General features: G+C 44.4%; 4 protein-coding genes across 5 annotated transcripts; all 4 read left to right on the top strand.

The window, feature by feature from the left end:
- The first annotated feature begins 24,225 nt into the window (after window positions 1–24,225).
- LOC129869421 (uncharacterized) lies at window positions 24,226–25,447 on the top strand. The gene is made up of 2 exons (XM_055943824.1): window positions 24,226–24,311; window positions 24,507–25,447. The coding sequence occupies exon 2, from the start codon at window positions 24,552–24,554 to the stop codon at window positions 25,299–25,301; it is 750 nt and encodes a 249-aa protein (XP_055799799.1). The 5' UTR covers window positions 24,226–24,311; window positions 24,507–24,551; the 3' UTR covers window positions 25,302–25,447.
- A 6,686-nt stretch (window positions 25,448–32,133) lies between these two features.
- Window positions 32,134–42,788, top strand: LOC129830784 (hemicentin-2-like). Its single transcript, XM_055893510.1, has 8 exons — window positions 32,134–32,674; window positions 33,204–33,476; window positions 33,567–33,884; window positions 35,651–35,914; window positions 37,641–37,889; window positions 38,235–38,558; window positions 38,811–39,053; window positions 39,766–42,788. Exons 1-8 carry the CDS (start codon window positions 32,614–32,616, stop codon window positions 39,990–39,992), a joined length of 1,959 nt encoding a protein of 652 aa, XP_055749485.1. The 5' UTR covers window positions 32,134–32,613; the 3' UTR covers window positions 39,993–42,788.
- LOC129830790 (hsp90 co-chaperone Cdc37-like) lies at window positions 35,228–54,972 on the top strand. Its single transcript, XM_055893522.1, has 9 exons — window positions 35,228–35,240; window positions 51,760–51,925; window positions 52,330–52,611; window positions 52,725–52,830; window positions 52,913–53,028; window positions 53,422–53,544; window positions 53,627–53,809; window positions 53,926–53,997; window positions 54,177–54,972. Exons 2-9 carry the CDS (start codon window positions 51,815–51,817, stop codon window positions 54,315–54,317), a joined length of 1,134 nt encoding a protein of 377 aa, XP_055749497.1. The 5' UTR covers window positions 35,228–35,240; window positions 51,760–51,814; the 3' UTR covers window positions 54,318–54,972.
- On the top strand, window positions 48,924–51,434 carry LOC129830797 (hemicentin-1-like). 2 transcript variants are annotated; one of them, XM_055893544.1, is made up of 5 exons: window positions 48,924–49,138; window positions 49,688–49,954; window positions 50,129–50,461; window positions 50,582–50,833; window positions 50,942–51,434. In XM_055893544.1, exons 1-4 carry the CDS (start codon window positions 49,087–49,089, stop codon window positions 50,830–50,832), a joined length of 903 nt encoding a protein of 300 aa, XP_055749519.1. In that variant the 5' UTR covers window positions 48,924–49,086; the 3' UTR covers window position 50,833; window positions 50,942–51,434. The 2 variants fall into 2 exon arrangements, with proteins under 2 accessions (XP_055749519.1, XP_055749510.1); XM_055893535.1 differs by having other exon boundaries at window positions 48,925–49,138; window positions 51,088–51,434.
- Window positions 54,973–55,279: the final 307 nt, after the last annotated feature.

Consider the following 55,279-nt stretch of genomic DNA (forward strand, 5'->3'; position numbering starts at 1 on the left):
GCTGGTGTGACTCATTGAGAAACTGGTTCAAAGGGGAGAACAATACACTAATAGAGATCAACTCTAGTCCTTTTTATTATTACACTAACAAACACACACCTACAGCTGCATGCACAAACACGCACACACAGAAACACACAAGTCTCACACACACACACACACACACACACACACACACACACACACACACACACACACACACACACACACACACACACACACACACACACACACACACACACACACACACACAAACTCATATGCAGTTGCTCAAGAGACTCTATATACGTATAAGGTTACACATGCTTGCCTCTACGTGCATGTGCATCCACAGCCAACAGAACAACAGTGTGGCTGATTCATTGTCTCAATGTGCATACTGTTCAGTCTGAACTATTGTAATCAGCTGGACTGTTACAAACCAGTCCACTTATCCTCTACAGTCTTCAGCTGACTACTTGAGCCAGGGAAATGCTAGTTACCTAATCATGTGCAGTGTTGACCCCTTAGCTCAAATAACACAGTTGAACTGTAGGGTTCCATCTTTGAGAAACAGATCTACCCTATAGGGATAGACAGAGTTTAGTGTGTAACTCAATGCAATGGACAGGCAGGGGGAAGAGATCGTTCATTAGCTTTCAACCTCCTGAAACCCATCTGGAGGAGAATTGATTTAAAGGCCATGGGTGAAATATAGCTCCTTCCCTGGCCTTCAGACCACATTCACCCCTTAACACCCTGCTCCCTCTCCCCCCAAAATGCCTCAAATTCCAGGAAAAGTTGGAGTGAAGTTTTGGTCTGGGCTCTATAAATCAGTGCTACACTCCCCAGCCGGTCCTTGTTTCAGAGGAACCAGGAGTGAAATATCACCACTCCCTCCACTCCTTAACCCCAACCTAACCAGGTGTCTGTTCAGCTTTGATTCAGACACTCTAACCAAAGATGGTGGATAAATGAAGATAGTTCACTCAGGCCGTTTACCATTGGAAAAAATGGCCAGTACTGGTCTACTTAAAAAAAATGATTGAACCTTTATTTAGCTAGGCAAGTCAGTTAAGAACAAATTCTTATTTACAATGACGACCTACCCCGGCCAAACCCAGACAGCGCTGGGCCAATTGTGCACCGCCCTATGGGACTCCCAATCACAGACGGATGTGATACAGCGTGGATTCGAACAAGGGACTGTAGTGACACCTCTTGCACAGAGATGAGGTGCCTTAGACCGCACCACTCGGGAGCTTAAGGTCTGGCTCTCCCATAGACACCAATGCGATAGCAGCTGGGTCTGGTCTACCTAGATCATTGATTCACATTGAAACAGAAAAATTGAGGGAGTGGGATATCTCGCTTCCTCTTCTGTCTCTGCTCTAACCACAACTGTCTCTGGTCCTGTCTGTCTGTTGCACCATAGTTGAGTCAGAGTCATGCTGCTCCAATCAGACCCTACAGGCCTTATTAACCTATTAATGCTGCTGCGTGTTAGTCACAGTGTCCTTTATAGGCCACAATCAACAGCGGTGCCTTCCATCCATCCCTCTGTGCCTGAGGCTGTTGCTATCTCTAACAGCCATATACCAGGAGGGAAAAGAGAGAAACAGTTAGCCCACAAACACCAAGGAAACCCTTGTTGTCATGGTGAAAATAACACAAACTATGTAGATGGTGGTCAGCGGAGATAATGAATGACTTGGGGATAGCATGCAATATAACAGCTGTCAATAATAGCACCCACACATTTAATGGGTGACATAAGAGGCATTTGTTATGATTCATGACATGCTGGATAGTCACATCAGTAATTAATTGGCCTGTAATTATAATGTGTAAAAGGATTGTGTGTGTGTGTAACTGGTCCTGATACAACCCAGCCCATGGGCCATGTGAGTGATAGACCTGTCTGCACATGCCCATTAAGCCGCAGTGAGGCAGTAGGCTGATTCATATGCAGGGCTAGGTTGGTTCGTTCACAGGTGAATAACACATCCATCAAAGGGCAGCAGCAGATGATCCTCTGTTCTGGGCCAGTCCAAGGAGAAGAGGAGTCATGACAGGACCTCTCAGCTCAGCTCTCATGAATAACACACAAACAGAGAACATCCGTAAACAGTTTAGAAGTAGGGATGAGGGGATTGGAGGGGTGAGAAGGTGAAAGAGTGAACCAGAGCAGTTGATATTCCCTCTGTAGGGGCCCAATAGGGCAGAGTGACATCATCAGCCTTCCTCTGCCTCCCCTGCTCCTATGGGACGTTCTGCCTGTACAAACAAACCCACCCTCTGGGCCTCTTGTCTAATGGGAACCAGACCTGCCCAGGCACTGAACCCTCTCTTTCCCTCCCTCCCTCCGTCTCTCTTTCTTTCTCTCGCTTTCTCTCTTTCTCTCCCTTTCTCCTTCCTTCCTCCTTTCTCTCTCTCTCCATCTCTCTCTCTTTCTCCCTCTCTCACTACACTCCCACACTCCACAAGCAACTACAGCTGAGGGATGCACTTCAATTATCCCAAACAGACCTGAAACTATTTCCTCTCTCTCTCCCACCTTCTTTCCCACATAGCAATGAGTCATGACGTTCCACCTTTCCTCCGCTCTGGCTGACCTCTGTGACCTTGGAGCCACCAGACGCCCACCAACCTTTGCTTATCTCTCGCTCCCAATCTCCCCCTTGACCCTGCTCCTCCTCACAGTTACATGCTCTCTTTCTTGCCCTCCCAACCCTCCCTCCTTCCCTCCCTCCCTAACTCACTCTCTCCCTCCCTCCCTAACTCACTCACTCCCTCACCCCCTTTTCTCTTGCTGATTATTTAATCCCTGTAACACTTTAGCGTCACTCTGGCCCTTGGCAAGCTCTTCATCTTATGTGCTATTTTTCCTTGACCTAGTTTTGAGGTTACGCTTTTCAGCTTGTGAGATAATGCGCTCAGTGGTCTAAGGCACTGCATCTCAGTGCTAGTGGCGTCACTACAGACACCCTGGTTCGAATCCAGGCTGTATCCCAACCGGCCGTGATTGGGAGTCCCGTAGGTCGGCGCAATTGGCCCAGCATCGCCCGGGTTTGGTCGTGGTAAGCCGTCATTACAAATAAGAATTTGTTCTTAACTGACTTGCCTAGTTAAATAAAGGTTCAATATATATATATATATATATATATATATATATACATATATATATATAATTAGACAGTGAGGGGCTATGCTAATTGGACAATCTCATGGCAGTAACTGCATCATTAGATTTCTAACCAATGAGGTAAGCACGTACTAATCACAGACTCTCCACTTGGCCAACAGAGGACGAGGCACCATCTTGGACTGAGTGTCAGTGAGTGAGTGCAGTTCCTCTCTGAATGCAGGTCTGAATGTTCTTATTGTGTAAGGAGTATGTTCATAGTTTATCTGTGAATGTCCTCCCGGTCTCCTAGCAGTTATTTTATCTGAATGTTCTGTTTCACTACAGCATGAATCATGGCACAGAGACAGAGAGAAAAAGAGAGAGCGAGAGAGAGGGAAAGAGAGAGAGCGAGAGAGAGGGAAAGAGAGAGAGCGAGAGAGAGGGAAAGGGAGAGAGAGAGAAATGCTATCAAACCACAGGGACTCCACATCGAGTACAATGCAGAAAGGGCTGGTTGAGAGCGTAACGGATGACATTCACTTCCTAAGACATGAGGCACTGTTTTTATAGTACTTCCTTATCACTGGACGACTGTGTCACTGCTAATTAGCATATCTCTGGAAGATAGAGAACGACAGAGTATGTGTTGCTGCTGCCTTCTGTTCCACTGACTCGCTGTGTGTGTGCGTGCGTGCGTGTGCGTGCGTTTGTATGTGTGCGTGCGCGGTGTGTACTAAGAGTGTGTGTCCAACACTATAATATGTGAGAAGGCCCTAAGGTGGTGTGTGCCAGAATCAGCAGCGGGTGGGGAATGAAATGTCCTGGAAACATAACAGAATGGTTGTAGAGGCAGCAGAGCAGCACCACGAGAATGACTGGAGGGATTGGCAGGGATTCAGACACACTGGATCTTACTGTCACTTCTGTGTCCATCCATCCCTCCATCCCTCCATCCCTCCATATCTCCATCCATCCCCTCAATCACATCCCTCCCTCCCTCCCTCCCTCCCTCCCTCCCTCCCTCCATCCTCCATCCATCCATCCCTCCATCCATCCATCCCTCCATCCCCTCCCTCACATCTGGGCACAGACCCACCAATGTCCCTGCAGGCAGAGTGCTCAGACTCCACAGCCTCCTCAGTGAATTCACCCCCACCCCTCTCTGCCCCCCTCCTTCCCTGGCCTGCTCTGTCTGTTTTTCTCCTTTTCTGTGGAGCTGCTGTGTGTTGCTTTCTGGCAGCGCTGCTGTCTTTGTGTCGTGAGCGCCGGGAGTGGCCAGGCCCCAACACACCCCTCTGGAGCAACAGTGTGTGTTTGTGCACCGTCAGCGGAAAGCCAGACCTGGCGGTAACAGACATGTACAGACTCACTGGGGATGACTGTCCTGGGGACTGAGGGAAGGAGGGAATGCAGGTGTGTCTGTGAAAGTGGTATAAATGATAGGTGAGTGTATGTGTCAGTTTGACTTTGTTCTTGTGAGTGACTGTGCGTGCAAAGTTTAACCTCAAAATCCTGATGCTTGTGCTCCCCAGTGCTGAATCCATCTGCCGTGAATGTCTGCTCGCAGCTCTCACATACCAGCTGGATGAAACACACTGTGGGCATTGATCAAAAATGTGCTTTCTCACTACTCTCTCTCTCTCTCTCTCCCGCTCCATTTCTCTCTCTCTTTCTTTTTCACTCTCTTATCTTCTTTCTTAGATAACACTTATTGTGAGAAATGTAAAAGGAAAGGTTGTCTTGTAGGGCTTGACCTGATGATAAGGTAACGTGCACTGAGTCTACAAAGTATTAAGAACCCTCCTTCCATGACATAGACTGACCAGGTGAAGCTATGATCCCTTATTGATGGGGGGGGTGCAACTCAATATTAGGAAGGTGTTCCTAATGTTTGGTGTGCTCCGTTATTTAAATAGGCCTAACCATTGCAATGTATGTATTAATACTTCACATCAAGATCATAATAACCAATCACTTTGATAGCCTTTACAGACAGTGTTTATTCTAATCTAAGAGTTTGGTCGTGTAAATGTAATGTGACAAATAATCTATTCTACTCTAATCTAATGTGCACACTGGTGCAGACCCACTGCTGCCACTTCAAAGGCAACAATGAAGTCAAACAGGGAGTCAGGTACTTTCCATTCCTTCTTCAGAATCACTTAGAAATTGGAATGGATTGGAATGATCTTTCTTTTCACAGGTCCAGCGTTTCTCTAAATGGGGAATGGTTTTCTTGTCCAGAAGACAGAGGTTCTATCCAGAATGCAGTAAAAACTCTCACATTGTCAAAGGTGTGTGTGTGTGTGTATATATGTGTCCATGTGCACGTGCATATATGTCCGTGTGCGTGTGCACGTATGTGTGTGATCTTCCTAGTCCACAGTAGGGCCCCCTGAGAGAAAGAGCTGATGACTGCCTCCACACCTCCTCTGTGTATGGCAGCATGCCAGGTGGGTCTGTTGCTGCTGCTGCCTGAGGAGAAGCAGCTGTAGAGTTGAATCAGCTCAGCTACAGCCTTGCCTAGGCGTTTCCTTGATGTCATCAGAATATAGCAATAGCACCCTGGCAGCAATAAACCGTCAGTCAAATTCATTGACTCACGTCAGGGACAAAAGTTTCCAGTCAGTTTGTCTCTCTGTCTCCATGTTTTTACGACATATTGACTTGGGTTTTCACAGGAAGATACAGTAGCCTACAGCATGTGTCTAACCAAACAGACTGATCTGTTCTCCATTCCTTTTGATATTTTGTGCTTCATTTACAACTTCTCTTTGTCGAATCTTTCTTCTCTTTGTCGAATCTTTCTTCTCTTTGTCGAATCTTTCTTCTCTTTTATTTTCTGTGGCTTTTCTGTTTCAGTCCTTCCTCTTCCACATTGTTCCACTGCCACATTGCAGTCCAGTCTAGACCAGTTGTGAAAGTTAAGCCACCTGGACCTGGATCTAGAAATGCTTTTCACAGAGGGACTTTTGGTTCCTTTTGGTTCCTTTTGGTTCCTTTTGGATCCTGGTGGCACCTTCATTGTGGAGGACAGGCTCATAGTAACGGCTGGAATGGAATAAATGGAACGGTATCAAACACATGGTCCATGTGTTTGATACCATTCCATTCACTCCATTCCAGACACTATGATCAGCCGTCCTCCCCTCACCAGCCTCCTGTGGTTTCAATGCAGTTAAAGCTCTAGTCTATAAGTACAGATGTGTGACCATGATGATGTGGCATGAGCAGTGAGCACTAATGAGAATCAACTGAGTTAGGGGACTCCACACCCCCTCCTTCCCTCCGCCAGACCTCTCTCCACTCCTCCACTCCACCCTGAATAAAATATTGAGTGTGGGATTACTTTCACAAAAGGAGGAACACGAACCCCTGACTTCCTGCCCAGTGATGAGGTCACCGGTCTCTAAGGGAGTGTCTGTGAAATGCATGCTCAATATCAGCCCAAGCGATGGATGGCAGGGAGGAGAGGAGAGAGGGGGGGTGTGGAGGAGAGAGAGGGGGGTTGAGAGAAGAAATATGTGGAAGAGGGAGGGGGTGGAGAGTGAGGCAGGGGGACAGAGAGTGAGGGAGTGGAGGAGAGAAATGGGCAGAGAGAGGTAGAGGACTAGAGTACTAGAGGGGATGTGAGGTGGTAGTGGAGGGTGGCTGGGGAATGAGCTGGGGTGCGGGGGTAGGGGAGAGGTAGGTTTAACGTCCAGTTATTGTCTCTAGCGTGCCGCGGGCACTTGGCCTAGTACAGCATGTACTCATGTTATGGAGAAGGCTTGGCTAGCTCTTAAAAAATTACTCCAAGGGGGTGGGGGTGTGAACGCTCCACAGCCAGGAAAATCTCACGAAATGGGGGAACGAGTTCCAGAGTTGGCCGAGAAACCCTCTTCTTTTCATTTATCACAGATGGCTCTATAACAGTAAATTGCTCTGTGAGTGGAGACGAGGGGAGTATTTGCTTTGTGATCAGTCTTATGACCTATGGAGAGAGATATGGATCAGTATACTCCAATACCCAGCATGCTCTACTCCTCCCTGGGGCCTTCTTCATTCGTATCTGACAATGTTGAACCTTTCACCAACCTAGAATATCTTCCTGACAACCCCCAAATCCCCACAATAGCTCCTTTGGGGAAAAGGAACTATGAGTATTACATCAAATGTCCCTCCCTGTCCCATGTAACCCCCATGTAACCTGTTGTATCACAATCTGTTCTGAATCAGCTGGCTTCCCCGTCTCCCTGAAATTCTAGATGATAGAAGTGTGTGCTGCTGATTGGAGTGGGACCTGCTCTGTGTCTGCATGTGTCTCAGTGAAGGTCATGTGCTGTGTGTGAGCCATTAGCTACTCTGTTCCCTCTCCCCAGGCCCAGGGCAGCTGGCTGGGCCTGGGCTGCTGGGACGACTGATGAGGGGGGAGCACCTCGTGTACCCTGCCTGAGGCTGGGCCAGGCCGGCTGGGGGTGAGGATGGGATAAGGGTGTCTCTCTCTATCACACTCACACAAAGCCATTTTGTTCCTAGCCCAGGCCCAGATGAAACTGTTCTGTTGCCAAGGTTCCTGATCTCTACATCCTGCCTCCCATTGAAAAGGTCCAGTCTTCAAACGACTAGCAGGAACAAAGACTCATACAGCACACTGCATGGCGCTAGGTCACACACTCACACATTCCCACTGCCTATGTACACACTATCGCTCTGTCCCTTCACCCTTATCTCCCCTCCCTCTCTCCACCTCAGCCTCCTCCATCGCCCTCTCTCTCTCTCTGTCTTTTTAAAATTGCTCTAACATTCTCTGACCCATAAATGTAATTGACTACACACACACACACACACACACACACACACACACACACACACACACACACACACACACACACACACACACACACACACACACACATTTTACTATCCTTATGGGGACCAAACAATTGATTCCCATTCAAAATCCTATTTTCCCTGACCTTAACCCTAGCTCTTAACTTTAACCCTACCGCAAAATCCTAACCCTAACCCAAACCTAACCCCTAAGCCTAAAAAAGTGGTCCCCACAAGGATAGTAAAAACCAAACCACACACACACACACACACACACATTCGCCCTGCTCTTATTCCTCCTATGTCTCACCCCTGGGCAGTAACAGCATAATGCTTTCCAGATGCTATATATTCTCCACCCTTACCCAACTTTGGAAATGCCCCCCCTCTCAAGGCGTTAATGGTGCCCAGGAGGCCTCTGAGAGGGGGAAGGGGTCAGCAGCCCTTTCATGCTCCCACTGAGCTGCTAAAACAGTTCCCTTCCCTCCTTTCCTTTCACAAAGTAATCGTTGACCTGTCGTCTCTTTGCCCTGATCTGCAGGGTTACATACAGTACATGGCTGTGACGGAGTTGAAAGACATTTTGACAGTATTTCAGTACACAGATAAGCTCTAAAGCATATGTGAAAAGTCCACTGCTGTCCTTTCTCCAGATGGTTAGTGATGTTCATATTGGGTTTCCAGCTGTCTGCAGCCACTGGATGATGGGCTTAGGTTATTGGCTGTAACCATGGTGGGGTATCTGGTGTCGGTGGTCTGTTGTTCAGCGAGGTGCCTCGCTCCCTCTGTCTTCGTTCCTCTTACTGTATCGCCCAGTCTGAATGATGAATATCTATCCACTGTAGAAAATCAATGGCCAGTCGGTTTAGTCTCAAAAGCTGGTTTGGTTTACTGCCCTCTCTCCCCACACCCTGCTAATGGGAGAGGATCATTAAACCAGTGTGATTAAACCTCCATCTTAGATCGCTGTGTGTCATACAGGGATACATGCTGTAATCTGTTAGTGTGAATAGCTCCATCTTTAGGCTCATTCTGCTCCTCAGTATGAAACCTCATAAGGGCCACAAGGGATCCAGCCCCAGTCCCTTCTGCCCCAGAGCACCAGACCCTCCAGTCCCAGAGCCCCAGACCCTCCAGTCCCAGAGCCCCAGTCCCCCCAGCTCCAGAGCCCCAGTCCCCCCAGCCCCAGCCCCTCCAGCCCCAGAGCCCCAGTCCCTCCAGTCCCCCAGCCCCTCCTGCCCCAGAGCCCCAGACCCTCCAGTCCCAGAGCCCCAGTCCCCCCAGACCCAGTGCCTCCAGCCCCAGAGCCCCAGTCCCTCCAGTCCCCCAGCCCCAGTCCCTCCTGCCCCAGAGCCCCAGACCCTCCAGTCCCAGAGCCCCAGTCCCCCCAGACCCAGTGCCTCCAGTCCCAGAGCCCCAGTCCCTCCAGTCCCAGAGCCCCAATCCCCCCAGACCCAGTCCCTCCTGCCACAGAGCCCCAGTCCCTCCTGCCACAGAGCCCCAGTCCCCCCAGACCCAGTCCCTCCTGCCACAGAGCCCCAGTCCCCCCAGACCCAGTGCCTCCAGTCCCAGAGCCCCAGTCCCTCCAGTCCCAGAGCCCCAGTCCCTCCAGCCCCAGAGCCCCAGCCCCTCCAGCCAGCCCATGTCTATAATTCAAATCCCCCTCTTTAAAACAAGGACGAGACATCTCAATCAGCCGCCAGACTCCACTATAATGAGTGTTTTATTCATGTTGTTGTGCTTGACAACCTCAGGGTGGTTGGAAGAGGAAATATGAATGGTACAGAACTGAAATCAAGGATGGCTGTGGCACATGCGCGCACACACACACACACACACACACACACACACACACACACACACACACACACACACACACACACACACACACACACACACACACACACGCACGCAGTGCACACACACCCACATATACACACATGGGGAAAATGACAAAATCCGTCTGTATGTCTCAGGCACACTGAGGTGGAGAAAAAGAGACGACACAGACATAAGACGGTATACAACTGGGGCACGGAGACATGATACTAGACAACACAACATCATGGTAGTCCAGCAGGTCCAGCGGCTCCAGGGGGCATGAGCATGGCCGGGGCCACAAACCAGACGAGACCGGGCGGAGGGCGGAGGGCGGAGAGCAGAGAGCGGGAACAAACTCCAGCCTCCAGACCGAGGAGCTGTTCTGTGAGAATGTGTCCATCTGCAGCATATGCTGGAGCCCGCCCAAAAGAAACAGACTAAAATTAAACCACGGCAAGACAGCCAAGCTCCGTTTAAAGTACTCACAAACAGAGGATTACTGTGTTATACCGCCTGTAAAGCTCTGAGAAATGGCCAATAATGCTGTCCAAATCCTACCACAATACAGCCAATGGTCTTGCTAAACAGTCTGTTGTCATGTACTGTAATAATACACTATTGTTGAGTATCTATCATAGAGCAAAACTGGGATTATATAGGTTGTTTCTGGTCTGGACATAATGTAGATTACATTTCAACTCAGACTTGATCTTGATGTCTAGGACTTGTTGGGGGTATACATTTACTCTGACAGGTGGTGGGTTTAATTTGCAAGATAATGCTGTTTCTTCAACCCCCCAGCAGCACCATATGTACAAACCCCCCAGCAGCACCATATGTACAAACCACCCCAGCAGCACCATATGTACAAACCACCCAGCAGCACCATATGTACAAACCACCCAGCAGCACCATATGTACAAACCACCCAGCAGCACCATATGTACAAACCACCCCAGCAGCACCATGTGTACAAACCCCCCAGCAGCACCATATGTACAAACCACCCAGCAGCACCATATGTACAAACCACCCCAGCAGCACCATATGTACAAACCCCCCAGCAGCACCATATGTACAAACCCCCCAGCAGCACCATATGTACAAACCCCCCAGCAGCACCATATGTACTAACCCCCCAGCAGCACCATATGTACAAACCACCCAGCAGCACCATATGTACAAACCCCCCAGCAGCACCATATGTACAAACCCCCCAGCAGCACCATATGTACAAACCCCCCAGCAGCACCATATGTACAAACCACCCAGCAGCACCATATGTACAAACCACCCAGCAGCACCATATGTACAAACCACCCCAGCAGCACCATATGTACAAACCACCCAGGAGCACCATATGTACAAACCACCCAGCAGCACCATATGTACAACCCACCCAGCAGCACCATATGTACAACCCACCCAGCAGCACCATATGTACAAACCACCCAGCAGCACCATATGGTACAAACCACCCAGCAGCACCATATGTACAAACCACCCAGCAGCACCATATGTACAAACCACCCAGCAGCACCATATGTACAAACCACCCAGCATCACCATATGTACAAACCACCCAGCAGCACCATATGTACAAACCACCCAGCAGCACCATATGTACAAACCACCCCAGCAGCACCACATGTACAAACCACCCAGCAGCTTTCTAACTGTTTACATCTCTATCTCTCTTTCAGGTGAAATATGTCACCGAAAATATCAATCATGTTTCCTGTCCTGTGTCCTGTTGAACCAGTATTCTGATATTTGTTTATATCAGTGAAGTGTTTGATGACCGTAGAAGAATTGTGTATTGCCTAATGGTTTCAGTTAGAGGGAGAACACAATAACCACAACAGAGACTCTTTCTCATTCTCCTGTTCCTCTGCTAATAGTGATGAATGTGAGAAACAGGAACATCATGTTAGTGTGTGTGTGTGTGTGTCTGCGTGCACTCTGACCAAACTGTTTCCCCGTGAGGTTAGTTACATACATGACCTCCGTGTGATTGGCTGTGGTCTATGTCTTCGCCACTGTTGAGTTTTTCCAAACCCATAAGATACATGAGACTGTTGGCTGTGAGAACCACCTTCCCTCTTCCCCATACCCACCACGACAACCCTTACTCAAGTAGTAGAACAGCTGCTGGCAGAAAATAAGAAACAATATGAATCTTTCTCCAGGATAAACAAACACCTAATGGCAAAGGTTTTTAGCTTCTGGTTAGCTGTGGTCTTTGATATGATAAGAGGCTGCCATCTAGTGGTTATAGACACACTACTACAATGACTGAGGACATGACTCTAAACCAGGGGAACTATTGTACAGTCTTGACTTGCACTATTGTTCATCTACAGCAGTATACTGCACAATATGTGCATTACCTGTGTGTGTGTCTATGTGTGTGCTCACGCGCTCGTGCATGTGCGTGTGCCAGGGTCGGAGTTGTGGGCTGCCACTAGGGGGCCTGGCCCGCCCTACCGTACCTCCTTGCCCGTCCAAATAAAATATTGAAATATTTATATTTTATTTGACCGTGATGAGCACTGACAGAAAGACGCATCAATCTCAGATAACATTTCAGAGCGAGCGAAACAGCACCCCCCTGTCTCCGTATGTGTAGACCATGTATCTGATGCTGTCTGGAATAAATGAGCATGGCATGTCATACATTTTCTGGCCAGACAGCCTCAGATACATGGGCTAGATATAGTAACACAGAGGGGCGCTGTTAAGCTCGCTAGTTTCGGCAGAGAGGAAGAGGCGAAGCGAGAGGGCTCACTCTCGCCAAAATCTGTTCTTAATAAGCCCAATGCGTGTCAATGGGCATATTATGCAGAAAAACGGGACGCCTATAGAAATCAAATGCCCATCCTACTGATTCATTCGGGCGCTGGCTCTGGTGTGTGCATGCTTGTTTGTGCACCTGGGTGCTTGTGTGCCTGTGAGTGAAGTGTAGTGAATGTAAGCATATATTATTTCACGCAAACGGCTGGAATGTCTCCTAGGAGCAGCATCATCAGATGATATTGAAAGGTCTCTTGACTGAAAATATTTCCACTTTATTATCCCCTAATGCATTACACAATCTGTTATAATTCCTCCACAATCTCACATAGAGGACCCTCACAGCAGAGGACCCATACATATCCGTACATATCATCCCCACGCACATAGTTACTGGATCTATCTTCATTCAGTCACATGATAACATGATAAGAGCCAGTCAGCCAGCAGCTACAGTTTACGATGGAGCGCTTCCTCTACCACACAGGAGGTGCTGGCTGGATCTGCTTGTTGTCAGTGAGGAGGGAGGAGAAAAGGAGAAGGGCTTACTCCTACGTGGGAAAGTGAGAGTAGATTCTTCATGCAGCAGTGTTCATTCTCCCATGACTCAGCAGAGAGAGAGAGGTCCTGTGAAATCCAGTCCCTCAACAGCCATCACTACCCCCATCCCCACCCCCTCCTCATGAGAGGGCATAATAAGAGAAGAGAGGGGAAGACCAGAAGCAAAGAGGAAAGGGGAAAGGGTGAATGAGCCTCTGATTCATCAAGCCAACGCTTACCTCATGCTGGTGTACATGTATTCATATTCAGAGCCAGCTCCAGAATGAATCAGTTGGAAGGGAATTTGATTTCTATATGCCTGCCTGTTCATTTCATGGGACATCCTGTGTGCACGCGCTTGCTAATTAGTGGGTGTTATCAGTGGCGATTTTAGCATGTAAATCTTGGTGGGGCAAACACTAAACAATACATTAATTGCACTCTAACGGTGACAAACGGTGCCCACAAACTGTTAGGGCCTACATAAAGCTGTCCCAACAGCAGTCCTGACACCTTACCACCTCTACACCTGGCTATCAGAGGATCCTTGTCTGGCAGCAAAACAGTTCATTCAGCCTCATTTACTGCCTTTTAAAAAACATAGCTGATATGGCTGACTTGCTTAAACAAATGTGGTTTCGAATGACAATTGAGATGTACAAACTATGGGGATGACAAGCGGATAAGAGGCAATTCGTAATTTCGATTAAGACAATGAGCGAGCTAAGACGGACGTAACGTTAGTCAATATAACTATTTGTTTAGCACCTTTGAAATGTACAGCGACAGTACTGTGTGTGCACAGAACAAGACTCAGTGGCAAGCTCCGGCTGGCCTCCTTCAACCACTTCCTGTCCCTCACCATCCCTGGTCCCACATATCCTTGGACTTCGTCATGGGCCTCCTGCCGTCTGATGGCAACAACACCATCCTTACGGTAGTGGACCGGTTTTCCAAAGCCGCCCATTTTATTCCCCTTCCTAAGTTGCCCTCAGCTAAGGAGACGGCCCAGCTCGTCTTCCGGATACATGAACTGCCGGTCGACATGGTCTTCCGATCGCGGTCCTCAGTTCTCGTCCCAGTTCTGGAAGGTGTTCTGCACCCTTATTGTGTTGTCGGCCAGCCTGTCCTCTGGTTTTCATCACCAGTCCAACGGCCAGTCAGAGAGAGCCAATCAGGACCTGGAGAAGACTCTTCGCTGCCTCGTCTCCACTAATCCCACCACCTGGAGCCAGCAACACGTGTGGTTGGAATATGCTCGCAACACCCTTCCCTGTTCTGCTATGGGCCTCTCGCCTTTTGAGTGTTCCCTGGGTTATCAGGACCCGCTCTTCCCGGAGCAAGAAGCAGCGGTCAGCACACCTTCTGCCCAGGTGTTTGTCCATCGCTGTCGCCGTACCTGGTAGAGAGCATGGGCCGCCCTCCAAGTACCAACGACAGGCGGACCGCCACCGGACCCCTGCTCCCCGCTACCGTCTTGGGCAGGGGGTACGGCTGTCCACTCGGGACCTGCCCCTCTGGGTGGAGTCCCGCAAACTTCCCCCCCATTCCCGATCTCTAAAGTCCTTAGCCCCTCTGCTGTTCATCTTCTGTTGCCCCTTTCCCTCTGTATACATCCCACTTTTCATGTGTCCAGAATTAAACATATGTCTCACAGCCCTTTGTCTCCTGTTTCCCCCGTGTCTTTATATCTGTGTTCTCTATTTGTCTGTTGCCAGTTCGTTTTGTCTTGTCAGGTTTTACCAGCGTGCAGCACAAGTGTATGATTATTTTGATATGCACATTTAGGTGGAACAGTTTCATTTCAATAATAACGTGGTTAATCATAAAAATCTTAATTAAAATGATAAAAATCAAAAAAGTTCAAATTCAACTGAAGCAAGAGCACCAGCCTTTGCTTTTTTTCCAAGAATTTTACAAACATAACATTAATTAATATAAATACAAATCTGTTTTCAGATCAATACATTCATTATTAGGCTGAGCCAATTGAAACTGGGGAAGGTTAGGTGACTGTGTTGGTATGAGGGCCAGATTGGGAATTTAGCCAGGACACCGGGGTTAACACCTCTACTCTTACAATAAGTGCCATGGGATCTTTAGTGACCACAGGGAGTCTGGACACCCGTTTAAAATCCCATCTGAAAAGGTAAAGTAATTTGAATTATTATATTTAGACAGGAGTCATTATATAATGTTGGCAAAACATCAATTTACTTTAGAGGAAGCCAGCATTCGAACAGTGCACCATGCACCCGCCAATTTTCCTTTCTAAATCACAAATGGCTGAAACCAGATATCTGCATATAATGACGAGATGCTCATGTCTCCGCCCAAATAACGGTGCTCATTTTCCCAAAGGCGGGAATGCAAGCAACAAGCTTAGGTCTCCATATTATGCCCATAGAAATGTATTGGGCTTATTGAGCAAAGATTTTGGCGAGAGTGAGCCCTCTCGCTTCGTCACTATCTGATGCTGTCTGGACAGAAAAATTATCTCATGCCATGCTCATTTTGTCGAGACAGCATCAGATACATGGTCTACACATACCGCGACAGAGGGGAGCCGTTTTGCTCATTCAGAAATGCTCTATCTGAGATTGATGCGTCTTTCTGTCAGTGCGCCTCTCTGTCAAATAAAGAATCAATATTTCAATATTTTATTTGGAAGGCAAGGACGTAGCCACCCTACCCCCTCTAGTTCCCACCCATAATACCCGCCCTGTTCATATTCACGGCAGCCCAATCTGAATTGGGGAACAAGGGCTGAAGTGTAACATTATGCACTATTTTCTCCCTGTGAAACTCAGGTCCTTATTGGTTTACCACATACATGGTGAAAGTGAAGGAGAAAGAGGGAAAAAGGCTCAGACAACATAGAAACTTACTGAACAAGACCAAAAGACAAACACAAAAATGAAGGGGAAAGGGACACATTCAGGATAGATCCAGAAAGATGGACATACAGGAGGAGATCATTCAATTATAGGATTCAGGGTGGGGCTCAATTCAGAATTTTGGAATTGACTCCCATTCAACTCATGAGTTGAAATTGTAATTGAATTAGCCACAACCCACAGGATGTAGAATTAGAATTAGAGTTTGAGTGACAGGAAGCAGTTTTTAATTCAGTGCAATTCAAAGAAATTCCACTGAGTCATTGAACATGAGAGTTTTGTTGAATTTAACAGGTCACACTTCCTCATACCACAGAATATATCACTCACTTCCTCTGAAAACAATGTTAATGTACTCCTTAGCGCTTAGAAGAGCCAATTCTGTTTTCTCGACAAGCAATGCAGTTACTGTATATTAGACCATACCTTATACGGTGCTTTTAGAAAGTATTCACACTCCTTGACTTTTTCCACATTTTGTTGTGTTACAGCCTGAATTTACACATACCGTTATCTGTAAGTTCCCTCAGTCTAGTAGTTTTCCAATGCCTCGCAAAGAACGGCACCTAGTGATAGATGCGTAAAAAAAAGAAGCAGACACTGAATATCCCTTTGAGCATGGCGAAGTTATCAATTACACTCAGGATGATTTTTCAATACACCCAGTCAAATGTTATTTGTCACATGTGCCGAATACAACAGGTGTAGACCTTACCGTGACATTTTTACTTACAAGCCCTTAAATTAACCAACAATGCATTTCAAGAAATAGAGTTAATAAAATATTTACTAAATAAACAAAATTCAAAAAATCAAATCAATCAATAGGTAACACAATAAATGTACATAACAATAACGAGGCTATATACAGGGAGTACCGGTACCGAGGGGTACATGTCAATCGTCACTACAAAGATACAGGCATTCTTCCTAACTCAGTTGCCGGAGAGGAAGGAAACCGCTCAGGGATTTCACCATCAGGCCAATGGTGATTTTAAACAGTTACAGAGTTTAATGGCTGTGATAGGAGAAAGCTGAGGATGGATCAACTATGTAGTTAATCCACAATACTAACCTGAATGACAGAGTGAAATAAGGAAGGGGGAGATCACAAACTTAAATTATTTCCAGTCTGATACTGACATGCAAGCGGTAGGTCACATTCTGAAATAAAGCATCATGTGTGTACGGTACCTGTTAAATGTTGGAGGCCTCCTTGGATGTGCTTTTGTATGTTAATGCTGTTTAAGCAAGTTAGCTAGCATGCTCTAATTAGCGACCTGCTAATTCACAGTTATTTCCATGCTAAAAGACGAATCACGAATCTACAGCCATCAACACACTGTTGTCCTGCACATCTGATGTGCTTCAATCAACTGGGACTGCTGGCTGGACAGGCCTTTTTTTAAAAACACAACGCAAGAGAGTTACAAAGTGTGATGACATCTGTTACAAATGTATATAATGACATGTTTGATGGTGATGTCGATGCTCTAATCCTAACATTATTAGAAAAGGCATTTGGATTTCATTGAATTCCATTCTATTTCCTTTCATTCAAATTCTGAATCCTGTTTACTACTTACATTTTTTATTTTTGTTTACATTTTTTGCAGACGCTCTTATCCGGAGTAATTAGGCTTAAGTGCCTTGCTCAAGGGCACGTCAACAAATGTTTCACCCAGTCACCTCGGGGATTCAAACCATCAAACATTTAGTTATAGGCCCAACACTCTAAACCGCTAGGCTACCTGCCATCCAAGAATTAAATGGGAATTTATGAGGCATTCTGAATTCAATTCTGAATTGAGCCCAACCCTGATACAAATAAGAGTAGGAAGAGAGCTGTATCCTCCATCAGTGTCATCAACCATCACTAGACTATTTTTGCTGCTCATGACTCAACTCCTGATTTGATTCTGGTTGGAGGAGACTCTTTGTGCTCCGTTGCTCCTATCCTCCCTTTCCTTACAATATCCTCATAAAGTAGTCGTGGCCAAAAGTTTTGAGAATGACACAAATATAAATTTTCACAAAGTCTGCTGCCTCAGTTTGAATGATGGCAATTTGCATAAACTCCTGAATGTTATGAAGAGTGATCAGATAAATTGCAATTAATTGCAAAGTCCCTCTTTTCCATGCAAATGAACTGAATCCCCCAAAAACATTTCCACTGCATTTCAGCCCTGCCACAAAAGGACCAGCTGACGTCATGTCAGTGATTCTCTCGTTAACACAGGTGTGAGTGTTGACAAGGACAAGGCTGGAGATCACTTTGTTATGCTGATTGAGTTCGAAAAACAGACTGAAAGCTTCAAAAGGAGGGTGGTGCTTAGAATCCTTGTTCTTCCTCTGTCAGCCATGGTTACCTGCAAGGAAACACGTGCCATCATCATTGCTTTCCACAAAAAGGGCTTCACAGGCAAGGATATTGCTGCCAGTAAGATTGCACCTATATCAACCATTTATCGGATCATCAAGAACTTAAAGGAGAGCGGTTCAGTTGTGAAGAAGGCTTCAGGGCACCCAAGAAAGTTCAGCAAGCGCCAGGACCATATCCTAAAGTTGATTCAGCTGTGGGATCGGGGCACCACCAGTACAGAGCTTGCTCAGGAATGGCAGCAGGCAGGTGTGAGTGCATCTGCACGCACAGTGAGGCGAATACTTTCGGAGGATGGCCTGGTGTCAAGAAGGGCAGCAAAGAAGCCTCTTCTCTCCAGGAAAAACATCAGGGACAGACTGATGTTCTGCAAAAGGTACAGGAATTGGACTGCTGAGGACTGGGGTAAAGTCATTTTCTCTGATGAATCCCCTTTCCAATTGTTTGGGGCATCCGGAAAAAAGCTTGTCCGGAGAAGACAAGGTGAGCGCTACCATCAGTCCTGTGTCATGCCAACAGTAAAGCATCCTGAGACCATTCATGTGTGGGGTTGCTTCTCAGCCAAGGGAGTGGGCTCACTCACAATATTGCCTAAGAACACAGCCATGAATAAAGAGTTGTACCAACACATCCTCTGAGAGCAACTTCTCCCAACCATCAAGGAACAGTTTGGTGACGAACATTGCCTTTTCCAGCATGATGGAGCGCCTTGCCATAAGGCAAAAGTGATAACTAAGTGGCTCGGGGAACAAAACATTGATATTTTGGGTCCATGGCCAGGAAACTCCCCAGACCTTAATCTCATTGAGAACTTGTGGTCAATCCTCAAGAGGTGGGTGGACAAACAAAACCCCACAAATTCTGACAAACTCCAAGCATTGATTATGCAAGAACGGGCTGCCATCAGTCAGGATGTGGCCCAGAAGTTAATTGACAGCATGCCAGGGCGAATTGCAGAGGTCTTGAAAAAGAAGGGTCAACACTGCAAATATTGACTCTTTGCATCAACTTCATGTAATTGTCAATAAAAGCCTTTGACACTTATGAAATGCTTGTAATTATACTTCAGTATTCCATAGTAACATCTGACAAAAATATCTAAAGACACTGAAGTAGCAAACGTTGTGGAAATAAATATTTGTGTCATTCTCAAAACTTTTGGCGATGACTGTCGACATTTCCTGTTATTTATCTGGTTCAAGACAGTTTATTTGCTTGTATGTTTTGTAGAATGGTTTTTCTTTTAACTTCTACTTCATCACAATCCCGGATCCGGGAGCACCCCCATCAGTAAAAAAGCTGACTAGCATAGCCTAGCATAGCGTCACAAGTAAATACTAGCATCTAAATATCATTAAATCACAAGTCCAAGACACCAGATGAAAGATACACATCTTTTGAATCCATCCATCATTTCTGATTTTTAAAATGTTTTACAGGGAAGACACAATATGTAAATCTATTAGCTAACCACGATAGCAAAAGACACAACTTTTTTTCCCCCACCATTTTTTTCCTGCATAGGTAGCTATCACAATTTCGACCAAATAAAGATATAAATTGTCACTAACCAAGAAACAACTTCATCAGATGACAGTCTGATAACATATGTATTGTATAGCATATGTTTTGTTAGAAAAATGTGCATATTTCAGGTATAAATCATAGTTTACCATTGCAGCCACCATCACAACTCTCACCAAAGCAACTAGAATAACTACAGAGACCAACGTGAATTACCTAAATACTCATCATAAAACATTTATGAAAAATACACAGCGTACAGCAAATGAAAGACAAAGATCTTGTGAATCCAGCCAATATTTCAGACTTTTTAAGTGTTTTATAGCGAAAACACAATATAGTATTATATTAGCTTACTACAATAGCCAACCACACAACAGCATTGATTCAAGCCAACAATAGCGATAACGAATAAACCAGCAAAAAGATATTAATTTTTTCACTAACCTTCTCAAACTTCTTCAGATGACAGTCCTATAACATCATGTTACACAATACATATAGAGTTTGTTCGAAAATGTGCATATTTAGCGGCACAAATCGTGGTTATACAATGAGAATAGTAGCCAAGCTGCCAACAATATGTCGGGAGAAATCTTGGGAGAGGCACCTAATCTAATCAGTAACTAATCATAAACTTGACAAAAAAATACAGGTTGGACAGCAAATGAAAGATACATTAGTTCTTAATGCAATCGCTGTGTTAGATATTTTAAATTAACGTTACTACAACATACAGCGTGCGTTAAAGCGAGACCGCACCGAAATGAATGGCGGAATATGAGTTTTACATTTTTCAACAGAACAACCAATTAACATCATAAATAGTTCTTACTTTTTGATGAGCTCCCATCAGAATCTTGGGCAAGTTGTCCTTTGTCCAAAAGAATCGTTGCTCGGTTGTAGATTGTCGCCTTCAACTTTGGAATTAGCAGTAAACATTAGCCATGTGGCCCAGACGTGCCCAACTCACTAGAACGCAGCACAAATAAATATCCGAAAATCGCAATATACTGATATAAACTGATATAACTCGGTTTAAAATAACAACATTATGATGTCTTTAACACCTATATCGAATAAAATCAGAGCCGGATGTATCTAAGGGCTATAACGGGAGCTTTCTAGAACGCCATCCTGAGGTCTGTCTTGCGTCATGGCGAATGAAGGAAAGAGAGGACCCCACGTTGCCAGTCCATTTATATGGCCTCAGATCTGCCTAGCAACTCCATTCCAATTCTCACTATTTGCTGACATCCAGGGGAAGGCGTATGCAGTGCATCTCAACCAATAGAAGACATGCAAATTAATAAACCGACCTCAGAACAGCCTGGCTGATTTCAGATTTCTCACTTGCTGACAGGAAGATTGCTCCAACTCGAGTTCTGTTTTACTCACAGATATAATTCAAACGGTTTTAGAAACTAGAGAGTGTTTTCTATCCAATAGTAATAATAATATGCATATTGTACGAGCAAGAATTGAGTACGAGGCAGTTTAATTTGGGAACGAAATTTTTACAAAGTGCAAAGAGCACCCCCTATTGAGAAAAGGGTTTAAGATGACTGGAAAAGTGGAAGTAACTTTGATAACGACTTCAATGAATCCTGACTGGGAAGTCTATGATTGAGCAATCAACAACCACGGCCACCCACATTTACAGTGGATATGGGGAGTAATGGCTAAACCCTTCTGGCGTGTGACTCTAGTATACTTTATGATAAAAAAACACATCTAGTCATCGGCATGTGATACGATTATTCTTAAAAGTTCAGACAGAGCCAAGTTTATGCTCTATGGCTGCATTTATACAGGCAGCCCAATTCTGATCTTTTGCCCAATTATTGTCAAAAGGTCTGATCTGATTGCTCAAAAGACCCATTAGTGGAAATAAATCTGAATTGGTCTGCCTGTGTTAACACAACCAAACAATCTTTAATTTATAATATTCAAACATTGTGCTGGCTAAAGTGCTCTCCGTGAGTGATTTTCCCTGAATTATTCCTCATGATGATTGGCAAACAAAGAACGGCAACATCTGGATAGTTGGATCCTTCCCAGAACAGTTTGTATGGAATTAGAGTATACCTTCTCTCAGAGCACATACTGTACATAGTCCAGATTTGACCCAATCAGGGAAAACAAGTGACTGGTTTTGGCCAGGAAAGTTTGTTAACTTACATAAGCACTGAGGGGCATGTAACAGAGAAAGAATGATCAGGAGAAAGTGTTTACATCATTGTAAAATAGGGACCTTGTAGCAGACATAAGAGCAGAAGAGTTTCAGGAGTCAGACAGAATCCTGTGCAGAAGTTTACTTTTTTATTTACAGAAGAGGATGGTGGTTCAGATGTGCAATTGTATTTTGTAAATATCAATATTTACAACACAATTTAAAAAAAAAGTTTATTTACAAACTTCACAATTTAACTTGTCAATGAAAAGAAAATGCCTTATTGGAGCAGACAAACCTGTATCGTCCATAAGACTCGGGTAGGGGATATGTCAGGCTCACGTCAGCCTCCCCTCACTATTACCAAGACTAATCTGTCTGAGAAGCCCAAAACAGCTGTTTGTGCTCTCCCTAGGACATACCAACGTCAAATGACATTTACAGGTGAACTTTTATTTAATAAAATCATTTTAAAAAATTGTTAATGGCAATCATGTTAACTCTGAATAAGAATATGGCCATGTGAATCATGTAGGCCTACTGGACATTCATGTATGTGACTGATTTGAGCTAGGATTAGCTGATATCTATCACACCATTGCAGATGATCGAGACTGCAGTTCTGTTGTCATCAGTAATCATTATTGCCTGGCTACCCAAACTCCTTGCTCCAGTCAAATGATATGCCCAGGGATGTTAGTTTCTTCTCAGTTATGAGTCTGGATCTGACTACCTCTCCAACGATTTCTAGAATGCAATCACATTCTAACCGTTCTGATTGGTCCCAGAAACCAATGGGTTGAGCCAGAGTCGTAACACACGTGGGAAAAGCGGCGTTTTGAAAATTCTGTATGTAGTACTGTATGTAGCAAACATAGAGCAGCGGAAGAATTCAGTTTGAGTCTTCAGGCAAGAATCATTATGGAAGTAGTTATAGTCCTCTGGGCAGCCATCGTTCTGCAACCTGGTCTCAGAGCATTTCATATTATTCTCTATGTAAATCCGAGACACTCCATTTAGTATGCTATGTTATGTTTCGTATGGTAAGTATTCATTTCTGGATGTCCATCATCCATTTCGTATGATAGATTACGAATTACAATTTGTTTGATATGTTACGAATTGCAATTCATAGAATATGTACGAAATGCAATTCGTACAATATGTTACACATTTGCTAAATGTATGATATGTTATGAATTCCAATTCCAATCCAATGTTAGCTAGATGGCTAGGCAGCTAACACTAACTTTAGCTAGCTCTACGGGTTAAGGCTTAAGGTTAGGGTCAAGGTTAGGAGTTAGGTTAAAGGTTTACGGTTAGGGTAAGGGGAAGGGTTAGGTAACATGCTAAAAAGTTGAAAGTTGATGCAAATTAGCTCAAGTTTTCCATGATGAGATTCGAACTCGCAACCTTTGGGTTGCTAGACGGTTGCGTTATACGCCCACCTATTATCTTTTAGTTTTTGTCATAAGTAACCTACAATCTTATGTAACCGTACCAAACATAACATATCATAGTAATTTTAGTGTCCTGGATTTGACATTAACTATGTTATGTCTAGTCTATGAGACCAGTCTGGGGAAGCTGACAGGTCAGGGTTAAATTGGGAGGAGAATTCCCAATGTTTTTATCTTTCTAAAACTCAGGACTAAACATAGACTCACTCACGTGTTTGTGAGTGTGTGTTCTGAGAATAATGTGTGTTTCACAGGCCCTGATTCATTGTTGTAGGTGTTTAGTTAGAAACCCCCTTACAATTGTATACTGAGGAGTGAGTGGCAAATGCTCTATCTAAAATCTACTCTAAATACTGTTTGGGAAAATACTCCCTACTCAGAGAGTACACAACCCACTTACTCACCCACTCACCAGGCCTTATTCTAATTGGCAAGATATGGGAATGGCTTCTAAATTCCAGTATCCCCATGAAGAATGTGTAGACACAGAGGGGCGTTTGTTGAGCTCATGTATTCTACATGATCATATTTCAGAGGTTTGCATCAGGGATTAAACGAACAACCAAATCCAAATCAGTCAGGTTTCAAGACTAGTCACTCAACTGAGACTGCTCTTCTCTGTATCACGGAGGCGCTCCGCACTGCTAAAGCTAACTCTCTCTCCTCTGCTCTCATCCTTCTAGACCTATCGGCTGCCTTCGATACTGTGAACCATCAGATCCTCCTCTCCACCCTCTCCGAGTTGGGCATCTCCGGCGCGGCCCACGCTTGGATTGCGTCCTACCTGACAGGTCGCTCCTACCAGGTGGTGTGGCGAGAATCTGTCTCCTCACCACGCGCTCTCACCACTGGTGTCCCCCAGGGCTCTGTTCTAGGCCCTCTCCTATTCTCGCTATACACCAAGTCACTTGGCTCTGTCATAACCTCACATGGTCTCTCCTATCATTGCTATGCAGACGACACACAATTAATCTTCTCCTTTCCCCCTTCTGATGACCAGGTGGCGAATCGCATCTCTGCATGTCTGGCAGACATATCAGTGTGGATGACGGATCACCACCTCAAGCTGAACCTCGGCAAGACGGAGCTGCTCTTCCTCCCGGGGAAGGACTGCCCGTTCCATGATCTCGCCATCACGGTTGACAACTCCATTGTGTCCTCCTCCCAGAGCGCTAAGAACCTTGGCGTGATCCTGGACAACACCCTGTCGTTCTCAACTAACATCAAGGCGGTGGCCCGTTCCTGTAGGTTCATGCTCTACAACATCCGCAGAGTACGACCCTCCCTCACACAGGAAGCGGCGCAGGTCCTAATCCAGGCACTTGTCATCTCCCGTCTGGATTACTGCAACTCGCTGTTGGCTGGGCTCCCTGCCTGTGCCATCAAACCCCTACAACTCATCCAGAACGCCGCAGCCCGTCTGGTGTTCAACCTTCCCAAGTTCTCTCACGTCACCCCGCTCCTCCGCTCTCTCCACTGGCTTCCAGTTGAAGCTCGCATCCGCTACAAGACCATGGTGCTTGCCTACGGAGCTGTGAGGGGAACGGCACCTCAGTACCTTCAGGCTCTGATCAGGCCCTACACCCAAACAAGGGCACTGCGTTCATCCACCTCTGGCCTGCTCGCCTCCCTACCACTGAGGAAGTACAGTTCCCGCTCAGCCCAGTCAAAACTGTTCGCTGCTCTGGCACCCCAATGGTGGAACAAACTCCCTCACGACGCCAGGACAGCGGAGTCAATCACCACCTTCCGGAGACACCTGAAACCCCACCTCTTCAAGGAATACCTAGGATAGGATAAAGCAATCCTTCTGCCCCCCCCCCCCTTAAAAGATTTAGATGCACTATTGTAAAGTGGCTGTTCCACTGGATGTCATTAGGTGAATGCACCAATTTGTAAGTCGCTCTGGATAAGAGCGTCTGCTAAATGACTTAAATGTAAATGTAACAACCAGATTGTTTTAATGTGCTCCACAAAATGTAACCATTTTTTACTTGCTATCTTTCACACTTTCAAACAGCTTACTGAACTGTGTTAACAACGAGATTGTTGACTGTACTCAGAAGTGTGAGAAAATACAGTCTGGTCACCAAAGCTGATGTGGTCTTTAGTTTGTCAACAGGGTACAAGGTCACGTCATCAGTGTCCTGTATAAAAGCATTACAAAGCTATTAGAGGCTGGCCTTGGAGTGGGACACACACTGACTGTGCGCACACACGCACGCACGCGCACGCACACATGTAGACACTGAGAGGCACAGAGAGCAATGAAACAGTGAGGAGAGAGAAATGTAATGTGATAGGCCTGCCGAAGGGTGAATAGATGAATACACTGCAAGAGGGACACAAGGGACAAGGGGCCACATTCTACATTTCAGAAAAAGTGTAAGAGGGTGCCAACATTTTCCTTTTCCCCAATTTCTACCTTCTTGAACACACTGTACTGTTTTCCTCTGTGTTAGTGTATTCATTTGTCTGGTGCATTCTCTGTTCTTTTTATGTTGCCAGCAGGGATGTACTGTTCTGCAAATGCTGCACTGTTGCCGCGTGTTCTGGTGTCAAAGTTACTAAAAAAAGGAATGAAAGTGTCATCTTAAGGGGAAGTCATGTGTGGGATAAACAGCTACTGTGTTATGCTGGTGAATGAGGACCCAAAAGCGACTTAACAAAAACAGAGTTTTTATTCCAGTCTTAAACAAAACGGTACTCCAGGATATATCTTAGATGACACCTGCTCACACGCAGCATCTGATGAAGGCAAAAACACGACAGGGCGGAACCAGGACACAGAACAGCAAACATCAAACAAGAATCCGACAAAGACAGAAGCAGAAAACAGAGGGAGAAATAGGGACTCAAATCAGAGGGCAAAATAGGGGACAGGTGTGAAAGAGTAAATGAGGTCGTTAGGAGAAAGAGAAACAGCTGGGAGCAGGAACGGAACGATAGAGAGAGAGAGCGGGGGAGGGAGAGAGGGAGGAGGAGAGAGGGAATAGAAAGAGGGAAAGAACCTAATAAGACCAGCAGAGGGAAGCACAGGGACAAGACATGAAGATCAAAGACAAAACATGACAGTACCCCCCCACTCACCAAGCGCCTCCTGGCGCACTCGAGGAGGAACCCTGGCGGCGACGAAGGAAATCATCAATCAACGAACGGTCCAGCACGTCCCGAGATGGAACCCAACTCCTCTCCTCAGGACCGAAACCCTCCCAATCCACTAAGTACTGGTGACCACGTCCCTGAGAACGCATGTCCATGATCCTCCGTTCCTTGTAAATAGGTGCGCCCTCGACAAGGACGGGAGGGGGGGAGGGAAGACGAACGGGGGCGCGAAGAAAAGGCTTGACACAAGAGACATGGAAGACAGGGTGGACGCGACGAAGATGTCGCGGAAGAATCAGTCGCACAGCGACAGGATTAACGACCTGAGAGACACGGAACGGACCAATGAACCGCGGAGTCAACTTGCGAGAAGCTGTCGTAAGGGAAAGGTTACGAGTGGAAAGCCACACTCTCTGACCGCGACCATACCTAGGACTCTTAATCCTACGTTTATTGGCGGCTCTCACAGTCCTCCCCGCAGACGAAGGCAGACCGGTACTAAAGTCTAAGGCGATCTGAGACCATGGTCGAGAAGGAATGGGAAGCGGTCTAAGACGACCGGCATGAGGAGAGTTACCTGACTTAGTCTGCGCGCAGTCCGAACAAGCAGCCACGAAACGGCGCGTGTCCCGCTCCTGAGTAGGCCACCAAAACCGCTGGCGAATAGAAGCAAGCGTACCCCGAACACCGGGGTGACCAGCTAACTTGGCAGAATGAGCCCACTGAAGAACAGCCAGACGAGTAGAGACAGGAACGAACAGAAGGTTACTAGGACAAGCGCGCGGCGACGCAGTGTGAGTGAGTGCTTGCTCTACCTGTCTCTCAATTCCCCAGACAGTCAACCCGACAACACGCCCTTCAGGGAGAATCCCCTCGGGTTCGGTAGAAACCACAGGAGAACTAAAGAGACGGGATAAAGCATCAGGCTTGGTGTTCTTATTTCCCGGACGATAGGAAATCTCAAACTCGAAACGAGCGAAAAACAATGCCCAACGAGCTTGACGTGCATTAAGTCGTTTGGCAGAACGGATGTACTCAAGGTTCTTATGGTCAGTCCAAACGACAAAAGGAACGGTCGCCCCCTCCAACCACTGTCGCCATTCGCCTAAGGCTAAGCGGATGGCGAGCAGTTCGCGGTTACCCACATCATAGTTGCGTTCCGATGGCGACAAGCGATGAGAAAAGTAAGCGCAAGGATGGACCTTATCGTCAGACTGGAAGCGCTGGGACAGAATGGCTCCCACGCCCACCTCTGAAGCGTCAACCTCGACAATGAATTGTCTTGTGACGTCAGGAGTAACAAGGATAGGGGCGGATGTAAAACGCTTCTTGAGGAGATCAAAAGCTCCCTGGGCGGAACCGGACCACTTAAAGCAAGACTTGACAGAAGTCAGAGCTGTGAGAGGGGCAGCCACTTGACCGAAATTACGAATGAAACGCCGATAGAAATTAGCGAAACCGAGAAAGCGCAGTAACTCGACACGTGACTTAGGAACGGGCCAATCGCTGACATCCTGGACCTTAGCGGGATCCATCTGAATGCCTTCAGCAGACAGATAATCATCGAGAGCCTTACGTTCGGGAGCCGACAGAGAGAATAATCTACCCCGAGGAGAAGTGGTCCCCGGAAGGAGATCAATACAACAATCATACGACCGGTGAGGAGGAAGAGAGTTGGCTCTGGACCGACTGAAGACCGTGCGTAGATCATGATGTTCCTCCGGCACTCCTGTCACATCACCAGGCTCCTCCTGAGTAGAGGGGACAGAAGAAACAGGAGGAATAGCAGACATTAAACACTTCACATGACAAGAAACGTTCCAGGATAGGATAGAATTACTAGACCAATTAATAGAAGGATTATGACATACTAGCCAGGGATGACCCAAAACAACAGGTGTAACAGGTGAACAAAAAATCAAAAAAGAAATGGTCTCACTGTGGTTACCAGATACTGTGAGGGTTAAAGGTAGTGTCTCATATCTGATACTGGGGAGAGGACTACCATCTAAGGCGAACATGGGTGTGATCCTCCCTAACTCTCTGAGAGGAATGTCATGTTTCCGAGCCCATGCTTCGTCCATAAAACAACCCTCAGCCCCAGAGTCTATCAAGGCACTGCAGGAAGCAGCCGACCCGGTCCAGCGTAGATGGACCGACAAGGTAGTACAGGATCTTGATGGAGAGACCTGAGTAGTAGCGCTCACCAGTAGCCCTCCGCTTACTGATGATCTCTGACCTTTAACTGGACATGACATGACAAAATGTCCAGCAGAACCGCAATAGAAGCAAAGGCGGTTGGTGATTCTCCGTTCCCTCTCCTTAGTCGAGATGTGAACACCTCCCAGCTGCATGGGCTCAGTCTCTGAGCCGATGGAAGGAGATGGTCGAGATGCGGAGAAGGGAAGCCCCGCTAACGCGAGCTCTCTTCCACGAGCTCGGTGACGAAGATCTACCCGTCGTTCTATGCGGATGGCGAGTGCAATCAACGAGTCCACGCTGGAAGGAACCTCCCGGGAGAGAATCTCATCCTTAACCTCAGCGTGGAGTCCCTCCAGAAAACGAGCGAGCAACGCCGACTCGTTCCAGTCACTGGATGCAGCAAGAGTACGAAACTCTATAGAGTAATCCGTTATGGATCGATCACCTTGACATAGGGAAGCCAGACCCCTGGAAGCCTCCTTCCCAAAAACTGAACGATCAAAGACCCGTATCATCTCCTCCTTAAAGTTCTGATAAACGTCAGAACACTCAGCCCTTGCCTCCCAGATAGCTGTGCCCCACTCCCGAGCCCGCCCAGTAAGGAGTGATATGACGTAAGCGATCCGAGCTCTCTCTCCAGAGTATGTGTTGGGCTGGAGAGAGAACACAATATCACACTGGGTGAGAAAGGAGCGACACTCAGTGGGCTGTCCAGAGTAACATGGTGGATTATTAACCCTGGGTTCCGGAGAGTCGGAAGACCGGGAAGTAGCTTGTGGTACGAGACGAAGACTCTGAAACTGTCCTGAGAGATCGGAAACCTGAGCGGCCAGGGTCTCAACGGCATGACGAGCAGCAGACAATTCCTGCTCGTGTCTGCCGAGCATTGCTCCCTGGAACTTGACGGTAGTGTAGAGAGAATCCGTAGTCGCTGGGTCCATTCTTAGTCGGATTCTTCTGTTATGCTGGTGAATGAGGACCCAAAAGCGACTTAACAAAAACAGAGTTTTTATTCCAGTCTTAAACAAAACGGTACTCCAGGATATATCTTAGATGACACCTGCTCACACGCAGCATCTGATGAAGGCAAAAACACGACAGGGCGGAACCAGGACACAGAACAGCAAACATCAAACAAGAATCCGACAAAGACAGAAGCAGAAAACAGAGGGAGAAATAGGGACTCAAATCAGAGGGCAAAATAGGGGACAGGTGTGAAAGAGTAAATGAGGTCGTTAGGAGAAAGAGAAACAGCTGGGAGCAGGAACGGAACGATAGAGAGAGAGAGCGGGGGAGGGAGAGAGGGAGGAGGAGAGAGGGAATAGAAAGAGGGAAAGAACCTAATAAGACCAGCAGAGGGAAGCACAGGGACAAGACATGAAGATCAAAGACAAAACATGACATACTGTGTTTCAAATCCTCTAGTATATTTGTATTTGTTTGACATGTCGCTCTCTGAAACATCGGAGTACACCGAGGTGCAAACTGAACCTTTGATCCACAGGAAACCGAAATGTTTGATCCACAGGAAACTGAAATGTTTGATCCACAGGAAACTGAAATGTTTGAGGTCTGACCCAACATGCAACGTGTCAACTCCCTCCAGGTCTCTCTGCTTTAACGTACAGGGTAGCTACAGGATCTCTGCTGATAAAGTATCAAAACATACACAGGGCTGACAAAGGGGAGCGAGGGGAAAACTGAGTTTTGGTTCCCTCAGCTACAGCTCTGAAAATGTCTGTCCCATTTGGCAACTATTTACTTTCCTTTGACCTTGTTGCTTAGATACGCCAAGCCCCTGTGTGGAGATTAAAGTTTCCTTTTGGCTGGTGGTCAATAACAATATCTTTGATCTACCCATTTACATTGAATACTATTGTTCACATTGAGTGTCTGTGTATGAACTTTCTATAGCGTTTTTGGACATTGACTAGAGACTTTACATGTAGATGCAGGACACTCATTCTCCATGAGTGGAGAACAGGAGGGCTTCTTAAAGAAAAACTAACAGGTCTGTGAGAGCCGGAATTCTTACTGGTTGGTAGGTGATCAAATACTTATGTCATGCAATAAAATGCAAACTAATTACTTAAAAATCATACAATGTGATTTTCTGGATTTTTGTTTTAGATTCCGTCTCTCACAGTTGAAGTGTACCTATGATAAAAATGACAGACCTCTACATGCTTTGTAAGTAGGAAAACCTGCAAAATCGGCAGTGTATCAAATACTTGTTCTCCTCACTGTATAACACAGACTCAGAATGTCTTGAGAGCACTACAGTATGAGAGCACTATTAAATAGTGAGTGTGTCGGAGACATGACTGGAATTCAAACGCTTGTTTTTGCAACAAGAACACACTGTTTGTTCTTATGGGGAGTCCAGTCCTCCCCTGTATATCACTTTGTCTCTCCACTCCCTTCGCCTCCCCTTTCTCTGACAACCAGCTAGAACAACCTCTGACCCTAACTCAAGTCTAGAGCTCTGCTTAGAAATAGCAGCAGCTGGTATTTTGTAAATACTCCTCTTGTTCTGATCCCATGGTATGACTTATCCTCAACGTATCTTATAAACACAGACCAAACGTGGGCTGATGGATGATGTAGGGCTAAGATCTCATCTAAAAGGCTAGAGCTTTAGCTAAATAATTCCATTGTATTAGTCCAGACTGCTACTGTGACTAGACTGACGGTCCCATTCAGACGAGTAGCAGATGCACCTTTTGATTGGATGGAGCTCTTGAGTTTCTTCCCACCTGCACTTGCCCACCTGTGGGTTGCTATAAAGCCTGTTTAGTGTATGAGATAGTGAGGCATTTCTGTGTTCTCAACATCTCTATTCTAACTAAATATCAGTCTAAGCCAACAGAGATGTTATTTGTGGATGGAGCCATCCCATCGCCCACATCTGATGACTTATTATATCATCACCACTTCACCACTCAGTTCTGCATCCACTCTAACAGAGCACACATCACATGATCCAGATATTTAGTACTTTCCAAAGATTCTCATAAATAGACAGGAAAGTGCAGAGAGAAACAGTTAATTCTAGAATGCTCAGAGATTCTGCCCTACTGTGCTAATTTCAACATTATGAAACATGATAATAAAAATATGAATATAAATATTCTGAAATGAAATAGATGCCATTAATTGAGCGACTGTTCCGCTGAAAAAAAAAATATACACAACAAAATTAAAAGACAAATGACTTAATATGTACATTTGATGGAACTGTTAATTATGTTTCAAATGGAAGAACACAAACACTGCATCACATTGCCTAATGTCTATAGGCGCTACAATGTTGCGCAAACCATAAACCCTGTCCGGCCCTTTTTAGATGGCAGGATAAATACAGAGCAGGCAACTTGGATGAACTCTGATTGCTTTCACTATCATTTTTACATCGCAAAAAATGGGAATTATGTATGATACAAGAGAGCTACCGCATCCTTGCAAATGGGTTCCAGAATGAAACAGTCCAAAACGAGGTGCAGGGTCCTGTTCCATTTAAATTCCCTACATTTATATTGATGGTTTCTTGCGCTTGATGGTTGAAATCGTTCGAAGGGGTCTTCCAGTAAAGAGCACGTGACTTCTCACGATTTTCCGGTCCTGTTCTTGTAATTCAATACAGAGACAAAATATAATGTGAGACAACTGACCGCTGCGCCTGTTGAAGAGTTTGGCTGTGTGCATGTGGGGACTGGACACTTGGACATCAGACACTGACCACAAGGAATACCTATATTTTTCTACGTCTTTCTGGGAATGAAACATTAGTTTAATATAAAATGTGTGAAATAATATTTAGTCAGATTTTTCTTCGGTTTCCGTTACTTCTCTGGATGGCAGGTAAAGTTAGTTTTGTTATACCGTTACTGAAAGATTTAAGAATTTCAAGCAGAATAGGAACACAGATAACGCTAAAATATTTGACATTCCAGTTAAGAGGGATAAGAACAATAGCCGCCTTGGTTCGCAATACAATCCACAATAACTGGATCGTAATTCATAGTGGCCAGAGAGATAAACTAAGAACCAATAACACGTTTTGGAATAACCAGGAGAGGGCAATGTAGTAGCGAATAAAATCTGTATGCTCACAGTAAAGATGATGTGACAAATGACACAAAATGTCATTTTTTTGTCTTAACGGTTATGTCTTTGTCCAATATAATACGTTATAAAATGTATTTCCTATATTTCAATTACTGATTAGAAACTGCCTTCTGAAAAAGGCAACTAATTTTAACCTCTTGTTAGTTTACCATTCTGCATTCTAGGGCTGGACTTGGGATCGTTTATGTTTAAAGAAACAGTATGTCTGCTTGAGAATGCAAATTAGCTGATTATGGTCTCTGTCATGTGGTCTGACCTGTAGGTGGGCCTACACATGCCGCCTGTCCTATTGAGCTCAACCCTCCCAGATTGGTGGTGAGATATGGAGACTCAGTCTCAGTCAACTGCAGCACATCATCCACAGACCACGAGGGGATGGGCTGGGAGGCCTCATTAGGAGGTACAGGTTTAGAAGAGGTCAACCTTGTCATCTGGAATGTGGAGAATTTGACAGAATGGACAATACAACCTAAATGCTACCTCACATCAAAAGATGGAGAGCAGTGTTCGAAAAAGTTCCCTGTCATTCTATACAGTAAGTTGTTTTTCTTTTGCGTCTTGCAGTGAGTTTTGTCAGTGAAAACAATAATTTTTTTCTCACTATATGTAACTATTTTGTCTCTAGAGACTCCAGACAGCGTCTCCGTCTCTCCTCAGAGACACTCTGGTCCCATGGTGGAGGGGACAGAGTACCAGCTGCAGTGTGACATACAGAACGTCGCTCCTTTACGGAGCCTGGTTGTCAGATGGTACAAAGGGAATGAAACTGTAAAAATTCAAACATTTAATGACTCCAAGATGAACCCAGTGGATGTGTTCTCCACCCTTAACATCACCCCCAGGAGATTTGAGGATGAAGTAAAGTACAGGTGTGAGGCAGAGCTGGACCTGGGACCACTACCTTCTGTCATGTCATCACAGACTCTTAATTTTGCTGTTCACTGTAAGTCTTTTTGTTTTCTTTTTGGGGTTGGTGGCACTGCGGGGCTGTTCAATGTTGGTCCTGGAGTGCCGAAGCACTTCTGGTTTTCATTCTCTCCTTCTAACAAGGGACTAATTCAGACCTGGGACAATTTACAGGTGAGTGCAACCAGGTAGAAACCAACAATGGAAGTGTTTTGGGCCTCCAGGACTGGAATTGAACAGCCCTGCACTAAATGGACCTTTTACAGGGCTAAGGGACTATTTAATTTCACATTCTTCAAACGATCCTAAAGTGATGTCATTGACCCTTTTGTTTGATGTTAACGTCAGTCTGCAGTGCCTGTAGTCTGTATCATTGGCAAAACTGTCATCAGCCAAAACAGCTGTGAAGTCCTTGGTTGCAGCACCCATTGCAACTAGCATCAGGATGTGGGGAGTGCTGACTGAGGGGAACTGTAGTTCTGCCTGGATGACAGCTTGTGGTGGCTCATCTTAAAGGGGAAGGCAACCATTATTTTTGTCTGCGACAGATTGCCTGACAACTCAAACTGAATTCTTCCACTGCTCTATCTTCGCTACAAACTTCAATCTAAAATGGCCATTGTTGAAGTCGTTTGTAGTGACGCCAAAATGAGGGGTATTCTACAAACAAAGTAATCAGCGATTGGATCAGCTCTAACCAATCAGAGTATCAAAGCCAATGAACAATTTTCAAAACACTGCTTTACCCATGTGTTGTTCTGGCTCTGGCACAACCCATTGGTTTCTGGGACCAATCAGAATAGTTAGAATATGTTTGCGTTCCTCAAATCGTCGGGGAGGTAGTCAGATCAAGACTTATTGCGGAGGAGAAACTAACGTCTGTGGGCGTGGTGTAGCTGTCACGCTCATCATAATACCTGGACCAAAGCGCAGCGTGATCTGGGGTCCACATCTTTTTATTACTATGTGAAACTCTCAGCAAAACAAAACAATAAATGAACACACGATACGTGAAGAAAATGCAGTCCTCACAGGCACTACACAAAAACAAGATCCCACAAAGCACAATAAGGAAATGGCTGCCGAAATATGATCCCCAATCAGAGACAACGATAAACAGATGCCTCTGATTGAGAACCATACCAGGCCAACATAGATATATTTATATATATATTCACCTAGATAACCCACCCTAGTCACACCCCGACTTAATCAACATAGAGAATAAAAAGCTCTCTATGGTCAGGGCGTGACAGTAGTATTTTGCGTAGCCAAGTACGGAATATTAGTGTGTTCCAACAAATCCAAAATTCCAAACGATCACAACAGCAATTTGCATGTGTTTTTGTCTCTCCTACCTTTCCATTCGGCTTCATTGTACTGTTATTTTAACAGCCTGCTGAAAGGTCTCTGTCATTTCCCCTTATACTGTTACTATACTTATTGAATGCCCAAGATATTACAGCATAGCTGAGTACACAACCCATAACCTGAGCTGCACTGTTGAGGGTTATCCTGCACCTGAGGTCATTTGGTACAATACAAATAGTATATAACATCTTTGATTTTTTTTTTGCTGTGCTTGATGGAGCTTATCTGTGCAATGGAATCAATGCAATAGTCCCAAAAGTCCAAACCCCACCCATGTAGCAATCCAGACAGGCCCAAGCAAATATGCAAAGTATTTTAATGAAAATGTAAAATACTCTTTGAACCCAGGTCTTCTGTCCATATTTGTATTTTCTATATCAGTGTCTGTTGCATTTTGGTCTTATTATGCTCATGTGACTCTCGCGCCTCCAGTCCCACCACAGAACATTCTGGACCTGAGGGACACAGAAGTTGATTTTGGTTCCCCTACTGGGCTGAATTGCTCCTCCAATGGGAACCCCCGGCCAAAGTACTCCTGGACTTATCACCGGGCTCCCAACGTGAAATTGAAGAATGATGATGGGGGGTCCCTACTGACCATCAAGCAGGCCTCAGGGGAGAACATTGGGACCTACACATGCCACGCCAGTAATACCCTGGGAAAGGTCTTTAAAATAGCCAGAGTCTCTGTCAGAGGTAAGACCTTCACCAATTATAATGAATTATTGGATTTTGCCTGTCCGGATGCTCAAAGCGCTTTACATAGTAAGGGGGACACTCACCTCATCAGCCTCTGTCATCAAAGCGTCCAGGACATTGGTAATGTTGGCTAATGACACTCTTGGCTCAGATCTACCATGTCTCTCTCTATGGTTCTTAAGAGGGTGAGAAAAAAAATGGTTCTATAGTCTACGTCTATGTGCTGTATTCACAGTAGCATTTGTCATCTTTGCTTATGCCTACTGGACATTATGGCATTGTTCAGTGACGCATTTGGATATGATAGTCTATTATAATATGATACTATCACAATTTCGTGACAGCAAATTTCATGAGGAACATGCATTGAAATACATATTACTGGACTGTCCCTTTAATACCAGGAATAAAACTGAGCTCAACCAGTATTTTACTGGAGAAAAAAACCCCAGTATGGCTACAGCTTTGTTTTCCCAAATTAATCTCTGCTTTCTGAAATGTCGTTATGTATAGCCTATCTAGGCTATTGATGTGGTTTCTCGTCCCATAATTGAATAACACATTTAGAAACGGCCTGGTGCTTGTGGGGGAGGGTTGTTTTCTATTATATTTAAGAGGGAGTGGAGTTGAGGGATAGGGTGAATGTGCTGTGCTGGCTGCACTTTCGTTAAATAAGTTAACAAGTCGGCGCCGCGCGGCTTCTACTTCCAATGAACTAGAGAAAAGCACTCGAATAGATAGATATATTCAGAGGCTGCTAAATAACGGGCCGCTAGACATCCAGGCGGCTTACAAAGCCTCTGACGAGCTCAGGCAATGAAGGATTTGTACCTAAATCGGCTTTTTTCATTCGCTTTGACTTTGGAACTGTTGTCGCTGTTGAATGGATCAGAATCAAGTAAGTTTTTGTAGCGCACTGAACGGGAAGTGATCGGTGATGTCCACTGTAGAACATGTTAACGTGCTCATCGTCATACAAATTGCCTGACAACTTTATTTTGTTTCTTCTAAAATATGATGAGAAAAAAATACCACACTAGTAGACGCACATTGTTGAGATGAAAGAGGCTACAAAGGTAGATATTGGCTTAATTGCCATAACCTGGCTCTGTGCTCTCTGATTCTGAGAGTCAACATCATGTATAGAAATAGTATTCCTAGGTATTTTAGTCATATTCCTTAATCCGGCAATAGTGTTAAAGAACCATGGAAATGCGTGCGCAAACACACACACACACACACACACACACACACACACACACACACACACACACACACACACACACACACACACACACACACACACACACACACACACACACACACACTAAACCCCAGTTCATTGAATAAATAATTGTTTAACTAGTTGAAGTTACATTGAAGTTACGTAGAGATGTGCTTCATGTGAAGTATGTTATTTAGTTGTGAAGTGGGTTACATTATTGATGGAGCTTATTAGGTGAAGGGACAGGGACATAAAAGCTCCACTAAAGAATGGGATGCAAAAAAATGTCAATTTTTGTGAAGGAAGTGTATCCTTCCTGGCTCATTTTCCTGTATTTTGGTCTAATGAGTCACTGGCGGCTATCAGCTGTTTGTCACATTTGACCACCCTTTTCCTTTTTTGCTGCTGCTCATTGAAATATGATGTGATTTATTGTTGGATATTACCAGCTATTTAAATTATGTAATTCATTATCTCTCTTTTCTCCTAACTCTGTAGGAGCAGAGCCGGTATGTCCTATCAAGCTGATCCCTGAGAGTGTGGTGGTGAAATATGGATCTCCAATCTCAGTGTCGTGCAGCAACACAACCAGTGTTGAAGAGATCTACTGGACAGCAGGTCCAGAAGTTGTCAATGACACTACCTGGAGTGTTCTGGAACTCCTAGACTGGGACATAAGGCCTGGTTGTAAGGCAACCTTTCAGGGGATTGGAAGATGCAGTAAGCCTCTGCACATCACAGTATACAGTAAGTGAAGATGCTGTCTTCCTCATTCTCTATGTCAGAAGAACAATGTCTCTATCCGTAAGGGGTATCCTCTATATCTGGCTGGAATACTATATTATACTGTATATTGTATTATATGAAATGGCATTTCATGTTCCTGTTGTACCGAAATAAAACCAATCTGTGACCCCAAAACCGCAATGCGTACCGAGGGGGTTTGGTGAACCGTTACACCATTATTGTTCACCATATGCTCTTACACATATTTACTGCCTCTTTTTTACTGTTTCGTATTAACTTCTAGTTGTTTTTAAAGGTTGGTTTTTGTCTTCAAACACTAATAAGTCTAAAAATTGTCTTCCGCAGAGACTCCAGACAGCGTCTCCATCTCTGTTCTGAGACACTCTGGTCCCATGGTGGAGGGGACAGAGTACCAGCTGCAGTGTGACATACAGAACGTCGCTCCTCTACAGAACCTGGTTGTGAAGTGGTACAAAGGAAATGAACCCTTAGATAATGTAACTTACAGTAACGTCAGTAAGACACCAGTGGATGTGTCAGATACTCTGATGATCAGCCCCAGTAGAAGAGATGATGGAGCTCAGTATAGATGTAGAGCAGAACTGGACCTGGGACCAGAGGGACCCCATCATACAGTGACATCAGAACCTCTCGACATTACTGTACACTGTGAGTTGCTGAGAACTGTTCATATATACAAACCATGCTAACGTTGTATAACGTCTGATAGTATATTAGCTCTATGCACATTCCGTAAGTGCGTAATGTTCTACGGTGAAGTCTCACTCCACTGTCTTTTAATGTTAGAAGAAAATAATCAAACTTACAATTGTGTTTGTTTCCTTCACTGCAGTAATTCATTCAAGAAATGTGTTTTCAAATTTTCACCACCGGCCTTTATACTCCCTCCCTCTCTCTAAGATAAGCCATGCATCAATGCATCTCGACTGCCAGTGAGGATACCTGTGTTCAGGGGCTATCCTGAGGAGTTAGTGTGTGAGGCTGAGGGTTACCCACAGCCCAGGATAAAGTGGGTCTATGACCCAGCGAAGCATGTCAGTGAGGCGGGAGGCAACCTGACTGTCTTTGAGGCAGGGCTCTACAACTGCACCGCCACCAACGATGTGGAGACGACCTTCATTGTGGTAGAGGTGGTTTTTAATGGTAATGGAACCTTTATTAAACTGTATTAAACCCTTTATTAACCCATTATTTACTGTTTATGAACGTCTTTGGTTGACTGATTAATGTTCTCAGAACAAATTGTATTAATAGCTTTTAACTATGCAGTTTTTCTCATATGTCCTTTACCCGTTGACCGATCCAATACCTCTTAGTTACTGGTTTCTGAACTGCTCTCCTCCTGCCACATTCTGTAGTCAGATACATGTAGTACATCTCAGTTGTGTGAGGGAGTTTGAACCAAAGCTCCAAAACATGAGATGATGAGGGGACAGTATATTTTTGTGCACATATAAAATCAGGCATGAAACAAACTCCTTGGGAAGGGCACCTGGTGAGGCTAGGTAGAACTGAGCATCATCCATCATTCATTGAAGAGTGTTGGGTAAAGTTGTTGAGTATTTGGCAGTTTAGCTCAGTACTGACTTGTCTTGTAGAAGACTATTTCAAGGTTAAAGTTGAGCAATGTCCCCACTCTTAAGGTATGTTGTAGATCTACTCTGACTGGTGGGATCATGTAATATTATGTTAATTAATACGTGCTTATTCTTTCCTGTTGGAGGAAGTAGGATAAATCAGTGTATTGACGCTTCTCTATTTGTTGGTGAAAATGGTTCAGTCTGAGGTGGCGCCAGAACGTTAACAGAGTGTGATGGATTAATGGGTGTTTGTTGTTATGTCTCTCTGTTCACAGAGGACTACCTGCCCCTCATAGCGGGCTTCGTGGCCTTCATGGTCGTGGTCATCTCGGTCATCTTCGTCTTCATCTACTCCATCTACTACAAGAACACCAAGATGGGCCGCTACAGCCTGAAGAAGGCCAAGCTCAGCAGCACGCCCAACGGCAACGTAGCGCAGAACGGCGGCCGGGACACTCCGCTCCCGATGACTAAACTGTCTCAGCCAAACATCAACTTTTAAGAGAACGAGCTGTATTGGGATGTGCCACTCTTTCCCCGCTGAGAGACTAAGTGACTAAGTGAGAGACCAAGTGGTTGAGGTGGTTGAGGGGCTGGTCACAACTCATTCAACTGGCAGACACCGGTCTGGATTGTGATAGTTGGGAGTGTCTCCTGACTCTCCTCCAACCTCCCTATGCTTCATATGCACTCCCTTTCCTCTTTAGCACTAAGATTTTAAGTACAGATCAGTCCCTCTATTTCCCCTTCTACTGAAGAACCTGATGAGGTAGAATAACCTCTGTTTTTAGTGAGCTTTATGATCTATTCTACACATAAAAAGTGTAGCTGATGTTTTCTCTGAAGGACAAGAAGAAGTAGCAGCGAATGAACAATGTGAAATCCCTTTTTGGAAACTGGCTTATTTGAAATGTATTTTTTATATGACTGGTTTTGGAAAAACTGGTTTTTGTATTGCATAAGCACCAACAAGGGAATTGTTATGTCATTTTGAACATCTTTTTTTTGTTTGGTCTGATGACAATGTAATTGCTGTCACATTATGCAATTGCTTGAAGAGCAGCACATGATTGAAATTGTGAGAATGCTCCCTTTGCCTGGATGTGATGTCTTGCTCGTGACAAGAAGCTTGGAGTGGAACCTGCAGTACAGTGGAGGCTGCTGAGGGGAGGACGGCTCATAATAATGGCTGGAACGGCGTGAATGGAATGGTATCAAACACATGGAAGCCATGTTTGATGTATTTGATACCATTCCACTAATTCCACTCCAGCTATTACCACGAGCCCGTCCTCCCCAATTAAGGTGCTACCAACCTCCTGTGCTATAGTATATGCACATAACTTATTTAGGTTGTGAGCACAATGATCACTGAAACCAATTAATATAGCCTACATGTGAAAAGTATTATTTCCCCAGAGTGTGAATTATTCTGTGACATTCAGGGGGTCTTTATTTTTTTTGCAGGACTTCCTAAAAAAAAGAAAATTGGGGGGGGGCCCAATAGTAAAGATATATTTTAACAGTAAACATGTATTACCTTTTAATGTGGCATGAACACAAACAGTCATGATGCTTTCATCTGATTCTCAAACAAATCACTTCAAAAATGATTAAGTTACCTGTGCACTTTTGTCCACAAAATAATTCCAGCTTCTTAACAGTGCACCCGCCATTTCCTGAAGGGAAAGAGACATCTGTCACAAAACACCAAAAAAGTGTAATGACATTCAGTGATTGTAAGGAAGCCTACACTCTTGTAGCCTGAATTAATTGATGCGTCTTGCTGACAAATTTACGTTTAGAAAAAAGTCTGGGCACCTGAAAAGGGGCTGAAATACGGGACACAACTACAGCTGTCTGTCCCAAGCTCATGTGAGGGCCCAGTTGAAACAATGTTGCAAAGCTCTAAACAGACATCAGAGAGGCAGACAGGTGGAGAATGAATGTGATTGAAAGAACCTGAACCAGGTTAAACCAGCGTTGAGCTCATTTAGGGGAGCTCATGTCTCATTTGGGGGTCAGAGCTACTCTGTTACTACTCTACATTGCTCCTACTCACCCAGAACTGCATCTGGAGTGTTCAGTGTTTTAACTGCATCACTGTAATGCCTGACTGCATGTGAGTTCTGAATGTGTGGAAGGGGCAGTTGGTGTGTGGTTGCCTCTTCCTGTAAGCAGATTGAATCAAGCCATTATTATCAAATGCAGGAGTCAAGAGAAAGCCTGGAGCTCAAGAGTAATGTCAATACTTTTTAGGTCCCACTTCACATTGTGGCCTAAAACCTTTGTAATTACATGGTAGTTACATTGTTACATATTACTTACAGCTGTTATACTGGTTTGTTATACAGTTACAAGTATGTAACACTTTGTAATTACAAAGTGCCCATATACACTCACCGGACAGTTTATTAGGTACACCACCCAATTCACGAAAATGGATCACTCCTACAGACAGTCAGCTGGCCGTGGCTTGCTATATAAATCAGGCAGACAGACATCAAAGCATATAATTAATGTTTGATTGAACGTTAGAATGGGCAAGACGAGTGACCTAAACAACTTTGAGCATGGCACACCAGATCCAGTATCTCAGAAACGGGCGCCCACGACCCATCCTGCCTGGTGTCAACAGTACAGGCTGGTGACGGTGGTGACTGTACAGGCTGGTGACACCACCGTCCAAACTGCAGCAACTGCGTGATACCATCGCGTCAGCATGAACCAACATCCCTGTGGAACGTTTTTGACTTGTAGAATCCATGTCCCGAATAATTCAGGCTGTTCTGGAGGCAAAGTGGGTCTTGACTCGGAACTAGATGGGTGTACCTAATAAACTGGCCAATGAGTGTATGTAACTGCAATGTAAATGCATACGTTTTAGGCTACTTCATGTAAACTCAAAGCCTTTTGTGTATGTAATATAAAATATAAAACTGTATATTTAATAAAGTCTGTAAAAATGAGTGCCTCTACATTTAAGGGCCCATAGAGTATGTGGAGAATAGATTGCAAGGGGGGGCTTATAGGGAAGAAGAGAACAATTAATATTGTACAAAGGGATGGTCAGTGTAGATGTTCTATCAATATTGGTCTTCTGGTTGTTAGGAGAGAGAGAGTATCTCCCTTGACCCCCTTTCACCACAGAATGTAGTCTACACAAACTTCTGTGGAGATCTTTTGTTTCACAATCCTCTCATGTCAATACTCCTGTGTTAAGAAATTAATTTGTATTAATCTTTTGTATAATATTGCTTTGAGTTTTCATTAAAATATTGCGTTTTTTATGATGATACTTATTGTTGTATTGTGAAAGTGACTGAAAAATAATTGAGCAAAATGTGTTTAATATTTCTAAAAAATAATTGTTTATTTAACACAAATATCAGCATTTCCTTTTCAGAAAGTAAATGATATATTTTAAAATATTTTTTAACTGTTACATTTGTAGCCACAAAATGTAAATTAGGCCCTATGGCTTTTTATAGCCCAAATAGGCCTAGAGAATACCCCACACTACAGTATTATGATGCTCTGAGTCAGTGGTTCCCAAACTTTTTATAGTCCCGTACCCCTTCAAACATTCAACCTCCAACTGCGTACCCCCTCTAGCACCAGGGTCAGCGCACTCTCGAGTTTTTTGCCATCATTGTAAGTCTGCCACACACACTATACGATACATTTATTAAACATAAGAATGAGGGTGAGTTTTTGTCACAACCCGGCTCGTGGGAAGTGACAAAGAGCTCTTATAGGACCAGGGCACAAATAATAATTTTATAATAAATTAAATCTTTATTTAACCATCTAACATATAAAACCTTATTTGTTAATTGAAAATTGTGAATAACTCACCACAGGTTAATGAGAAGGGTGTGCTTGAAAGGATGCACATAATTCTGCAATGTTGGGTTGTATTGGAGAGAGTTTCAGTCTTAAAAGTACCTGCATAATTGTGCACCAAACTCACTCAGGTGCTTCGCTATATCACATTTGACATTGTCCATAAGCTTGAGTTCATTTGCACACAAAAAAATAATACACTAATGGAAAGACCTGTGTGTTGTCCTTGTTAATGCAGACAGAGAAGAGCTCCAACTTCTTAATCATAGCTTCAATTTTGTCCCGCACATTGAGAGTCCATGTAATCCTAGATTCAGATCATTCAGGCGAGAAAAAACATCACCCAGATAGGCCAGCCATGTGAGAAATTTGTCATCATGCAAGCGGTCAGACTGTCACGCCCTGATCTGTTTCACCTGTCCTTGTAACGGCTTTCGTTGGTGGAAGGAGAGGAGGACCAAAATGCAGTGTGGTACATATACATAATGTCGTTTAATCGAGAATGAACACAAAATACAAAAAGAACAAGAGAATCAAAATGAAAACCGAAACAGTCCCGAATGGTGCAAACACTGAAACGGAAAATAACTACCCACAACCCATAGTGGGAAAACAGGCTACCTATGTATGATTCTCAATCAGAGACAACGATCGACACCTGCCTCTGATTGAGAACCATACTGGGCCAAACACATAGAAATATAACGTATAGAACAAAACATAGAAAAACAACATAGAATGCCCACCCCAACTCACGCCCTGACGAAACTAAAATAAAGACATAAAAAAGGAACTAAGGTCAGAACGTGACAGTCCTTGTGATTGTCTCTTCCCCCTCCAGGTGTCGCTGATTTCCCCCAGTGTATTTATCCCTGTGTTTCCTGCCTCTCTGTGCCAGTTTGTCTTGTATGTTCCAAGTCAACCAGCGTTTTTTCCCGTACTCCTGCCTTTGCTATTCTCCTTTTTCTAGTCCTCACGATTTAGACCCTTGCCTGTTCTGGACTCTGTACCCGCCTGCCTGACCATTCTGCCTGCCTTGACCACGAACCTTTCTGCTACTCTGTACCGCCTGAACTCTGATCTGGTTTTGACCTTTTGCCTGTCCACGACCATTCTCTTGCCAACTCCTTTTGGATTAATAAACAATGTGAGACTCCAACCATCTGCCTCCTGTGTCTGCATCTGGGTCTCGCCTTGTGTCATGATACAGACATGTGAAAATTATGGTCAGTAAAGAACTTTAAGCTCCTCTCAATTAAAGAAAACGTGTCAATACTTTGCGCCTTGATAACCAGCGCACTTCTGTTGTAAAACCGTTACATGGTCGCTGCTCATATCATTGCATAGTGCAGAAAATACACGAGAGTTCAGGGGCCTTGCTTTAACAAAGTTAAACATTTTGGGGACACACATTTTGGACACTACATTTTCACTGTAGTGTCCAAAACGTATTTCAAGCTGTCAGGCATTCCCTTGGCAGCAAGAGCCTCTCGTGGATGCTGCACGTTACCACTTCACTATGTCTCCCTGTCATGGCTTTGGCGCCATCAGTACAAATACCAACACATCTTGACCACCAAAGTCCATTTGATGTCACAAAGCTGTCCAATACTTTAAAAATATCCTCTCCTGTTGTCCTGGTTTCCAATGGTTTGCAGAAGAGGATGTCTTCCTTAATTCACCCCCCATAAACGTAACGGACATATACCAGGAGCTGTGCCAGGCCCGCCACGTCTGTTGACTCATCCAGCTGTAACGCATATAATACACTGGCTTGTATGCGAAGTAGTAATTGTTTCAAAACATCTCCTGCCATGTCACTGATGCGTTGTGAAACAGTGTTGTTTGATGAAGGCATTGTCTGTATAGTTTTTTGGGCCTTTTCCCCCAGCATTGTCCCAGCCATATCCGCGACAGCAGGAAGAATTAAGTCCTCCACAATAGTATGGGGCTTGCCTGTCCTAGCCACTCGGGAGCTCATCTAAATGTCTGCACAAAAGTGAAGATGTAAGGGGTGCGTACTGGCGGCAGAGAAGTCAGACGCAGGAGAGCAAAAAACGATGTTTCCAACGGCGCAGTTTAATAATAAAAACCCAACGGAAAACAGAACAATCAATAAATGGGTACATAACCCGATGCGCACCAGACATAACGTGCACAAGCACTTACAATAAACAATTCCGGACAAGGACATGGGGGGGACAGACGGTTAAATACACAACATGTAATTGATGGGATTGAAACCAGGTGTGTGGGAAGACAAGACAAAACAAATGGAAAATGGAAGGTGGATCGGCGATGGCTAGAAGACCGGTGACGTCGACCGCCGAACGTCGCCCGAACAAGGAGAGGGACCGACTTCGGAGGAAGTCATGACAGAAGGTTTCATCAAGTTGTGAGATAGTACTTTTGTACATATAACACACTGTGACTGAAGAAAGGCACTACTCCCAATATAAGTGAACCCCAGATCAATGTAGTTCTCATCATATTTGCGCCTCTTCGAAGGTCCAACGTCCCTGTCTGCTGTTCTGTGCTTTCCCGGGTAAGGGGGCAGTAGCTCTTCTGCTGCATCAGATTCACATCTGTCAGTGTCCATGCTAGCTGGGCTAACAACAACTGTAGAATTACTGATGCTTGCATTGGATGTGCTCGTGGAAGCAGAACAACTTGTGTCGTTGACAGGTGCAGGTGTAGTACTGCTGGTAGAAGTACTACCAGTAGAGCTGGTATGTGTCTCTATGGACGCGGGCCTTACTTTTTTTTTACCATTTATCCATTTTCGAGCAAACGGAATGAGCAGCAGCAACTTTTGGCTACATACAGACCGCTAGTGGAATTCCCGCGAGAGAGTAAAAGTTAATGTGATTGGATGTTAATTATTTGACTAGGCTACCTGTATTTGACATTGTGTTGTTATTTTGCTGAACACTGGATGGTTTAATTTTGTTTTTGGCATTGAAACTAGGCTACTAAGGAGAAAAAAAACTCACCCAAATGTATAGCTCGAAAATTTAAATGGTTTGTTTGAAAATGTGAAGAATTTTTTGGCGGAAAAAAAAATAAAATAAATAAAACATATATATATATATATATATATATATATATATATATATATATATATTTTAATCACATTTTTGTTTTGTATACCCCCGACGGCATTGCTTGCACCCCTGGGGGTTACGACATCCCGTTGCTATTGTACCCAGTCTGGGAATACCTGCTCTGAGTATTTAAAATGTAACGTGTGAAAAATATATTAAATATTTCAATAGGCTTTTTGTTTTGAAAAACAGTCATATCCTTAGGCCTAATGAATTATAGAAGAGACCCGAACACTCACTAAGTTGTTCATTTCAAAGAATCTATCTCATAAGAGTTGTTGTGTGATTTGCAGAACTTTATTTTTCTTGTACGTTACTCATATGAGCACCCTTGACAGCACCCTTCACAGCACCCTTGATTCTCAGTATTGTCAGTATGTTTGATGATAGTTTTAATCATTTGTCTTTCACTTTCTCAACCTATATCTGTGGACCATAGGGAAGCAGACATGCATACCGACATGAACCCCATGGACACAGTCTCAGGGCTGTGAGGAGAGAAAGGCCACTAATGTGTTTTATCTATCTCAGGTATTTTAATAGGCTACACAGTCATATATCACCATAGGTGGCTCACATGGTCCTTTAAGAAGTTGCTAAACTGTGTGTTAAGTAGAAACAATTCCCTGAGATGATTTTGTTACTTGCCACTTCTTTCTGTGTTGACAAGAGTACAGTGGCACAGTTCTTCAATAGTTGTCTTTTTTTGTTGAATCACAATCAGAGATTTGGGTTAATTTTTTATAACAATTTTAAAACAAATTCATGCTAGATATTTCAAGGTATGTTTACAGTGTTAAGTGCAAAGTATGTTCAGTTCAGTTCACATTGTGGCAGGGTAGCCTAGTGGTTAGAGTTTCGGACTAGTAACCGAAAGGTTCAAATCCCTGAGAAGTCGTTCTGCCCCTGGCCATCATTGAAAATAAGAATTTGTTCTGAACTGACTTGCCTGGTAAAATAAATAAAATTTCACAGGGCTGGAATAGCATTGGTACAGTTGGAAGTGGTGCTTGTAAGGTGCACAGGGCTGGAATAGCATTGGTAGAGTTGGAAGTGGTGCTTGTAAGGTGCACAGGGCTGGAATAGCATTGGTAGAGTTGGAAGTGGTGCTTGTAAGGTGCACAGGGCTGGAATAGCATTGGTACAGTTGGAAATGGTGCTGCAACATTGGTTGAAAGTTTTGCATCGACAATGCAGGTGATGTTTACCATACATACACAGCATTCACTGTCAAACATCAACCAGTTATGCTCATTGAGTTAAAGTTTTGAAAGAATCCGTCTTTCACTGACATGTTCCTCTACTGTCTTTTGTATGCCATTGGGAACCTTTCTCTCATACATCACTGTAACACTGACACCTCCATACTAATCAGTGCAAAATAAAGTCAATTTAAAGAGAAGGATGAAAGTCCATCTGTTATCCTGCCTACAGTGGCTCATATAAATACTTCCTTTTTCAGAATTGAGTGTGTGTCCTTTTTGTGTCACTCTGGTTCATCCTGGTGAAGGGAACTTCTGCCTTGCCAAGAAACAGTTTGTGTGTGCAGCCTGACTGTTGCTATAACAACCTGGCTGCAGTGTAGACTTATAAGGGCAATTTGCCAGCACATTTAGCCCTTGAGCAAAAACATTTTATATTATACACACATGATCATTTTCAGAAACAAGTGTACAGTAGTGTACTTCCACAACAAACAAAGGCACGGGGTAGAAACACAAAATGGAGTCGACATACTATAGACACTGAGGATTGGCAGCTGAGCCTTCTATAAATACACCCAATAAGCATCCAATTACTGAGCAATGTTTCTGGCAGCCTGGTCACGGCCGGTGCTGTTGTGCAGTGGTGGTACATTCTGATCACAGTGTGAGGCCTACAAACTACATGCCGGACAACTTAAGTCCAACAATCCAACCTGCTGAGTCTTAACAAAGCATGGGGTCTCCAAGCAGTGTGCGTATGGGAATCAAACATGCCTGCAGAAAAGAGAGTAGAACTGCATTGTGAGTTCTCTCAAACCACCTATGTATATGAATCCACAGTCACACGGGAACTGTTTCGTTTGAGGTAAGTTAACACGGGTCATTGGGGTTTAATTTCAGATTAAAGAACTGAAAATTGTAACCGTAGTACTCTTCTGAAGTCATAGAACTCTATATGGGTTTTTCTAAAAACAGAAAAGGGATGTAATCTGAATAGCTTGGGGTTGTGCTGCTGTAACAATACATGACAGCAAACAGAACTACAAAAGATCTAGGCTGAGATTCTAGGAGTAGGAATACATTTTGGGCTGAAATATATAATGGGTCTGCTATATTAACTCTCATTGAACATGAAAATACAGATTCTAACTAAACCACAAATAAATGATTAAAGGAAGAATTTCCCCTGTGGGATGTAGGCCTAATGAGTTGCCATTGAGGAGGTCTGGCCTTGATGCCTGTCAAACGTCCTTAGCGCCCTCTTCTCCCCCTCGGGGCCCTGCAGTCAGACACAGACTACGGTATGAGAGCCCTCGTTTGGTGAGGGAGGTCTTTTGTTAGTGATCACAGTTTACTTTGGAGTTGCCAAGCAGGACCAAGTCGGAATTCCACTCGCCTTTCAACTCCGACCATAGTGGACCTCAGCAAAGTCTGCAAAAAGATGGAAAACAACTTTCTAAAATGGATCCTAGCCTTTTGCATGTTCTGCACCGGTAGGATGTTGCAAGAGACAACATTTTATTATTCCTAAGATTTATATATTCTCTGTGGAGTCAAGGGTTATGGGACATCTGCAGTAGAGGCCCCCATTGTATCGACGAGTTTGTAGTTTGAAGACGTGTTTGGCAATAGAATCGGTCATATGTGGTTTTAAAGCTCTTTGGTGAAATACTCTTATAATATTGCATATATGAGTGTGTGAATTATTTACCTGTGCTTTGTCCACTGAAATTAAACGTGCAACCCAGAGATGATGGCAAAGTGGAACCTGCATCCCACCCAATCTTATATCCACAGTGATACAAACAGATCATAAACACCTGCTAAAGTCACACAATCAAATCACTGAAAGCAACATTCTTTGTATCTGTAAATGTGATTTTATTTAACAAATATGAACGTTGCGGATATGCCAGCAATAATAGACCTTTGTAATTAGTTTACGTGATGATCATGATGATAGTGAAAAAGATAGTGAAAATGATGCGGATGAAGACAATGTAACGATGATGATAGTGATGATGATATTGTCCATGTCTCAGTGTCAGGTGAAGGATGCTCTCTGGAGCTGAAACCCTCCAGGGTGGTGGTGGGGTTTGGGGAGCCTGTGTCTGTCAGCTGTGAGGCCTCTCGCCCGGTGCGTGTCCTAGGCTGGGAGTCAGCCATCGGAGCAGCACACACCCAACAGGACCGTGCTGTCCAATGGAAGGTGGACAGTCTGATCGACTGGATCGAGGAGCCTATCTGCTATGGAGTCTTCTTCACTGCACCCAGACAGTGTGAGGAGAAACTCAACCTCATTCTTTACAGTGAGTCAACCTGGCCTAAATAAAGCTGGCTTTTTTATCTTAGCACAATTTAAGGCAGAGCATGGCTGTAGTACTTGCATCAGGCCATACTTCATAATAATAAATTCTATTTGTGACGACTACTACTAAATGTACGTGTTTTGCTTGACACACTAACCAGCTGATATTTCACAGAGACTCCAGACAGTGTCACCATCAGCTCAGCGAACCACACTGGTCCCATGTTGGAGGGGAAAGAGTACCAGCTGCTCTGTGATGTCCAGAACATCGCCCCCGTTCAATACCTCACCCTGAGGTGGTACAGAGGGCAGACTGAAGTTTACAACCACTCTTTCTCTGATCTGACCCCTGCCTCCCCTGTCCAAGTATCCTCCATCCTCCTGATCACCCCAACCAAAGCTGATAACGGAGCCCAGTACAAGTGTGTGGCTCAGCTGGACCTGGGACCAGAGGGACCACAACCGCCTCCTTCAGTGACATCAGAGCCTCTCAACGTCTCTGTGCAATGTGAGCCTATCCACTCAACCCAACCATTAATAGTTTCATGAGAAACAATGAAATACAATTGTGTTTGTGTATTCGTTCATATGCAATATCCATCCCTTTCCCTTATACTTATTTTCTCAGACCCGCCATCCTTCCTCAGTCCTGAGGCTGAGACCCTGGACATCGGTGTGGGGGATGAAATCTCATTAAACTGCACGGCTACAGGAAGCCCCAGTCCTGTGTACAGCTGGCAGTCTTCAGATCCCAAAGAGAAGATGGAGGACCAACCTGTTTTTACCTCTTCCTCCTTGCTTCCAGGGACCTACACCTGCATTTCCTCTAATAAGATTGGCAAGAAGAGTAAGCAGTTCATCATCAAGACTAAGTCTTAAGGTAGGAGGACACAGTGAAGGGGGCATTGTTAAATGCACAAATTTAGAGGAAAGAACTAGCACTCCCTACCATCACACTTGTTATAGAAGCCATTGTTCTTATTTGAAGGTACAAAGGTCCACATCGGAGGTATGTGACTTTTCCCACAGTGGAGTGTTGGCTTTACAAAACAAAAGTCCGGGTTTGGGGGATTAGCAGAGCGAATATAATATCAATATCAATTCTCTAATATCAATTGCACGGTTTTGTTACAGGTGTGAGAATGTCATCATTGTCAGCCAGACCATCGCACAGAAAAAAAGGAATCGCCTTACATTTTTAAAGACTTTGGTCATGTAATAGTTTATAGTAGCATATTATTGTGTTATGATTGATTCTTGTTGTTATTGCAACATAACGTATACTTTTATGTGTTTAAATATATATGTAGGGTATACAGTTCACTTTCAGTGTGGAGAACCCTAGAACGCGAGGTAATGTGAATAATTATATTCATTAATAAGCTATCCATTAACTTTATTTTGGAAATCTACGTTGTTGTTTATGTTCTTTCTTTTTTTACATGCATAAAATCACTAATACAATGACAAATGTATATTTATATGGCCAGTTGGTTTTATTATTATCAATGATGGTAGGCTATTATTATTAAAACAACTAAACAATCTTTATATTTCTTTTTTTATAATAAAAATCTTATGCCCCACCCACATGCCTTTGCCTTGACGTTCTTCAATGACGAGTTTACGTAGAGACGTGGAAAACGTCTAAACGGAAACGTCTAGGGTTTTCTCCATAGCAAGCTAAAGCTACATTGTGCACTATTGTTGTTGTTTAGCAATAGTAAATATATTAGCTACCGATATAATTTCTAACAAGGTTTAAAGTTAGATAGTTACGTTGTATCATTAGACTCACATCTGTTATTTTAACGTGCTCTTGCTGCAAGCAACGTTTTAGCCTGCTAGCTAGGTAGCTAGAATGACAAGTAGGATAGACTACAGCGTGTGGGACCACATTGAGGTTTCAGATGATGAAGATGATACCCATCCAAACATCGATACACCCAGCCTTTTCAAATGGAGACATGAGGTAACGTTATGTCGAACGTTTGGGGCGGCAGGTAGCCTAGTGATTAGAGTGTTGGGCCAGTAACTGAAAGGTTGCTAGATCGAATCCCCGAGCTGACAAGGTAGAAATCTGTCGTTCTGCCCCTGAACAAGGCAGTTAACCAACTGTTTCTAGGCCGTCATTGTAAATAAGACCCTGTTCTTAACTGACTTGCCTAGTTAAAGGTTTAAATAAATTAGAGTGATAGCTTCTTGGTCTCTGTAAGTTAGCTAATTATCACATTATTAGCTAGCTTTCTAGATTTGCAGATTTTGTAAACAGCCTGCTATCGCAGATAAACGCAATGGAAAGATAAACATAACATTTGGCGTTGTTATCCTCGATGAGATCTCTTTGTCCTGACCCCTCTCCCCACCATCACCTAGGCGCGTGTGGAACGAATGGACCAGTTCATAAAGGCTGGTGAGGACCTGGAGAAGGGGCTAGCTGAATCTAAGCGCAAGTTGACTGAAGCACAGAAGAAGACAAAGAATCTGTCCAGTTCAGTCACGGACGATGCCAAAGCCGAGCTGAGCAAGGCACAGGCCGAGGAGAAGAGGCTGAAGAAGGAGGAGCGAGACTGGGAGAAGAAACTGGAGGACCACCGGCGGGAAGAGAAGAAGATGCCATGGAACGTAGACACACTCTGCAAGGAGGGCTTCAGCAAGGTGGGTTTAGTGTGTGGAACCACTGGTTCTCACTGGCTGCAGGTGATGGTTATTTGCTGATGCCACTTGACTTGCCCCACTCCAATCTCTCTCTTTCCTTCTGTCTCTCCTAGAGTGTTATGAATGTTAAGCCAGATGTGAAGGAGGAGACCGAGGAGCAGAAAGAGCAGAAACACAAGACCTTTGTGGAGAAGTATGAGAAAGAGATCAAACACTTTGGTGAGAGTCATTTTCCCATTCTTTGTTGTCCCCATTCTTTGTGGGTAGTTGTCATGGCCATGGTCTCTGTCTCTGTTGTCAGGTATGATGAAACGCTGGGACGACAGCCAGAAGTACCTATCAGACAGCCCTCACCTGGTGTGTGAGGAGACGGCCAACTACCTAGTCATCATGTGCATTGACCTGGAGGTGGAGGAGGTGAGAGCAGAACCGTAATATGACAAACCTCACCACTAATAACCCATCAGGGATTTCATCCACTATACATTACCCCCGAGGACACTCATCAGGGCCATATTCAGTAGGGCACAGGGTAGCAAAATGTTTTGAAACAGAAAACGATAGTGTTTCTTGTTGAACAAATCCAGGTAGTCCTTCCCTGTTTCTGTCCATTTTCTTATGTTTGGTGCATAATGAACACAATCCTGGTGTAGAGAAGGTTATGAAGTAGGTTAGTAAGTGATCGTCTGATCCTCTTTATTTGCCCAAACATGCCTCAGTACGAAGTACACATGCAGTTGCCTTTTCTTGATACAGATGAGCATACACAAGGGTTAATGTCAGTGTCCTGTTGGTGTTTTCCTCCTGTAGAAGAAAGCGCTGATGGAGCAGGTGGCCCACCAGACCATAGTAATGCAGTTCATCCTGGAGCTGGCTAAGAGCCTTAAGGTGGATCCCCGCGGTTGCTTCCGTCAGTTTTTCGACAAGATAAAGGTTTGTTTGCGTGTAAAGGTAATACATTTCCCACTTGCACTCAATAGCAAAGCATATAGACAGTTACATTTCCCTCTCTCAGACTGCAGATCAGCAGTATCAGGATGCCTTCAATGATGAGCTGGAGTCCTTTAAGCAGAGGGTGCGCGGCAGGGCCAAGATTCGCATCGAGAGGGCCATGAAGGAGTACGAAGAGGAGGAGAGACAGAAACGCCTGGGGCCCGGAGGACTGGATCCTGCCGAGGTGTATGAGTCCTTACCTGAGGTACAGGACATCTACTGCTGCACCTCCTCCATCATTTAGCACCGTTCTTCCATCATAATCATCCCTATCTCTGTTTTTGCAAGTTAGTGAAGCCATTTATTTTGTCCTTTTTGTAGGAGATGCAGAAATGTTTTGACGAGAAGGACATTGCCATGTTGCAGACTGTCATCACTAAGCTGGACCCAACGGTAGGTTACAAAACCAAATCCATTCCTGTGTTTCTTTTGTTATATTGTCTTCCACGTGCTCAGGGCAAGCATATGACAACATACATTGTACTACAAATGTAAAGGCACACTGAATAGTGACATAAAACCTGAAGTTGTTATAAACTGGTGCTCTGAATGTCATTGTTCCCACCCGTCAGGAGGCTAAGGTCCACATGAAGAGATGCATTGACTCTGGCCTCTGGGTCCCTAACTCACGGGCAGACGAGGGAGACGACAAGGAGGAAGAGGCTACATATGAAGAGCTGAATAAGGAGATGGGCGAACAGAAGATAGAATGATTGACATGAATTGACTTTACGATGATGATATTTTCATCTATGTAGTCATCACTTCTATTGCTACTCCCAATGTTTTTTCATGAATTCTCCTTAACGCTTTGGAACAATGTAACCTCTCTGTGGTGATGTCCACTCTTTGTGGACAACAATATCACACCAATATCACTTGCTGAATGCTCTTCTTTTTTTAAACAATTCTTGCTTGGGCCTTATTAGTAAAGCTGTATTCTTAAACGTGTGTGTGCCTGTACATAGTCTCTTTGTGTCTGTACACTGTGTGTCAGCCAGCCAATCTGTTGTCTACCTTGTATTTGTGTGCTTTCAGTTGCTGGGGAACATGGTTTCTCTTTTTCATTCAATAGTCTCACTACTGGTTCTACATGTATAGGGAAGGCATGGCAGGATTTCAGTTCTTGATGTGATAGAATTATACATAGTGACGTAATGTGGGATAGCCTAGTAACTGAGGTTGAAATTGGATCATATCAACATGTGACATTTTGAATCCAGTCAACTGGCCCCTTAAGACCTTTTTGCTCATTGTTTTCTCTCCTTAATTTGACCAGCAGGTGTCACCTCACATCAACTTTTAAGTTGATAGAGAATCACTTTTGAGTATTATTTGCTATTAAAAATAACACTGTGGTTTACATGAGTCAGGATAGGGTGTTCTTGAATTTAGATTGATTAGAAATATTGTTAGATCGTTTCACCTGTCTTCCATTGCATAATAATGTTAAGTACAACAAACTATTATGGTCCAAACACACCAAGACAGTCGTGAAGAGGGCACGACAACACCTTTGTCCCCTGAGGAGACAAACGGTTTGTTATGGGTTCCCAGATCCCCAAAAAGTTATACAGCTGCACCATCGAGAGCATCCTGACTGGTTGCCTCACGGCCTCGTATGGCAACTGCTCGGTATCTGACCGTAATGCGCTACACAGGGTAGTGCGTACGG

Source organism: Salvelinus fontinalis, chromosome 2, assembly GCF_029448725.1.
Source record: "Salvelinus fontinalis isolate EN_2023a chromosome 2, ASM2944872v1, whole genome shotgun sequence".
Classification (NCBI taxonomy): domain Eukaryota; kingdom Metazoa; phylum Chordata; class Actinopteri; order Salmoniformes; family Salmonidae; genus Salvelinus; species Salvelinus fontinalis.

Bases quoted from the DNA above. Each gene is read 5' to 3' on its own strand.
- LOC129869421 (XM_055943824.1), top strand. From the start codon at position 24,552: ATGACGGATCACCACCTCAAGCTGAACCTCGGCAAGACGGAGCTGCTC.
- LOC129830784 (XM_055893510.1), top strand. From the start codon at position 32,614: ATGTGTGAAATAATATTTAGTCAGATTTTTCTTCGGTTTCCGTTACTT. The intron at 33,885-35,650 runs GTAAGTCTTTTT...TCGCGCCTCCAG, and splicing joins TCTTAATTTTGCTGTTCACT to TCCCACCACAGAACATTCTG. The intron at 38,559-38,810 runs GTGAGTTGCTGA...CCTCTCTCTAAG, and splicing joins TCTCGACATTACTGTACACT to ATAAGCCATGCATCAATGCA.
- LOC129830797 (XM_055893544.1), top strand. From the start codon at position 49,087: ATGGAAAACAACTTTCTAAAATGGATCCTAGCCTTTTGCATGTTCTGC. The intron at 49,139-49,687 runs GTAGGATGTTGC...TCCATGTCTCAG, and splicing joins CTTTTGCATGTTCTGCACCG to TGTCAGGTGAAGGATGCTCT. The intron at 50,462-50,581 runs GTGAGCCTATCC...TTATTTTCTCAG, and splicing joins TCTCAACGTCTCTGTGCAAT to ACCCGCCATCCTTCCTCAGT.
- LOC129830790 (XM_055893522.1), top strand. From the start codon at position 51,815: ATGACAAGTAGGATAGACTACAGCGTGTGGGACCACATTGAGGTTTCA. The intron at 53,029-53,421 runs GTGAGAGCAGAA...TTCCTCCTGTAG, and splicing joins TTGACCTGGAGGTGGAGGAG to AAGAAAGCGCTGATGGAGCA. The intron at 53,810-53,925 runs GTACAGGACATC...TCCTTTTTGTAG, and splicing joins TGTATGAGTCCTTACCTGAG to GAGATGCAGAAATGTTTTGA.